The 72,089-nt window shown below is 37.0% G+C and overlaps 1 protein-coding gene and 1 non-coding gene across 2 annotated transcripts; both read left to right on the top strand.

Annotated features, from left to right (window-relative positions):
- The first annotated feature begins 32,689 nt into the window (after positions 1-32,689).
- On the top strand, positions 32,690-32,796 carry LOC128284728 (small nucleolar RNA R71). Its single transcript, XR_008275151.1, has one exon. It is a non-coding gene; the product is annotated as a small nucleolar RNA R71 (small nucleolar RNA).
- A 20,343-nt stretch (positions 32,797-53,139) lies between these two features.
- LOC128283890 (uncharacterized) lies at positions 53,140-54,233 on the top strand. The gene is made up of 2 exons (XM_053021305.1): positions 53,140-53,228; positions 53,315-54,233. The coding sequence occupies exons 1-2, from the start codon at positions 53,140-53,142 to the stop codon at positions 54,231-54,233; spliced, it is 1,008 nt and encodes a 335-aa protein (XP_052877265.1).
- Positions 54,234-72,089: the final 17,856 nt, after the last annotated feature.

Here is a 72,089-nt window from a genome sequence, read left to right as displayed (position 1 = left end):
ATAGTGTGGAGATGATCCTCGACGATTCTCGAGCTCCCGGTAGCTTCAATATCTATAAGACAGTTAAAAACACACAAAGTAAGCTTTCAAAAGCTTAGTAAGCCATATACAAATAAACTTATCATCTTAATCATATGAACATCAACAATTTACGTATATTCCATAGCTAAATACTATTACCAACTACATGGTTCATATGTATGTCACATATTTCCAATTCATTAGCACATTTTGCATATTTTCTCATGCATTTGTCACATATCATCACTTGTTCACTAAGGTATATATACTTACCCTTCAACATCAAATATGATGTACATTTCAAACTTACCTGAATCGGATTCATGTTCACATAACCATTCATTTTCTCGGAATGCCCGTTGAACCGTTCGGAATCATAAGGATACACGAATAACACAAAAAGCTCATACAATGCCAACGTCCCAGATGTGGTCTTACATGTAAACATATATCGATGCCACTGTCCCAGACAGTGTCTTATACGAAAATCAAATACGATGCCAATGTCCCAAACATGGTCTTACACGTAAATCATAAGTCAATGTCAACATCCCAGACGTGATCTTACACGAAAACACTTATCGGATTCTATGTCATGACATATATATCCTAACTATTCCTATGGTTTGTAAAGGGCTTTTCGGACGTCATCACATATCAGAACTTTCTCGGATATCACATATTTTGCTTCTATAACCATTCATCACAATTCAAATATCATATGAGCAATAATAATTCAATTTAACATATTTATTTGTATATCAACTTACCTCTTACGGAAATGAATGGACGGAGCTGACTACTCGACGACTTTCGACTTTCCCCGGTCTAATTCTATTTTCTTTGGTTCTTGATCTTAATCCACAATCACAAGTTTCGAAACCCTAAGAGCTTTTATTCTTTCTTTTTTTCTTCAATTTTTGGCAAAATGAGCATATAATGAACTATTTTCATGTTTTGTTTAATTTAATTAACATTAATACATCATTTACCAATTTACCCTTGCATTATAAACATTTAAAACATTAATATCAAGACCATTAATGTCCATTCATATGTTAAATGGTCAAATAACAACATAAGGACCTCTCAATTATAAAGACATATCAAATAGGCACTTTAACAATTAGAAAGGCCACTTTTACATTTTACGCAATTAGGCCCTTTTTGCAAATTAAGCACACAAATGATCAAATTTTCATACGAAATTTTCACACATGTCAATTCACATATTTTAAGCACAGAAAATAATATTTAAATATTTTTATGACTCGAATTTGTGGTCATGAAACCACTATTCTGACTAGGGTCTAAACCGGACTATTACATCAATATACCCTACATGTTTGGCACGGCCTAGCACACGGGCATGTGTAGCTACTTCGAAGGGCACACGGGCTAGACACACGGGCGTATGATTGGTCGTGTGACCCAAGTCAGTATGTATGCCCTATTTTTACATGGCTAGAGACACGTGCATGTCTGGAGCCGTGTGAGGCACACAGCTTGTTCACACGGGCGTGCGACCCTTGTATGGTTAAAATTTTTCTAAATTTCCAAACCTTTTCATATGTTATCGGTTTAGTCTCGAACCACTCTTAAAACATGTTTAAGGCCTTGTAGGCCCTTATAAGGGACAATGTGATTGTGTTGTATGATTTATGAGGATGAATGTTTTACATTTGATAAATGTATGCTTTATGTTGTGAATTATTCGGTAATACCTTGTAACCCTACTTTGGCGACGGATACGGGTTAAGGGTGTTACATTTTATTGGTATCCGAGCTACGATTTAGTCGATTCTAGGACTAATGTCGCGTATGTGAGTTTAGCTATACATGCCATAAATATAAACTGAGATAGTGTGATGACTCCTAACGTTTTAAACTGTGTTTTGATATAGTAATGGATCCCAATTAAGCTATAGCCGATGAGGTTGAGAGTAATGTGCCTACTCTTGTGCAAAGGACAGCGCCATCTGATCTAGACTCATGACGAGTAGTCAAGAAGGAAAGGCTAAAGAAGTCTTCTTCCAAATGATGAATGAATTGTTCATTCAATAAATTCGTACGAACTCGGCTTCTTAGCAACCTCCACCCCCTCCTAAACCATATTTGATTCCAGTAGCTCCTCAAGGAATCAAGCTTTTCAGATTGAATAAGCCTCCAGTTGACAAGATCTGCAAACACGGGGCTGAAGAGTTCAGAGCTAATGTTGATGATGATCCTACGAGAGTTGAGTTCTGTCTCGAAAATACGATTCGAGTATTCAATGAATTGTCTTATACTCCTAATGAATGTATTAAATGTGTTGTATCTTTGTTGAGAGACACAGCAAATCAGTGGTGGAACAAGTTGATATCTATGGTTCCGAGAGAACGTGTAACACCCCTTACCCGTACTCGACGCTGGAACAGTGTACGAGGCATTATCGGACTTAAACACAAGCAAACATACAATTCCGAGTCATAAATTTGGCATCAAAATTAAAATTTTTCAACAAACAATCATATCATCCCTAAATCGAGTCTAAGAGGCCCAAAACATGCTTTGGAAGCGGTTCAAGACTAAACCGAAAACTTTAGAAAATTTTACGGCACTTAGAGAATTTTTACTAAAATAGGGGTCACACTTCCGTGTGGCTTGGGACATGCCCGTGTAGGTAGGCCATGTTGTCACACATGCCTGTGTCCCTAACCCGTGTCACTCTCTGTTTGTCACCCAAGAACAAATTGAAGTCACACGGCCAAGACACACGCCCGTGTCTCGAGGCCGTGTCCTTCACACGACTGAGACACACGCCCGTGTCTCTGCTTGTTTGCTCAATTCTGAGCATTCTGTTTTGTAACAATTAAGGTGCAGGGGACACACAGCCGGAACATACGCCCATAGGGCTGACCATGTGTCACACACAGCCTAGACACATGCCCGTGTGTCTACCTGTGTGGACAATAATAAGGCTATTTACCAAGCCATTTGCCACCCTTATTCACACATACACTTACCCAAAATCAAAGGCACAAAACAATACATACTTAGGCAACCAAAACATCCACATTCAATGGTTAAAACATATCAACTTTATATCTTTATCTAACATATTCACTACATTTATTAAGCCCTAAATCAAACATACAATTCTCACATTCATTAGGCTTCATTCAATTACTATCTAGTTACCAAATTATACTCAAATTCCTTATCTCATCAATAGGTCACAATTCCAAACATTACACAATCATGTCATAAATCACATTTCCAAATATTTCACAATTAAGAATTCATTTTTCTTAACTTATAATTTGTAACACCCCGTACCCGATACCGTTTCCGGAGTCGAACGCGAGGTGCTAACAGACTTGATTACTTTGTTTTCACAGTCCATTTAAAAAAAAAATTTCCAGACAGGCTGGCTAACTGCGTCACTGTCGCCTTAAAAATCATATCTCGAGTTCCAAAACTCGAAAATTGATTCCGTAAATTTTCCCTGAAATCAGACTCATATATCCATCTGTGGATTTATTTCTAGAATTTTTGGTCGGGCCAATTGGTACAGTTTATTAGTTAAAATCTCCCCTGATTCTGGGTTCGACTACTCTGACCTTCATGTATTACGACTTGGATATCTCCCTGTAAAGAGCTTCAATACTCATGCCGTTTGTTTCTAATGAAACTAGACTCAAAGGGGAATCTATAAATATAAGGCATGACTTCTAATTGTCTCTGGATAATTTATGGTAAATTTTAAAAGTCGAAACAGGGGATCCAGAAACCGTTCTAGACCTGTTTCACAAGAACTTTAATGTCTCTTAATATACTGTTCATATGATCGTTTCGTTACTTTCATATGAAAATAGATTCATCAAGGTTCGATTACATAATTTATTCACTATTTAATTCCATTCCTACAAATTTTAGTGATTTTTCAAATCCACACCACTGCTGCTGTCAGCATCTGTTTTCAAGGTAAACTTTACCTATTTCGTGGTTTCCATGGACCAACTAGAGTTTTGTCATACATAGGTCCACATATGATCATATTTAGCCATTCCAATGGCTGATCATTTGCCCAACACTTCCATTCCAGTCCATAGTCACATCATGAAACCATATATATATACATAAACACAAATGGTCTAATGCCATACTCCACTTCTACGAGCCATTTTCGCATGGCTGTACACACACATCATCAAAAGTACTTGAAAAACAACAAAGGGTAGTCCTATACATGCCATATCCAGAGTTTAACTAAAAGAGAACCAAAAGGGCTTTGATAGTGTGGATGACTTCGACTTCGATGATCCCGAACCCGATAGCTAACGAGCAAAATCTATAAAACAGAGAGCCAAAGCAACGGGGTAAGCATTTTAATGCTTAGTAAGTCTCAAGTAATGAAATCAGCTTTGACTAAAGTATTACATTCACATAGCTAAATGAATCACTTTATTAATACACATTCTCATAATCATACTTACTTCACACTTCATCAACATATACACACACAAGGTATCAACCTATCTAAGAGCCGAAAGTTCGTTAGTCGATTGAACAAATACTATTTAAAACGAATCAACTTTTCCGATGCACATGCAAACATACCTTATCGTTTGGGTTTTTCGAGCGTATTAATTAAAATTATTATAGCACAAATCGCTCACCTTCAAACCCAAGTTTCTTGAGATTTAGCGGATATAACCACACGCCCAATTGCCTTGGTCTTAACCCGGACATAGCAACTTCGCACAAATGCCTTGGTCTTAGCCGGATATAACAACTCGCACAAATGCCTTGGTCTTAGCCGGATATAACAACTTCGCACAAATGCCTTGGTCTTAGCAGGATATAACAACTCACACAAATGCCTTGGTCTTAACCCGGATATAACAACTCGCACAAATGCCTTCGGGGCTTAGCCCGGATATCATTCAAATGCTCATGCACACATATATCAATATTCATGACACATCCATATTTCATTTCCGTTACTAAGGCTCAAACACAAATCATTTATCAAACCTTTCCAATTTGGCTCAATAGCCACACACAAAAGCATGATTTCAATTGGCTTTATAACATAGGCTCTATGCACATTCGGCTATCCGCCATAATATGACAAATCATTTCAATATAAATCAAGTAGGGTCATTACTTGAAGACTTACCTCGGATGTTGTCGAATGATTTCACGGCTATTCGATCACTTTTTCCTTCCCTTATCCAACTTTGGTCCTCTAAGCTCTTGAGCTTAATTCAAACAAATAGAGCTTATTTAATAATTTATCAATTTAACAATCGATTAAATACATTCATATTATACAATTAGCGCGAATAGCTTTATTGACTAGTTATTCAAGCATTATACATGTGCTCTACTCATGCACCACCGAATAATAGGACTAGCTTAATACCTTGCATTTTCAATTCATAGACATCATTTCGTTCCTCACAACACACATTTTGTCCCTAACCATCATAAGAGCCAAGGCATCACTTACAATGCCGAATTCCAATTAAGTCTACCATCATAGCATTATCATATTTATGCACTTGGTAAGTTGCATCTGAACACATTCGGCACTAGGTGTCCAAACCAATGTTCCTCGAACATTAAACTCAATTTATAACCCATTCAAAATTCCTTAGCAACAAGCATTTAACAACAATGTACTTAACCAATTCCTTAAGCACACATTCGGCAACATATATATATATGTCAATGACTAAAACACTTAGGCCGATTCTTTCCATTTTGTATCTATGCACCTATTTGATCATTAGTTTAGTTCAAACACCCTTACACCAAGATTCATCCAATTTAACATGAAACACAAACCTAAATCCTCAATAGCTACCATGGCCGAAAGTTCTAGTCATCCCAAAATTCAAAATTCTTAGCATGGGCTACCTAGAGGATTTGATGACTAGTTTAAATCTCAAACCATTTAACATACTTATCAAAATATATAACATTACCACCATTTTTCTTTAACCTCTACCATGGCTGAATGTTCATATCACCATCCATTTCAAAGATTTCGGCATGGTTAAGTAAGGGACTTAGAATCTAGCTTAAAACCATGCTAAGATTTTAAAAGACTAGCTTGAGTTTCTTACCTTAATGAAGGCCTACCATGGCGGAATGGCTCCTCCTCTTCCTCTCTTAGAATCGGCCAAGAAGAAAACATGAGAAAGACTCCTTTGTTTCTTTTCTCTTTTCCTTATTTTATTTACTTATGTTATAAAATATAAGCTACTAACTAATAATTAATATATATTATGTGCATATAAGCCCATCATGGCCGACCACTACTTATGATATATGGGAAATTTGACATGCAAACCCTCATTTTGCATGCATGATCCACTAGTCATCACACATTTCCCCATCATACTTCCAAAGTTTACTACTAGGTCCTTTCTAGTGAAATTCACATTTATAACTCTAAATCAAAACATCAAAATGTCACACATGAGTTAACACATATTATAGGCATCAAAATAAATTTTAAATTATTTTTATGCCTCGGTTTTGTGGTCCCGAAACCACATTCCGACTAGGGTCATTTTAAGGTGTCACAACTCTCCCCACTTTAGAAATTTTCGTCCCGAAAATCTTACCGTAAATAGGTTTGGGTATCGCTCTTTCATAGAGTTCTCGGGTTCCCAAGTAGCTTCTTCTATCCCGTTTTTGAGCCATAACACTTTCACTAGCGGAACCCTTTTGTTTCGCAACTCTTTCACTTCACGTGCTAGGATACGAATCGGTTCTTCTTCATAACTCATATTGGCTTGAATTTCAACCTCTGATGGACTAATTACGTGCGACGGATCAGATCTATAACGTCAAAGCATCGAAACATGAAAGACGTCGTGAATCTTTTCGAGTTCAGGGGGCAAAATCAAATGATACGCAACTGGACCGACTCGTTCGGATACTTCATATGGCCCGATGAACCTCGGACTCAATTTGCCTTTACAGCCAAATCTGAGTATCTTTTTCCAAGGTGAAATTTTAAGGAACACTTTATCTCCCACCTGATACTCAATCGTTTCAGATCCGCGTACGACTTCTGACGATCGGAGGCTATCTTCAGACTTTCATGGATTACTTTTACTTTCTGTTCAGCATCTTTAATCAAATCCACTCCGAAAATTTTACTTTCACCGAGCTCGGTCCAAAACAATGGTGTACGGCATTTACGCCCATACAAAGCCTCGTAAGGTGCCATCTTAATACTTGATTGAAAACTATTATTGTAGGCGAATTCAATCAAAGGTAAATACCGTTCCCATGAACCACTAAACTCGAGGATGCAACATCTCAACATATCCTCGAGTATCCGAATTATCCGCCGGATTGACCATCGGTTTGGGGATGAAAAGCATCGCTAAAATGCGTTTGGTACCCAAAGCTTCTTGCAATTTCTTCCAAAATCGCGAGGTGAATCTCGGATCTCTATCCGACTTAATAGAAATCGGTACCCGTGTAATCTCACAATCGAGAAACATACAATTCAGCTAGTTTATCCAATGAAAAATCCGTGCGTACGGGGATAAAGTGAGCCGACTTAGTCAGTCTATCGACAACGACCCAAATCGCATCTTTCTTACTTGCCGACATTGGTAACCCAGATACAAAATCCATCGTGACTCGTTCCCATTTCCATTCAGGTATCATGATCGGCTGAAGTAAACCCGTAGGCACTTGATGTTTCGCCTTTACTTGCTGACATATTAAACACTTCGAAACAAAATCGGAAATGTCTCGTTTCATACCATGCCACCAAAACTAACGTCTCAGATCGTTGTACATTTTCGTACTCCCCGAGTGAATTGACATTCGGCTACAATGAGCTTCGTTCAGAATCATCGAAATGAGTTCTGAATTTCTTGGAACACACAACCAATTTCTGTACCTCAAACAATCGTCATCATCAATTTGAAACTCCGATTCCATATTCGGAACACATTCAGCCCGTTTTGCAACCAACTCATCATCGACTTTCTGAGCTTCTCGAATTTGATGAATCAATAATGGTTTGGCCTTTAATTCGGCTACTAACACATTGTCGAGTAGAATAGACAAGTGTACATTCATCGCAAGTAAAGCAAGCAAAGTGATTTCGGCTTAAGGCGTCCGCAACCATATTAGCCTTTCCGGTGATAATCAATGACAAGCTCATAATCTTTTAACAACTCGAGCCAACGTCTTTGTCGCAGATTCAAGTCTCTTTGAGTCATCAAATATTTGAGACTTTTGTGATCCGAAAATACATGGCACTTCTCACCAAATAAGTAATGTCGCCATATTTTCAAGGCGAATACGATGGCGACTAATTCGAGATCATGGGTGGGATAATTTTTCTCATGTGGCTTTAATTGTCTCGACGCATAGGCCACAACTCGACCTTCTTGCATCAATACGCAACCTAACCCAAGTAGGGAGGCGTCACTATAGATGACAAACTCTTTGCCTAATTAAATTTGCACTAAAATTGAGCTTAGTCCATTCGAACTTAACCTCTTTTGAAGTAGCCGTCATGGGTGTGGCTATCACCAAGAAACCTTTACAAACCGTCGGTAGTAACCGCAAGCCCCAAAAAGCTCCGAACCTCGGTAATATTTCTGAGGCTTCCAGTTAAGTATGGCGAATTTTGCTCGGGTCAACTCAAATACCCGATCTGAGATACCACATGACCCAAGAAGCTAACCTCTCTTAACCGAACTCACACTCATCGAACTTAGCATATAAGCGCTTATCCCGTAAAATTTGCAACACTAATCTCGGTGTTCAGCATGTTCGGTCTCATCTCTTGAATAGACCAAGATGTCATCAATGAACACAACTACTGAACCGGTCCAAATATGTCTCAAGATCCGATTCATCAAATCCATAAATACCGCGAGGGCATTAGTGAACCCAAACGGCATCACTAAGAACTCGTAGTGGCCGTATCTCGCTTAAAGCGTTTTGGGTATATCCGAATCTCGAATTCAGAATGGCGATAATAACCCAATCTCAAATCTATCTTTGAAAACACCGAGGCTCCCTTTAGTTGATCAAACAAATCATCAATACTGTGATAACGGATATTTATTCTTTATCGTCACTTTATTCGGTGACGATAGTCAATGCACAACCTCATGGTTCCGTCCTTCTTTTCAAAAACAATCTTGGTGCACCCCAAGGTGAGAAACTTGGTCAAGCGAAACCTCTATCCGTCAATTCTTGCAACTGAGCTTTCAACTCTTTTAACTCAGTTGGTGCCATACGATACGGAGCTATCAAAATCGGCGTAGTCCCACGTACAAGCTCAATACCAAACTCTATCTCCCGAATAGGTGGCAAACCCGATAATTCTTCAGGAAAACATCCGGGTATTCACAAACCACCGGCACCGATTTGGGTTTTATTTCTAACTCCTTATCATCAAGTACATACGCAAGGTATGCTTCGCACCCCTTTCTTACATATTTTTGGGCCAACATTGATGATATTACAGCTAGCAACCCCTTTAAGTCCGTAGACTAGACTCGGATCATCTCGTTATTTGCGCACCTCAAATCAATAGTCTTGCTTTTGCAATTCACAACCGCATCATGCACGGTCAACCAATCCAAACCAAGAATAACATCAAATTCATCGAACGGCAAAAGCATCAAGTCCATGGGAAAAAGGAACCTTGAATTACTAGGGGCATTTCTTACACACTTTGTCGAAAAGCACGTGACGACCCAAGGATTTGACACCGAATTACGAACTCATGAGACTCAATAAGTAAAGTCTTCTTTGGATGCTAAGGTTTCGCATATATAAGAATGAGTAAACCAGGTCAATCAAAGCAATCACATTAGTATCAAAGAGAGTGAAAGTACGGTAATAACATCCGGCGAGGAAGCATCCTCGCGTGCGCAGATAGCATAAGCCCTAGCAGAGCGCGAGCCTCGGATCTGGTCGTAGCATCTCTAGATCCTCTCGATCACCACTAGCATTGCCCGTATTTCTAGATGGTCTACCTCGGCGGTGGTAGCACCGGTTTCCACTTTGATTTACATTCTGCTCAGCAACCTCGGGCAATCTTTAATGAAGTGGTCAAGCGATCCGCACTTGTAACAGAGGCGGTCATGGAATCTACAACTTCGAATGTCATTTGCCACAACATGGCACTCCGTTCTATCTCGATGATCATTTCCAACACTGGCGATCAAGTGACTCGTGTGCTCAGGGGTCGATCGCGATCTCGTCTAGAAAAGCCCGAAGTGTCCCTAGACCGCCCAAGCCATCTCTAAATTTCTTCGATGATCGTGGGAAGGGCTTCCCAAGACCTCTTCTGAAACTCCCTTGCTCCCACCTTAGCTTTTCTTTTCTCCATCTTGAGCTCCTCGGCCTTGCAAGCTCGCTCAACAAGTACTACAAATTCTCGGATTTCCAAGATGCCAACATACGACTTTATATCATCATTTAGTCCATCCTCAAACGTTTACACATTACGGCTTCGAGGAAATGCATTCTCGTGCGTCTGGCTAAGCCTCACAAATTTTCGTTCATAATCGATGTAGACATGGAACCTTGTTTGAGTTCAAGAAATTCCTTCCGTTTTTGGTCAATGAATCTTTGGTGATATACTTCTTTCGAAACTCGGTTTGGAAGAACTCCCAAGTTACTTGCTCTCGGCACTGTAAGTCGAGTACTCCACCAATAGTAGGCGTAATCGTGTAGCAAGGAGATAGTACACTTTAGGCATTCATCGGTGTGCAAGATAGTTCATCGAGTACCGAATAGTGTTGTCCAACCAAAATTCAGCTTGCTCGGCATCATCACTATCCGTAGCCTTAAATTCATAGCCCGTGTTTTGGATTCTATCAACTGGGGCTTATTTGACCTTATTTGGTCGATTCTGGGAGGCATTGTAGGTGCGGGGTTGTGTTTGTTGGGAATGGAGGTTGTGGAACAGCCGTATTAGTTCGAATGTATTGGTTGAACCAATCATTCATCACGCTATAAAAAGCTTGCCTAGCCTCATCATTCGGATTGCTAGAAATAGGTTGAGAGTCCGCCGGCGCTGTCCCTTGTGCGGGAGCAGGCGCCACACTCTCCACATCATCATCTATCGCTCGGTTGGGATCGGGATCCATTACTATAAATAAACACAAACTCAAATGTCAGAAATCACCACACTATCAATTAATCACATAATGGCATGTATAGCTAGACCCAAACGTATTACGGTAGTCCTAGAATCGACTAAACCGTAGCTCTGATACCAATTTAGTTGTAACACCCCGTACCCGATACCGTTGCCGGAGTCGAACGCGAGGTGCTAACAGACTTGATTACTTTGTTTTCACAGTCCATTTAAAAAAAATTTCCAGACAGGCTGGCTAACTGCATCACTGTCGCCTTAAAAATCATATCTCGAGTTCCAAAACTCAAAAACTGATTCCGTAAATTTTCCCTGAAATTAGAGTCACATATCCATCTGTGGATTTATTTCTAGAATTTTTGGTCGGGCCAATTGGTACAGTTTATTAGTTAAAGTCTCCCCTGATTCTGGGTTCGACTACTCTGACCTTCATGTATTACGACTTAGATATCTCCCTGTACAGAGCTTCAATACTCATGCCGTTTATTTCTAATGAAACTAGACTCAAAGGGGAATCTATAAATATAAGGCATGACTTCTAATTGTCTCTGGATAATTTATGGTAAATTTTAAAAGTCGAAACAGGGGATCCAAAAACCGTTCTGGCCCTGTATCACGAGAACTTTAATGTCTCTTAATATACTGTTCATATGATAGTTTCGTTACTTTCATATGAAAATAGATTCATCAGGTTTCGATTACATAATTTATTCAATATTTAATTCCATTCCTACAAATTTTAGTGATTTTTCAAATCCACACCACTGCTGCTGTCAGCATCTCTTTTCAAGGTAAACTTTACCTATTTCGTGGTTTCCATGGACCAACTAGAGTTTTGTCATACATAGGTCCACATATGATCATATTTAGCCATTCCAATGGCTGATCATTTGCCCAACACTTCCATTCCAGTCCATAGTCACATCATGAAACCATATATATATACATAAACACAAATGGTCTAATGCCATACTCCACTTCTACGAGCCATTTTCGCATGGTTGTACACATACATCACAAAAAGTACTTGAAAAACAACAAAGGGTAGTCCTATACATGCCGTATCCAGAGTTCAACTAAAAGAGTACCAAAAGGGCTTTGATAGTGTGGATGACTTGACTTCGATGATCCCGAATCCGATAGCTAACGAGCAAAATCTATAAAGCAGAGAGCCAAAGCAACGGGTAAGCATTTTAATGCTTAGTAAGTCTCAAGTAATGAAATCAGCTTTGACTAAAGTATTAAATTCACATAGCTAAATGAATCACTTTATTAATACACATTCTCATAATCATACTTACTTCACACTTCATCAACATATACACACACAAGGTATCAACCTATCTAAGAGCCGAAAGTTCGTTAGTCGATTGAACGAATACTATTTAAAACGAATCAACTTTTTCGATGCACATGCAAACATACCTTATCGTTTGGGTTTTTCGAGCGTATTAATTAAAATTATTATAGCACAAATCGCTCACCTTCAAACCCAAATTTCTTGATTTAGCCAGATATAACCACCGCCTAATTGCCTTGGTCTTAACCTGACATAGCAACTCGCACAAATGCCTTGGTCTTAGCCCGGATATAACAACTTCGCACAAATGCCTTGGTCTTAGCCGGATATAACAACTTCGCACAAATGCCTTGGTCCGAGCAGGATATAACAACTTGCACAAATGCCTTGGTCTTAACCGGATATCATTCAAATGCTCATGCACACATATATCAATATTCATGACACATCCATATTTCATTTCCGTTACTAAGGCTCAAACACAAATCATTTATCAAACCTTTCCAATTTCGGCTCAATAGCCACACACAAAGAGCATGATTTCAATTGGCTTTATAACATAGGCTCTATGCACATTCGGCTATCCGCCATAATATGACAAATCGTTTCAATATAAATAAAGTAGGGTCATTACTTGAAGACTTACCTCAAATGTTGTCGAATGATTTCGACGGCTATTCGATCACTTTTTCCTTCCCCTTATCCAACTTTGGTCCTCTAAGCTCTTGAGCTTAATTCAAACAAATAGAGCTTATTTAATAATTTATCAATTTAACAATCCGATTAAATACATTCATATTATACAATTAGGCGCGAATAGCTTTATTGACTAGTTATTCAAGCATTATACATGTGCTCTACTCATGCACCACCGAATAATAGGACTAGCTTAATACCTTGCATTTTCAAATTCATAGACATCATTTCGTTCCTCACAACACACATTTTGTCCCTAACCATCATAAGAGCCCAAGGCATCACTTACAATGCCGAATTCCAATTAAGTCTACCATCATAGCATTATCATATTTATGCACTTGGTAAGTTGCGTTTGAACACATTCGGCACTAGGTGTCCAAACCAATATTTCTCGAACATTAAACTCAATTTATAACCCATTCAAAATTCCTTAGCAACAAGCATTTAACAACAATGTACTTAACCAATTCCTTAAGCACACATTCGGCAACATATATATATATATGTCAATGACTAAAACACTTAGGCCGATTCTTTCCATTTTGTATCTATGCACCTATTTGATCATTAGTTTAGTTCAAACACCCTTACACCAAGATTCATCCAATTTAACATGAAACACAAACCTAAATCCTCAATAGCTACTATGGCCGAAAGTTCTAGTCATCCCAAATTCAAAATTCTTAGCATGGGCTACCCATAGGATTTGATGACTAGTTCAAATCTCAAACCATTTAACATACTTATCAAAATATATAACATTACCACCATTTTTCTTTAACCTCTACCATGGCCGAATGTTCATATCACCATCCATTTCAAAGATTTCTGCATGGTTAAGTAAGGGACTTAGAATCTAGCTTAAAACCATGCTAAGATTTTAAAGGACTAGCTTGAGTTTCTTACCTTAATGAAGGCCTACCATGGCGGAATGGCTCCTCCTCTTCCTCTCTTAGAATCGGCCAAGAAGAAAACATGAGAAAGACTCCTTTGTTTCTTTTCTCTTTTCCTTATTTTATTTACTTATGTTATAAAATATAAGCTACTAACTAATAATTAATACATATTATGTGCATATAAGCCCATCATGGCCGGCCACTACTTATGATATATGGGAAATTTGACATGCAAACCCCTCATTTTTGCATGCATGATCCACTAGTCATCACACATTTCCCCATCATACTTCCAAAGTTTACTACTAGGACCTTTCTAGTGAAATTCACATTTATAACTCTAAATCAAAACATCAAAAATGTCACACATGAGTTAACACATATTATAGGCATCAAAATAAATTTTAAATTATTTTTATGCCTCAGTTTTGTGGTCCCGAAACCACAATTCGACTAGGGTCATTTTAAGGCTGTCACATAATTCTTATTAATAATATCTCAAAATAAACCATAAGTAAACCTACATTGATAATTCAACTGAAAGAACATGTAACAGCCCTAAAGTGACCCTAGTCGGAAAGCGGTTTCGGGACCGCTAAACCGAGTCACCAAATTATTTGAATATGATATTTATTGTCTAAAATATGTGATTATGAATGTGTGAAAGTTTTAAGCTTCGATTTAGTAAATTGCATGTGAATTTAGTCAATAGGACTTATGTGTGACACTTTTGAAATGTGATAGGTTAATCTATAAGGATCTATTAGTGCATGTAATTAAAGGGGTGGACTTGCATGTCAATTTCCCCCATTTAATTACTAGTGGCCGGCCATGACAAAGGGTGATGGGCAAAACATGTCATAAACATGTTATGTTAGTGATTTATGTTAGGAAAAATAAAATAAGGAGTATGGGTAATAAAATAATAATGCAAAGGGAGGAGTGATGAAAAAAAAATTGTCTCATCCATGTTCCCCCCCCCCCTTGCCGTGAATTGAAGAAAGAAAACAAAAAAAAAAAGTGTTCATTCTTGAACATCTTTGACCGAATAGAGGAAAGAAAGGAAGGGAAAGAGCTTGGAGAAAATTGGCTATGGTGGTTTGCTAGACTAAGCTCAAGAGCAAAGGGGAACTAAATCCAATAAAGGGAAGGAAAAAATGGTCGAATAGCCATCGAAATCGTTCGACAACATCCGAGGTAAGTTTTCGAGCAATGAGACTTAGTTTATGATTTGATTAAGTCATGATGTATGAGCATAACAAATATACGGTGATATGATGATTCTACTTGAAATATATGTTGAGTTAATTAGTCTATACATAGGACGGGTAGCCGTATGTGCATAGAGATCGTGTCATAAAGCAAACTAAACCATGCTGTTCGTATGTGGCTAGTGAGCCGAAAATGGGATTGCTTAATACGTGACTTGTGTTTGAACTCTAATTATGAAAATGAAATATAGATGTGTCATGATTTATTGATATGTGCATGAATATTTGGATGATAACCGGGCTAAGTCCCGAAGGCATTTGCGCTAGTGACTAGTTTCGGGCTAAGTCCCGAAGGCATTTGTGCGAGTTACTATATCCGGGCTAAGTCCCGAAGGCATTTGTACGAGATACTATATCCAGGCTAAGTCCCGAAGGCATTTGTGCGAGATACTATATCCGGGCTAAGTCCCGAAGGCATTTGTGCGAAGTTACTATATCCGGGCTATGTCTCGAAGGTATTCGAGCGAGTAGCTATATCCGGTTCAATCCGAAGGTACTTGGCTTGGGAATGAGTGACCTTTCGTAATAGTTTCAATTAATTTGCTCGTAAAATCCCAGCAATGAGGTATGTCTCAGATATGCATTGATTTAGTTGATCCTTACAAATAGTATTATTTCATCGATAAATGAGCTACTAGGCCTTTGGCTAAGTTGATCTTTGTGTATGAATATAAGGGTTGGTAATGTGAAGTAAGTATGATATTGAGAATTTGTGCATATGAAATTATCCGTTTAGCCATATGAATGTTACACTTTAGTTGTGTCAAATTTTATGGCTCAAAACTTACTAAGCATTAAATGCTTACTCCGTTTCTTTGAATCTACTTTTATAGATTTTGGTTCGTCACCATCGGACTCGGGATTGTCGAAGTTGAAGTCGCCCACACTATCAAACCCCTTTTGGTACACTTTTGGTTGAACTTTGAAATGGCATGTATAGGACTACCCTTTTGTTGTGGGTCATGTACCCTTCTTGGTTTTGTATAAATTTGGATAGCCATGCGAAAATGGCTTATATATATTTTTGAGCATAATGTTATAATCATTTTGTATGTATATGGTTATTGAGAGGTGTGGATATGCTTGGCAATGATTGGCCATTGGAATGGTTAATCACGATCATACTTTGTGCTATATATGCTAAAGGGTTAGTTGAATCATGGAAACTGTGTAATAGGTAAAGTCTACCCTAAAGGCAGATGCTGACAGCAGCAGTGGTGTGAATTGGAAAAATCACTAAAAACAGTAGGAATGGATTTAAATAGTGAATAAATTATTTAATCGAACCTTGATGAATCTACTTTCATATGGAAGAAACGAAACGGTCATATGAGTCGGATTTTAAGAGATATTTAAGTTTTCGTGGAACAGGGCCAGAGCGATTTCTGGATCCCCTAATTTGACTTTGGAAATTCATTATAAATTAACCAGATATAATTAGAAGTCATTCCATATATGTATAGATTCCTTTTCGAGTCTAGATTCTATAGAAATAAACGGTATCAGTATTGAAGCCCTGTACAGGGAGATATCCAAGTCATAATGCATGAAGGTCAGAATAGTCGAACCCTGTAACAGGGGAGACTTTAACTAATAAACTGTACTAATTGGCTCGACCAAAATTCTAGAAAAAAATTTGTGGATGGATATATGAGTCTAGTTTCAGGGAAAAATTACAAAACTGATTTTTGAGTTTTTGAACTCAAGATATGATTTTTAAGGTGATGACGCAGTTAGTCACCGTCTGGAAATTTTAAAATGGATCGTGAAAATAAGTGAATTTAGTCTGTGAACCCCTCGTGTCCGACTCCTAGAACGGTCTCTGCACGGGTGTTACAATTAAATTGGTATCAGAGCTACGGTTTAGTCGATTCTAGGACTACCGTAATATGTTTGGGTCTAGCTATACATGCCATTATGTGATTATTTGATAGTGGGGTGATTTCTGACATTTGCAAATGTGTTTACTTATAGTAATGGATCCCGATCCCGACCGAGCGGTAGCTGATGATCTTGAGAGTGTAGCGCCTGCTCCCGCACAAGGGACAGCATCGGCGGACTCTCAACCTATTGCTAGCAATCTGAATGATGAGGCTAGGCAAGCTTTTTATAGCGTGATGAATGATTGGTTCAACCAATACATTCGAACTAATACGGCTGTTCCACAACCTCCATTCCCGACAAACACAACCCCCGCACCTACGATACCTCCGGTAGCTGACCAAATAAGGTCAAATAAGCCCCCAGTTGACAGAATCCGAAAGCATGGGGCTACTGAATTTAAAGCTACGGACAGCGATGATGCCAAGCAAGCTGAATTTTGGTTGGACAACACTATTCGGGTACTCGACGAGCTATCTTGCACACCCGATGAGTGCCTAAAGTGTACTATCTCCTTGCTACGTGATTCTGCCTACTATTGGTGGAATACGTTGACTTCACAGCCCAGAGAGCAAGTAACTTGGGAGTTTTTCCAAACCGAGTTTCGAAAAAAGTATATCAGTCAGAGATTTATGGATCAAAAACGGAAGGAATTTCTTGAACTTAAACAAGGTTCCATGTCGGTTACCGACTATGAACGAAAATTTGTGAGGCTTAGCCGATACGCACGAGAATGCATTTCCTCAGAAGCCGTAATGTGTAACACCCCAAACCCGTGACCGTCACCGGATTTGACCACGTGGTGTTACCGGTCTTACTTCCCTTATTACTCTCTTTGCAATATTTGATTGCTGTTCCAGGCAGGCTAGCTAACTGCGTCACTGTCGCCTTAAAAATCATATCTCGATTTTCAAAACTCGGAAACTGATTCCATAAATTTTCCCTGAATTTAGACTCATATATCTATCGATGAATTTATTTCTAGAATTTTTGGTCAGGCCAATTGGTACAGTTTATTAGTTAAAGTCGCCCATGTTACAGGGGTCGACTACACTGACCTTCGCGCATTTCGACCTCGATATCTTCTCGTACAGAGCTTCAATGCTCATGACGTTTGTTTCTAATGAAACTAGACTCAAAGGGGAATCTGAACATATAAGGTACGACTTCCAATTCCTTCTGGATAATTTATGGTAAATTTTCAAAGTCGAGATAGGGGATCCAGAAACCGTTCTGGCCCTGTCTCACGAGAACTTTAATATCTCTCAGTATACTGCTCATATGGTCGTTTCGTTTCATCCATATGAAAATAGATTCATTAAGGTTCAATTTCATAGTTTATTCACTATTTAATTCTACTTATACTATTTTTAGTGATTTTTGAATCTCATATCACTGCTACTGTCCGCAACAGTTACTGCAGTAGACTATGCCAATTTCATGAATCTTTCCTTGACCTTACTAATCATCCATCATACATGACACAAGTTATGGCCACCTTATCAAAATTAAAGTTTCTAAGACTCGTGGCTATAGGTTCTAGCATCCCACTCAACGACCACATAGGCCATTTTTCACATGGCTTAAAGTTTACAACCCACAATTCAACAAAACATAATAGCCTATACATGCCAAATGTTCTCCTAGTTCAACTACGAAGACAATACCAAAAGATTTCCAGCCGGTGTGATGACTTCAACAATGGTTCCAAGCATGCAAACAATACGAGTCCAAGAGACCTAAAATGGGTGACAAGAAAACACCGAGTGAGTTTATAACTTAGTAAGTCATAAGCATTCAACAACCATCCATTAATAAAGTTACCACAACATGAAACAATAAACGAGGCTAGGTACTCATCCATATCAAAACTATACCATAATTCCTCGGACCTTTCGGTTCAATCGCATACCAAGTCATACATCCACATTTCATATTCCACACAACAAGATATTTAAGGCATTTTCACACACTAACTCATTTCCACCACAACCATACAATTTCAATCATCACATAGATTTAAAGCTTACCAAGCTCAACCCCGAGCATGAACATATTGCCTATTCGTCATGAGCTCAAGGTACTTACCCGATCCGTTGCCCATACTCAACTCAATGGAGACACACCCTCCATATAATTGTCCGATCGGATATATATATATATATAGAGTACGCACACACAGTGCTTAATAGTCGATTTCGCACACTTAGTGCCATGCGATTTAAGCCCGCACACATAGTGCCATACCCTTCGAGCTCGCACACTTAGTGCCATATATTTCCAGCATGCACACTTAGTGCCATATATTTCCAGCATGCACACTTAGTGCTAATCTCGTCACCGTATCCATTTATACCCGCACACTTAGTGCCGAGACCAATACTTTAAGCATTTTACTACCTTTATACATTCAACAATGGCATCATTCCATACACATACATTTCCATTTACACATCAACTCATTAAACACAATTGCATATATATTATGATCATTTAAATCAATACCAAATATATGCTTAATGACTTACCTTATATTGGATGAAACGATTTCCGATCGGCTACTCGATTATCTTTGCTTTGCCTTTGTTTGATTTTCCCCTTTGATGTCTTGATCTAGAATAAATACATTTAGTAGTAAATTTTTTATTCTAATGTACAACATCATGAATCAACTCAACCGAATTATCTCTATCACCCGAACTAAAATTCGCACCTTAACTTCATCTCATTACCCTTAAAGTCCGAATGCACACATACACAATTTATATACAAATTTCATCCTCACAATGTATATAATTCATTCGCCATTCACCACTCACCTAACAAAACTTCATATCAAATTTCCATGACCGATCACACCTATACTTACATTCCATATAGCCGAACATTACTTGTATATGTACCCATAAATTAAATGTGAGAATTTAGCAAAGTTACCTTTGAAAGACTCACCCGAACAACATGGAAATGTCCACTTTGGACAGCATTGAATTTTCAAATGAGACATGCATTAAACTTAATCGAATTTGTCATAAAATTTACAATATTGGACAGCATGTAAAAGCAAATTAAGGCAGCATAATAAGATAGTCACAATTGCACACGTCAACACATATTTGAGCAGCCATACCACACCATTTACTTCACCATTTAGCCACGGTTTCAGGAGCAAATTAATCCACACTCACCAAACAAAACTATCAAAATCTTACATGCATGTCGCATGCAACAACAATCTCAAGCATCGCAACACTTAAAACCGAACAACTTAGGAAGAAATATAAAATATTTGCAAAGAATCGATGAAAATTCCTCCAAGATGGAAATCACCTATTTGATTTGCTCCATTGTATTTCTCTATTATTGCTTCCTCTTCTTCTTCTAGTTATAACAATTGCAAAAGAAAGAAAACATGAACACTCCTTCTTCTTCTCAAGTCATGGTAATTGTAACAAAAATGAGAATGGATGAACAACAAGGATTTTTCTTTTTCTTCCTCAACTCACGGCAATGGGGGACATTCACCATTCTCTTATTTTTTTTTATTTCTTTACTACTAGCTTTCTATTTTATTGTTTCCTACATACATCACTAGCCTAACATGTTGGAAACATGTTTCCCTTGCCCATCACTCTTGTCATGGCGGCCATTAGCTAATATCAAAGGGAATTTGACATGCAAGTCCACCCTTTGATTACATGCACTAATAGGCCACTTACATTTGCCTAGCACATTTCTAAGTTTTCTCACATAAGTCCTAATCACAAAAATTCATCTACAATTAAGCAAAATCCAAACATGAAATTTTCACACATTCATATTCACATATTCTAGACAATAAATATTACGTTCCAACATTTCAGTGACTCGGTTTAGCGGTCCCGAAACTACTTCCCGACTAGGGTCAATTTTGGGCTGTCACAGTAATGTGTAAACATTTCGAGGATGGACTGAATGATGATATAAAGCTGTATGTTGGCATCTTGGAAATCTGAGAATTTGTGGTACTTGTTGAGCGAGCTTGCAAAGCCGAGGAGCTCAGTATGGAGAAAAGAAAAGCTGATATAGGAGCAAAGGTGTTTCGTAAGAGGTCTTCGGGGAGGCGCTTTCAACAATCATCGAAAAATTTTAGAGATGATTCGGGCCGATCTAGAGACACTTCGGGTTTTTCTAGACGAGACCGTGATCGACCCCCTGTGAGTGCACGAGTCACTTCGGTCGCTAGTGTTGGAAATGACCGTCGAGACAGAACGGAGTGTCAGTATTGTGGTAAATGGCACTCGGGGAGTTGTAGATTCCATGACCGCTCCTGTTACAAGTGTGGATCAGTTGACCACTTCAATAAAGATTGCTCGAGGTTGTCTGAACAGAATGTAAATCAGAGTGGGAAACCGGGTGCTACCACTGCTCGAGGTAGACCATCTAGAAATACGGGCAATGCTAGTGGTGGTCAGAGAGGATCTAGAGATGCTACGACCAGATTTGAGGCTCGTGCTCTGCTAGGGCTTATGCTATCTGGCGACGCGAGGATGCTTCCTCGCCGGATGTTATTACCAGTACTTTTACTCTCTTTGATACTAATGTGATTGCTTTGATTGACCACGGTTCTACTCATTCTTATATATGTGAAACCTTAGCATCCAAGAAGACTTTACCTATTGAGTCTCTTGAGTTCGTAATTCGGTGTCAAATCCCTTGGGTCATTACGTGCTTGTCGACAAAGTGTGTAAGAAATGTCCCTAGTAATTCGAGGTTCTGTTTTCCGCGGACTTGATGCTTTTGCCGTTCGATGAATTTGATGTTATTCTTGGTTTGGATTGGTTGACCGTGCATGATGCGGTTGTGAATTGCAAAAGCAAGACTATTTATTTGAGGTGCGCAAATAACGAGATAATCCGAGTTGAGTCTACGGACTTAAAGGGGTTGCCAGCTGTAAAATCATCAATGTTGGCCCAGAAATATGTAAGAAAGGGTGCGAAGCATACCTTGCGTATGTACTTGATGACAAAGAGTTAGAAAAGAAACCCGAATCGTGCTTGGGTGGTTCGTGAATACCGGATGTTTTTCCCAGGAATTACCGGCTTTACCACCTGTTCGGGAGGTAGAGTTTGGTATTCAGCTTGTACCTGGGACTACGCCGATTTCGATAGCTCCGTATCGTATGGCACCAACCGAGTTAAAAGAGTTGAAAGCTCAGTTGCAAGAATTGACGGATAGAGGTTTCGCTCGACCAAGTTTCTCACCTTGGGGTGCACCAGTATTGTTTGTGAAAAAGAAGGACGGAACCATGAGGTTGTGCATCGATTATCGTCAGCTGAATAAGGTGACAATAAAGAATAAATATCCGATGCCACGTATTGACGATTTGTTTGATCAACTAAAGGAGCCTCGGTGTTTTCAAAGATAGATTTGAGATCGGGTTATTACGGTTCTAATTCGAGATTCGGATATACCCAAAGCGCTTTCGAGCGAGATACGGTCACTATGAGTTCTTAGTGATGCCGTTTGGGCTCACTAATGCCCTGCGGTATTTATGGATTTGATGAATCGGATCTTCAAACCGTATTTGGATCGGTTTATAGTCGTGTTTATCGATGATATTTTGGTTTATTCGAAATGAAACCGATCATGTTGAACACACAGGATTAGTGTTGCAAATTTTACGGGATAAGCGGTTATATGCTAAGTTCAAGAAGTGTGAGTTACGGTTAGAGAGGTTAGCTTCTTGGGTCATGTGGTATCCGCATCGAATATTCGAGTTGACCGAGCAAAATTTCAGCCATACTTAGCTGGAAGCCTCAGAAATATTCTCGAGGTTCGGAGCTTTTTGGGACTTAGGTTACTACCGACGGTTTGTGAAAGGTTTCTCGATGATAGCCACACCAATGACGAAACTACTTGGAAGGATGTTAAGTTTGAATGGACGGAAAAGTGTCGAGAAAAGTTTGAACAATTGAAAACTCACTTGACTAAGCTCGATTACTAGTGCGGCCGAATCGGGCAAGGAGTTCGTCATTTATAGTGATGCATCCCTACTTGGGTTGGGTTGCGTATTGATGCAAGAAGGTCGAGTTGTGGCCTATGCGTCGAGACATTAAAGCCACATGAGAAAAATTATCCAACCCATGATCTCGAACTAGCTGCCATCGTATTCGCTTTGAAAATATGGCGACACTACTTATTTGGTGAGAAGTGCCATGTATATTTGGATCAAAAAAGTCTCAAATATTTGATGACTCAAAGAGACTTGAATCTGCGACAAAGACGTTGGCTCGAGTTGTTAAAAGATTATGAGCTTGTCATTGACTATCACCCGAGAAAGGCTAATGTGGTTGCGGACGCCTTAAGTCGTAAATCACCGTTTGCTTTCTGACGATGAATGTACACTTGTGCATTCTATCCGACAATGTGTTAGTGGCAGAATTAAAGGCCAAACCATTATTGATTCATCAAATTCGTGAAGCCCAGAAAGTTGATGATGAATTAGCTGCAAAACGGGCTGAATGTGTTTCAAATATGGAATCAGAGTTTCAAATTGATGATGACGATTGTTTGAGGTTCAGAAGTCGGTTGTGTGTTCCAAGAAATTCAAGACTCATTTTGATGATTCTGAACGAAGCTCATTGTAGCCGAATGTCAATTCACCCGGGGAGTACGAAAATGTACAACGATCTGAGACGTCAGTTTTGGTGGCATGGTATGAAACGAGACATTTCTGATTTTGTTTCGAAAGTGTTTAATATGTCAGCAAGTGAAGGCGGAACATCAAGTGCCTACGGGTTTACTTCAGCCGATCATGATACCTGAATAGAAATGGGATCGAGTCACGATGGATTTTGTATCTGGGTTGCCATTGTCAGCAAGTAAGAAAGATGCGATTTGGGTTGTTGTTGATAGACTGACTAAGTCGGCTCACTTTATCAACGTACGCACGGATTTTTCAATGGATAAACTAGCTGAATTGTATGTTTCTCATATTGTGAGATTACATGGGGTACCTACTTCTATTGTGTCGGATAGAGATCCGAGATTCACCTCACGATTTTGGAAGAAATTGCAAGAAGCTTTGGGTACCAAGTTGCATTTTAGCACCGCTTTTCACCCCTAAATCGATGGTCAATCCGAGCGGATAATTCAGATACTTGAGGATATGTTGAGATGTTGCATCCTCGAGTTTAGTGGTTCATGGGAGCGGTATTTACCTTTGATTGAATTAAACACAACAATAGTTTTCAATCAAGTATTAAGATGGCACCTTACGAGGCTTTGTACGATCGTAAATGCCGTACACTATTGTCTTGGACCGAGCTCGGTGAAAGTAAAATTTTGAATTGATTTGATTAAAGATCTTGAAGCAGAAAGTAAAAGTAATCCGTGAAAGTCGAAGGCGACCATAGGTCGTCAGAAATCGTATGCGGATTTGAAACGAAAAGACATTGAATATCAGGTGGGAGATAAAGTGTTTCTTAAAGTTTTGCCTTGGAAAAAGATACTCAGATTTGGCTGTAAGGGCAAGTTGAGTCCGAGATTCATTGGGCCGTACGAAATCTCCGAACGAGTTGGTCCAGTTGCGTATAGATTGATTTTGCCCCCTGAACTTGAAAAGATTCACGACGTCTTTCATGTTTCGATGCTTCAACGTTATAGATCTAATCCGTCGCACGTAATTAATCCATCAGAGGTTGAAATTCAATTCGACATGAGTTATGAAGAAGAGCCGATTCGTATCCTAGCTCGTGAAGTGAAAGAGTTACGAAACAAAAAGGTTCCTTTAGTAAAAGTGTTATGGCTCAAACACGGGATAGAAGAAGCTACTTGGGAACCCGAGAACTCTATGAAAGAGCGATACCCAAACCTATTTACCGGTAAGATTTTCGGGGACAAAAATTTCTTAAGTGGGGGAGAGTTGTGACAGCCCTAAAGTGACCCTAGTCGGAAAGCGGTTTCGGGACCACTAAACCGAGTCACCAAATTATTTGAATATGATATTTATTGTCTAAAATATGTGATTATGAATGTGTGAAAGTTTTAAGCTTCGATTTAGTAAATTGCATGTGAATTTAGTCAATAGGACTTATGTGTGACACTTTTGAAATGTGATAGGTTAATCTATAAGGATCTATTAGTGCATGTAATCAAAAGGGTGGACTTGCATGTCAATTTCCCCCATTTAATTACTAGTGGCCAGCCATGACAAAGGGTGATGGGCAAAACATGTCATAAACATGTTATGTTAGTGATTTATGTTAGGAAAAATAAAATAAGGAGTATGGGTAATAAAATAATAATGCAAAGGGAGGAGTGATGAAAAAAAATTTGTCTCATCCATGTCCCCCCCCCATTGCCGTGAATTGAAGAAAGAAAACAAAAAAAAAAGTGTTCATTCTTGAACATCTTTAACCGAATAGAGGAAAGAAAGGAAGGGAGAAAATCGGCTATGGTGGTTTGCTAGACTAAGCTCAAGAGCAAAGGGGAACTAAATCCGATAAAGGGAAGGAAAAAGTGGTCGAATAGCCATCGAAATCGTTCGACAACATCCGAGGTAAGTTTTCGAGCAATGAGACTTAGTTTATGATTTGATTAAGTCATGATGTATGAGCATAACAAATATACGGTGATATGATGATTCTACTTGAAATATATGTTGAGTTAATTAGTCTATACGTATGACGGGTAGCCGTATGTGCATAGAGATCGTGTCATAAAGCAAACTAAACCATCTTTGTTTGTATGTGGCTAGTGAGCGAAAATGGATTGATTATGTCGTGACTTGTGTTTGAACTCTAATTATGAAAATGAAATATAGATGTGTCATGATTTATTGATATGTGCATGAATATTTGGATGATAATCGGGCTAAGTCCCGAAGGCATTTGCGCTAGTGACTAGTTAGGGCTAAGTCCGAAGGCATTTGTGCGAGTTACTATATCCGGCTAAGTCCGAAGGCATTTGTACGAGATACTATATCCGGGCTAAGTCCGAAGGCATTTGTGCGAGATACTATATCCGGGCTAAGTCCCGAAGGCATTTGTGCGAGTTACTATATCCGGGCTATGTCCCGAAGGTATTCGAGCGAGTAGCTATATCCGGTTCAATCCCGAAGGTACTTGGCTTGGGAATGAGCGACCTTGCTGTAATAGTTTCAATTAATATGCTCGTAAAATCCCAGCAATGAGGTATGTCTCGTATATGCATTGATTTAGTTGATCCCTTACAAATAGTATTCGCTCAGTCGATAAATGAGCTACCGGCCTTTGGCTAAGTTGATCTTTTGTGTATGAATATAAGGGTTGGTAATGTGAAGTAAGTATGATATTGAGAATTTGTGCATATGAAATTATCCATTTAGCCATATGAATGTTACACTTTAGTTGTGTCAAATTTTATGGCTCAAAACTTACTAAGCATTAAATGCTTACTTTCTTTGAATCTTTGTTTTATAGATTTTGGTTCGTCAGCTATCGGACTCGGGATTGTCGAAGTCAAAGTCGTCCACACTATCAAACCCCCTTTTGGTACACTTTTGGTTGAACTTTGAAATGGCATGTATAGGACTACCCTTTTTGTTGTGGGTCATGTACCCTTCGGTTTTGTATAAATTTGGATAGCCATGCGAAAATGGCTTATATATATTTTTGAGCATAATGTTATAATCATTTTGTATGTATATGGTTATTGAGAGGTGTGGATATGCTTGGCAATGATTGGCCATTGGAATGGTTAATCACAATCATACTTTGTGCTATATATGCTAAAGGGTTAGTTGAATCATGGAAGCTGTAATAGGTAAAGTCTACCCGAAGGCGATCTTGACAAAGAAGATGGTGTGAATTTGAAAAATCACTAAAAATAGTATGAATGGATTTAAATAGTGAATAAATTATGTAATCGAACCTTGATGAATCTAGTTTCATATGGAAGAAACAAAATGGTCATATGAGTCGGATTTTAAGAGATATTTAAGTTTTCGTGGAACAGGGCCAAAGCGATTTCTGGATCCCCTGATCTGACCTTGGAAATTCATTATAAATTAACCAGAGATAATTAGAAGTCATGCCATATATTTATAGATTTATTTTCAAGTCTAGTTTCTATAGAAACAAACGGAATCAGTATTGAATCCCTGTACAGGGAGATATCCAAGTCTTAATGCATGAAGGTCGAATAGTCGAACCACGTAATGGGGAGACTTTAACTAATAAAGCTGTACTAATTGGCTCGACCAAAAATTCTAGAAAAAATTTGTGGATGGATATATGAGTCTAGTTTTAGGAAAATTACAAAACTGATTTTCTAGTTTTGGAACTCAAGATATGATTTTTAAGGTGACAAGGACGCAGCTTAGTCACCGTCTGGAAATTTTAAAATGGATTGTGAAAATAAGTGAATTTAGTCATGAACCCCTCGTGTCCGACTCAGAAGCGGTCTCAGTGCACGGGTGTTACAGAACATCAAAGTTTCAAACATTCCAAATTGAGCATTTTATCACTAAAACATAGGTGTCTCCCCTCATCTAAGTGATTTTCTGATAATGAAATAAATAACCCCTCACACTGAAGATGTACATTGCCCTCAATGTACAAAGATATATAATAGTGATATAAAGATAATATCAGAAGAGAGAGAGAGAGAAGTGAAACTTCCTGAATGTTGAATTGAATCCATGAATTGGAGGTATGGAGAATAATCGACCAAGACAATGATCAGATTGGAGGAGGATACTCTGATGGTGGTAGAGGTTGGGTTCCACAACCACAGTGTCCAGTGAAGAGGTTATCGCAGTGGTCGGGTAGGACATAGCAGTCGTGGAGAACCTTTTCCAGTGGAGTTTCAAGTGTCTAAGTGATGGTGAGCTTTGGAGCTCTTTATAACTGTGATAAAATCAAGAAGTCTTTAGGAAATATAAAGAAGCATAATTACTCGTAATGAAATAGCCGAAACTATAAATTGTTCAATAAAAATTATAAAACCTAAAAATGAAATAGTATTAAAGGAAAATAAAATAAAAGTATTTTAAGAAGATAAATAAAGATAAAAGTGAAAATAAAAATAATAAATAAAAAGTCTTTAAACATCGTCATCGTTGGATGGTTCGCGAGGTGGTGGTGGCGATGAGATGTGAAGGTGCTAAAAAATCTGATGTAGAGTAGCATCAATGTGATCAAAGCGCTGAAAACAATGCTACTCAAATTGAGTAAGGTACTCAGAGATGTCAGAGTATGAAGTAGCCGCATGAATTGGATAATGGATGGGTGGTGGCTGTGACGGTGGGTCCTCATGACGTGGAGGGACATCATCAGTAATGTCCTCTGGGTCCTCCTCCTCGGCGGATTGGACCAGCCGGTGCTGGGGAGGGTCAAATCCACGTTGTCGCTCGATCATCCTCATTTGTAACATACTCGAAATGCCCTGTGGGGACATCTGACCAATGAAGGTGAGGGAATATGCTTGCGCTGCCATGTTGAGAAGGCCAAAATACTGCGCCAGGCGAGTCATATAAGGGCCGATGGATATGACTCCCTTCCTATACCGCTCACTTTGACAGCGAATGGTGAGGGCAATAAAATAGGCAAGGTCAAAGACGTGCCTGTTCGCCATGCTCCATAAAAAGTAGGTGTCATGAGTGTTGACGACGCCGGTGCTCTCTGGTCGCCCTGTCAGAGTGTGGGCCAAGATGGCGTGTAAGTACCTCAGGGATGGGGCGAGGGTCGATGCCTTAGAGCGGTTGGGGTCATAATTGGCCGAGTCAGGGATAAAGCACTCCAACACTTTGAAGGAGAATAGTGGATATGGCGATGGAGGGTGTCGAGTTTGTTGTCGTCCATGAACTCCTCCGTATATAGCCCTAGTACAATTCTGAACTCAGGCACGCTCAACTGGCGCACTAAATCACCGAGACGGAACTGGACCGTTCCAAGATCATTGAACTGTGTCATGATGACTTAAAGGTGGAAGGTCGAGCAGGGTTCGAGTGTGAGCTCGAAGGATGTCGGCTCGATGATCTCGAAAAAGAGGCCCTATGGGTCAGTCGTCAAAATGGCTCGGATCATGTCAGCCAGTTGGATTTGTTTAAGTGCTGCCCAATCAATGCAATGGCCCATACTTAGGGGTCAGGCCCATAGTATCTAAAAAAGTTCCTCTTGTAGTCCCAAGGGAAACTAGAGGAATGGATACCTGATTTCCGCAGTAGGACCCAATAATGATACTGATCTTTTCCTCTTGTACGAGGCGGGGACGGCGGTTTTCTTGCCACGTGGATTTGACATGGTATCTACAATGGCAAGATGAAGTTATAGAAATACCCCCCAAGAACAGCATGGAAAGGTATGTAAGCATGTTAAAATTAAAGAAGAATACTTCATGGGTATCATAGGCAAAAGGGAAGATGTACCGAAAAGTAACTTAATCCTAATGGAAAGATATATCAAGTTATTAGTAACAATAAGAACATGAGAATGGTGCTAAATAGAATACCTAGTGAATGAATGCATGTGTGATTGATAATATGTAATATGGTGTGGGTAAGCATGAAATCCATGGAAACAAGAGAAAAATGGATGAATGTAGCATAATGTATCGACTAAAATGGAAAATTTCTAATAAAGAGTATAAGCATTACTATCATTAGAACCATGAATATTAAGTAAAATAGTTAAATAACACAATAAAAAATCATAAAATTAGTAAAAGAATTTAGGAGAATAGAGAGAAAAGAGTGAACAAACGCAATAGCTTGGTAGAGGGAGGAGTTTGGGTCGTCGATGGTGGTGCTGTGGTCAGCGCACGAGCGTGGAAAGGAGGGTGTGTGAAAGGATTCCGGTGACTAGGGTTTGATATTTCGGGAAGGGGATGATGAATAGGGGGTTTATATAGATTTTGGGGCACATGGTTGTGGGACACTCCCGTGTGTCCTAATTTTAGCCCGTGTGTATCGTGATTTTCAAATTTGGGCTCGTCTGAAATTCGGCCCACACCCGTGTTCTTTGGGCGTGTCGATGCACACGACCGTGTCATATGGCCATGTTCTAATTCATTCGCTTCTCCCATGCCCGTGTACGTATGTCCACGCCTGTGTTGTTTTGTCAGTCTTGACCACAGGTAGTGAGCACGAGCATGTCACACGGCCATGTTGTTTTCTCAGTTTCAACCATGGCCTTTAGACACGGGCGTGTCGCACACCGTGTTGTTTTGACAGATTCACCCACGGCCATGTCACACGGTCGTGGCAACTTATTGACTCCCATGTTGGGGGGAAATTTTGACCTATTTTCACACGGCCGTATCGCACGGTCGTGTTGCCTTCCGTGGTATGGGCACGGCCTAAGGTACGCCGTGTGCCTGGCCGTGTGGTTCTGGAAAACCTGTGTTCAGTGACTCAGTTAGTGAATTAAATGTTCAAAACTAAAATTTAAAGAAGTTAACACTGTTAGTGCTCGGGTTGCCTCCTGAGAAGCACTTATTTATAGTCTAAGTTTGACTTACCTCTCTGTTGCATGGTCATGGTGGTGCGAGAAGTTTACACTCCTCATCCCTGCTATCAATTTTATCAAAATAAGGTTTTAGATGAGTACTATTTACCATGAACGTACCGAATTTGGGATGAATTACCTCGATTGTGCCATATGGGAAAATGCTAAGTATCGTAAGAGGGATTTCTCCATTAGGTTCAGAGGTGGCAATCCGAGGGTCTGCTGCATGTAATAGTACTTTTTCTCCGACCTTAAGTTGATTTGGTGAAATATTGAGCTCGTCATGGCATGGTTTTGGTTTATCGTGTGATCTCGATTTCTGTATCCACCATTCATCTAGTTCCTCGACCTGTAGCCTTCCTTCTTCATAGATAGGTTCTTTGTCATTACTCGAACATGGCTCAGGTGTGTTCTTTGAAAGTGTTTCCTGCAAAGAAGGTTTCACCACATGATCAGTATTAGTAGTATGATTTATACAATCACCCTTGATATTTGATGTGTTACTTGAATTATGAGCTTGAAGAGTGATTGTTTCCTCACCCACACGAAGTGTGAGTTCACCTGTACCAACATCAATTATAGTTCTAGCAGTTGCTATAAAGGGCATTCCTAAAATTAAAGGCACGTCACTATCCTTTTCTATGTCTAGAACAACAAAATCAACTGGGAATATGAATTTGTCAATTTTAACGAGTACATCTTCAATAATACCCCTAGGAAATCTAATTGTTTTGTATGCTAACTGAATGCTCATCCTAGTTTGTTTGGGTTTCCCAAGACCAAGTTGTTTAAACATTTTATAAGGCATGACATTGATAATAGCCCCTAAATCAGCCAAAGCATTATTAACATCTAAGCTACCAATTAAATAAGGAATCGTAAAACTCCCTGGATCTTTTAATTTGTTGGCCAGCTTATTTTGTAATATGGCTGAGCAAACTGCATTTAACTTCACATGCGACGCCTCATCCAACTTCCGCTTATTTTTTAAAAGCTCCTTCAAGAATTTGACTGCGTTTGACATTTGTGAAAGAGCTTCAATAAATGGTAAGTTAATATGTAATTTTTTAATAATTTAAAGAATTTACCGAATTTTTCGTCTATGCTGTCTTTCCTTGTCGCATTGGGGTATGGCACACGAGGTTTGTACTATTTACTTACCGGTGTTTGTTCACTGTGGTCTACCTCACCTTTCCTTTTACTTACCATAATTCCTTGCCTCGGTTCTGGTTCAGGTTAGACTAACCCTTTCTCATCTTGAATGGTAATTACATTGAGCTATTCCCTTAGGTTAGATTCAGTGCTACCCGGTAGGCTACCTTGTGGTCATTCAGAAATCAATTTGGCGAGTTGGCCTATCTAAGTTTCGAGCCCTTGGATTGACGCTTGTTGATTCTTAAGTGTTGTTTCGGTATTCTGAAAGCGAGTTTCTGACACCGAGATAAACTTTGTTAGCATCTCCTTAAGGTTTGGCTTTTTTTTTTTGTTGGTAAGGTGGTTGTTGAGAACCCGGAGGGTATTGTGGCCTTTGATTTCCTTGACAGCCCCATGAGAAATTGGGATGGTTCCTCCAACCTGCATTATAAGTATTACTATATGAGTTATTTTGAGGTCTAGAGTTATTGTTACCCATATATTGGACTTGTTCCTCCTCGATGCTAGGGTTGAAGGGTTGATATTCTGTGTATGCTCCTCCTCCATTTGAATTGCACCTCATCACTGGATGTACCTGAGTAGAACCACACAAACCGTCAATCTTTTTATTTAAGAGTTCTACCTGGTTAGATAGCATAGTAACTGCATCAAGGTTGAAAACACTGACTTCTTTCGTCGGCTTTGTCCTTATAACTTGCCACTGATAGTTATTCAGTGACATCTTCTCAATAAATTCGTAAGCCGCTTCAGATGTTTTGTTATTCAAAGTTCTACCGGCGGCTGCGTTAATGAGTTGCCTCATTAAGGGGTTCACACCATTGTAAAAAGTCTGAACCTGTAGCCAAAGTGGTAACCCATGGTGAGGGCACCTTCTCAAAAGATCCTTGTATCTCTCCCATGCATTATAGAGTGTTTCTATATCCATCTGCACAAAAGAAGAGATGTCATTCATCAACTTAGCTGTTTTAGCCGGCGAAAAATATTTAAGTAAAAACTTTTTGGTCATTTGTTCCCAAGTAGTGATCAACCCTCGTGTTAACGAGTTCAACCACTATTTAGATTTGTTCCTCAATGAAAAGGGAAACAACCGAAGGTGAATGGAATCATCAGAAACGCCATTGATTTTAAAAGTGTCGCAAAACTTCAAAAAATTCGCCAGTGATTGTTTGGATCCTCATCTTGCAAACCATCAAACTGAACAAAATGTTGTATCATTTGAATTGTGTTAGGTTTCAATTTAAAATTATTTACAGCAATAGTAGGTCTAACTATACTTGACTCAGTTCCTGTTAAATTAGCTTTAGCATAATCATACTGCAACACCCCTTACCCGTATTCGTCGCCAAAATAGAGTAGGAGGCATTACAGGAGTTTACCGAATTTTTCCATTAATACGAGTTAAATACTATTCATTTACTAAAACATGTCATGGCGTCCGTTAGATGGGCCTCCAAAGTTCAAAACATACTTCGAGACCAAACCAGAATTAAATCGAAACCATAGGGAATTTTTCACAAAATCGTAAAGTTTTTTTTTTGCTCAATATAACCCCTTTATAAATATCTAACCTTCCCTGCAAATTTTAAAACCGAGACCAATCCAACCAACCAATTCATTTCAATCAATTTGATACCAAATTATACTACTATTATACATACATAGTGCGTGGAGCAGGATTCTGATTTACTGGATCAATAGCAATCGCAGGAGGTAGTGGATTTTCCTGATTTTCAGCCATCTCCTCGGTTGTGGTGTGAATGTCGTCCTCTTGCTCTTCCTCTGTGTATCTTAGGCTTTGCCTTATTCCTCTACGGTTTTTGTGAGTTGTGCGATCAATCTCACTATCAAAAAGTAATGGTCCCAACGGGTTTCTTCTAGTCATACACAATAAAAACCTGCCAGAAATGAATAAATGATAAATTAGAAAAGAAAAGAAAATTTTAAATTGCAATAAACGTAAAATGGTTAAAGTAATAAAAATCAAGTGTTCTTAATATCTTAATTCGCCCAAAACGGCGCCAAAAACTTGATCGTGTGATGTGATTCATGATAAGTTTTATAATTTATGAATGTCCGTTCTTGAAAACTAACTTTTATCACGACAAAGGCAAGCGCACCTTATCGAACAGTAGTATAGCTTATGGCAAGACCGGGATGTCGAACCCAAAAGAACTAAAAGTAGCAGTATTAACTTTCTTTTTATTATCTAGCCTAAAAATAAAGGGGTTTGTTTTATCTAAACTAATTACTAAACTATGAATGCACAGAAAGTAAATTGGGGAAATAACTTTTGGGAAAACTGAATGATTTCGACAATACCTAAGGGAAAATCCACCTAGACTTCACTTGTTATTGACTCTGAATCAGACGATTTATTCACTTGACTTGATCCGTAGAAATCCCAAAGTTATATTATTATCTCTCTCTAGACTAACAACATCTAACCCTAGGTTGATTAATTGAAATCTCTTTTTGATTAGAACCCCTAGTGTTGCATTAACTCGATCTATGGATTCCCTTATTAGGTTTCACCCTAATTCGAAAAAATTATGTCACCCTATCTCTAGGCGTGCAATCAACTCCACTTAATTATGTTAGATGTACCTTATCTCTAGGCGTGCAATCAACTCTGCTTAATTCTGTTAGATCTACTCTTAGACAGGGACTTTTACTCCTCTGAATAAGCACATCAATACTTGAATCAATATCCTGGAATATTAAAGCAAGAATTAAGAACTCATAATTAAGAAAAAGTGAAATATTTATCATATAATTCAGATAATAATAACAAGATCCGTCTTAGGTTTCATTCCCCTTAGGTATTTAAGGGGTTTAGTTCATATTTATGAAAGAAAACATCTCAAAAGAATAATGATAACAAAACATAAAGAAAACCCAAGAACTCTTGAAGGGAATTAAAGGGAGATCTTCAGTCTTGAAGGTGAATCCGGCTTCTGAGATGGATCAATCGGCTTTCTTCGAGTAATTCCTTGCCCCTTACTCCGTGTTTCCCCTCTAATCCTCCTCTAGTGTGTTTAAATAGGCTATAGAATGCCTAAAAGCCCTCAAGAGTGGCCTTTTTCAAATAAGACTAAACTTGGGCTCGATAGGGACACACTCATGTGACACACCCGTGTTTGATTTCATCAATCCGTGTTCAAGGGAAGTCCAGGCCGTGTTGATTTCACATGTTGGTCCATTTTCTCCATCTTCAGCTCGTTTTTCATTCTTTTTACTCTCCTATGCTCACCTAACTATAAAACATGAAAATAAAGGATTAGGAGCATCGAATTCACCAAATCTAAGGACAAATCATCCATAAATGTGTTAGGCATGGGATAAAAATCTGTATAAATTACGATTTATCATACACGCCCGTGTGTTTACTACTCGTACACATGCTACGTTGTCCGAGAACTGACTAAAATCTAGCTCTGATACCACTAAATGTAACACTCCTTACCCATACCCAAAGTCGGGATAGGATACAGGGAGTTATCAGACACATACATAGTCATTCATGCAAAACCGAGCTATAAAATTTCATTCATAACAACAACGTCCATAACTATTCACAATGTCCCTATTATGGGCCTACGAGGTCCAAAATATGCATTAGAAATAGTTCTAGAAAAAACCGAGAACTTTGGAAATATTTAGAAAAATTTCATGCATTAAGCCTCACACGCCCATGTGAAGGCAGGGCACACGCCCGTGTCCTCAAGCCGTAACTCTCTGACTATGATGTTCCACTCCCGTGTGTCCAAACCGTGTAGTACATTAAAAATAAATGAATTTTTCATAAGATGGTGCAGACTTCACACAGCCAGAGTACACACCCGTGTGTTTACTACTGGGCATACTGACTTGCAAAACTAAGGTACAGGGGACACACGGCTGAGCAACACGCCCATGGGGCAGACCGTGCGTCACACACGTCCTAGACACATGCCCGTGTGTCTACCGTTGTGGACAATTTAGAGGCTATTTTCCAAGCCAAATGCCACCTTCAAGCACTCATTTATTCAAACATGTTTCATAGCATGCAACATAACCTATTTAAACACACAATTATTCAATGTCATGGCACTATCATGTCTTCTTAGTGTCATCTTATTGCACATTCATTTTGTCATACCTTTTAAAAAATGATATTCCACACCAATTTCATACATAAACAAGATTTGTCAATTTTAATTCCAAGTTACAAACTCTTTACTATGATCATCTCAAGTCATTAAGTCATCCCTCAATTTCAAGCTTCTAATTCAAATCTCACCATATACCCATTAATCAATCACATAACACATTGTCAATGCATTAGCGCATGCATGCATGAACAATTAGATCTCACAACCCAACAATCAAATATAAGCCATATCACATGGCTATTACAAAATGAATCATCAACATTATAGACCTTTACAATTTGGCCAAAATAGGATGACACATATCACAAAATAACCAAGTCCCCTATATATGCCATATTCATAATATCAAATTCACTATACCAAAATGTTCTTTTCATAGTATGATTGAATACTTCGACAGCTTCCAATCCCCGAGCTAGCTTGGTGAAACTACAAAGGATGGAAAGGAAAAGGGGTAAGCATTAAAGCTTAGTAAGTCCATATGCAAATAATATGTGATGAGAACAAACGATGTTATAAAACATTATAATAACATGAACATAAAGATTGTTCATCATTCAAACCTTTTTGGACTTATTCATATTATATATATATTTCCTTATCACGAATCATCATTTACCAAGGTATTACTCATGTGCGTAGCATACATACCTGTACCAATTCGTAGTATAGCATACAACCATACATTCTTTAATATGCCCTCCTTGAGACTTTCATTACATCATCCATTGCATTACCTATTGAACAGTCAGAATAATATTGGATACGCAAAAAACCTTGCACCTAAATGCCACATACGTATACGTAGCCACATCATCCAACGCTCGTAATAGGGCTACTTACGGGACTGCTCGCACAAGCTATCAGTCAGGGCGTAACTACAGGGGTTGTTCACACAAGCTGGTAGGTATCTGACACACTTAGGACTACCTAGCCACAGGTAGGACACCCAAGACCAGCGCCCGGAACTTACATGTGTCACAAACATCATAAACTTAGACCAACTCAATGAGCTCAGATGTCACATATATGATGAACTTAGACCAACTCAATGAGTTCAGATCATATAATTTTCTAGTGACATGTCACTTGTATCCTAAACTATTCCTAAGGCTCAAACGAGATTCTTCCTCACATGCACATAATGTTTCTATCGCATTTGCTCGTGATGTCGTGGATAACGAACATAATATCATCATACATTCATAACCACCATTAGGCATAACATCCATAATGAAAATAAAATATTTATCACATAATGTCAATACATCAAAATATGCTATATTGTCACATTATTTACACATGTACTTACCTCGGTACAAAAACGATGAGAAATGAGCCTATTTGTCGTAAACTTTATTCTTTCCTTGATCAAGACCCGAATCATGTTTTTCTTGATCTATAATGCTAAATTTAACTTGTTTAATAATCACATTGTTGAAATAAATCCATAATTCATACTTTAGTAAAATTACCTTTTTATCCCCAACTTTTCACTTAATTACAATTTAGTCACTAGGCTCGTAAAATGAAATGTCTGCATTTTCTTTATTACCCAAGCCTAGCCCAACTTTTCTTCTACTCATAACAGCCCATACTTTTCATCAAAATCAAATTTTTATCACTTAGTTTACACCTTTTACAAAATGGTCCTTTTTGGTGATTTTCATGAAAAATCACTTTGTGAAAGATGTTTATCATACACCAAACTTTCATATTCCTCCATTAAACATCAAAATACATACATGTCATACATGGGTAAATTTTTTAACATAAACCCTACTTCAAAATATGGGTAGAAATAGGTAAATCGAGCTACGAGGACTTCAAAAATGTAAAGAACACTAAAAATAGGCTAGGGAACACATACTATTGACCTTGAAAATGTCAAACCGTAGTTATGGAGAGCTTAGAAATTTTGGAAACCACATGAAGGAGATGAGCACATTTTTACTTTGATTTTCCCTTTTTATTCTTTTATTTACCAAATGACTAAAATGCCCTTAAGGCCTTTCTTTCAAATTTTTCCTATGCATGTCCATTTTCGCCCAAAATTTTAGAAATTGGCCAAATTGCTAATTAAGACCTTCTAATTTATAATCTAAAGCAATTTCATGTTTAAAAGCTTTTAGAACACAGGTTTTGCATCTTATTCAATTTGGTTGCTAAAGTTCAATTGGACACTTTATGCATAGAATTTCTTCATGAAATTTCACACAAACATGTATACATCTCATGGACCTCATAATAATGATAAAATAATTATTTCTATCTTGGATTTGTGGTCTTCAAACCACTATTCTAACTAGCCCCTAATTCGGGATGTTACAACTCTCCCCCTTTTAGGGATTTTCGTCCCCAAAAATCTTACTGGGGAAAAGGTTTGGGTATTGTTTCCTCACAGCCTCCTCCGTCTCCCATGTAGCTTTTTCAACCCCATTTCATTTCCGTAAGACCTTCACAAGGGTGATACTTTTGTTTCTTTTGCTTGACTTCTCGAGCCAAGTTCTTAACCAGTTTCTCACCATAAGTCATATCCGGTCGAATCTCAACTTCTGTCGGTGTAATCACATGCGAAGGATCCGATCTATATTGGTGCAACAAAGACACATCAAACACATCATGAATCTTTTCCAAGTCATACGGTAAGGCTAACCGATAAGCAACTAGCCCTATTCTCTCGGTGATCTCATTCGGCCCTATAAAACAAGGACTCAACTTGCCTTTCTTGCTGAATCTCAAAACCTTTTTTTATGGTGACACTTTAAAAAATACCTTATCACTGACTTGATACTCAATTTCTTTTCGTTTCAAGTCCGCATAGGATTTTTGTCTATCCGAAGCAGCTTTCAAATAATCACGAATCACCTTCACTTTCACTTTGGTTTCTTTGACTAGATCAACTCCGTGAATTTTACTTTCTTTCAGCTCGGTCCAATACAGTGGTGTTCGGCAGTTACGTCCGTACAGTGCCTTATAAGGCACCATTTTCAAACTCGACTGATAACTGTTGTTCTAGGAAAACCCCACCAACGGTAAATACGTTTCCCAATACACAGCATCGAAGCATGTCTTCCAAGACCTGAATTACTCGCTCAGACTGACCATCAGTCTGTGGATGAAAGGTAGTGCTAAAATTTAGCTTTTAATCCAAAGCTTCTTGTAACTTTTTTCCAAAATTGTGAAGTGAACCTCGGCAATTACACTCGCCTTTCCCAGATGGTAATCAATCACAAGCTCATAATCTTTTAACAGTTCCAACCATCTTTGTTGCTGTAAGTTTAAATCCTTTTGAGTCATCAAGTACTTAGGACTTTTGTGATCGGTATAAACATGGCATTTCTCACCAAATAAATAATGTCGTCAAAACTTCAAAGCAAACACTATGGTGGCCAACTCTAAGTCGGGTGTCGGATAGTTCTTCTCGTGAGGCTTCAACTGTCTCGAAGAGTAAGCTACTGCTTTACCTTCTTGCGTAAGTACACACCCCAAACCATTCATGGAAGCATGACTATAAATCACAAATTCCTTACCTAACTCGGGTGTACCAAAACCAGAGGCTCAGTTAATAATGCTTTTAATTTCTCAAAACTCTATTGGCACCTTTCTGTCCATTCGAACTTGACATCTTTCTGTAACAACCTCGTCATCAGAGTAGCAATCATGGAGAATCCTTTAACAAATCGTCTGTAATAACCAGCCAAGCGTAGAAAGCTTCTAACCTCAGTTTCGTTCTTCGATGGCTGCCATTCAACAATAGTTGAGATCATACTCAGGTTTACTCTAATACCATCACCCGAAGCAATGTGGGCCAAGAATCCAACTTCTCGAAGCCAAAACTCACTTTTACTAAACTTAGCATACAACTGGTTGTCTCTTAAAGTTTGCAAAATAGTTCTTAAGTGATCAGCATGCTCAGATTCATCACAAGAATATATTAGTATGTCATCAATATAAACGACCACAAATTTATCCAAATACGGTAGGAAAATACGATTCATCAAGTCCATAAATGCGGTAGGAGCATTTGTTAAACCAAAAGGAATGACAAGAAATTAATAATGACCATACCTCGTCTGAAAAGTAGTTTTCGGTACATCCGAGTATTTCACCCTCGGCTGGTAGTAACCGGATCTCAAGTCTATTTTAGAGAATCATGTCACTCCTTTTAATTGGTCAAACAAGACGCCAATCCTTGGTAAGGGATACTTATTCTTAGTTGTTACCTTATTGAGTTGTCGGTAATCTATACATAACCTCATGGATCCGTCCTTTTTCTTCACGAATAACACCGGAGCACTCTACGGTGAAACGCTCGGTCTCACAAAACCCTTGTCGATCAATTCTTGCAATTGTAACTTCAATTCTTTCAATTCAGTCGGGGTCATTATATATGGAGTAGTCGAGATATGTGCTGTACAAGGGACTAACTCAATGCCAAACTCAACTTCTCTAACAGGAGGTAATCCAGGTAGCTCCTCCAGAAACACATTCAGATACTCACATACCATAAGCACTGATTCAATCTTTGATTCAGACTCTTTCGTATTCAACAAATAAGCCAAATAAGCTTCACATCCCTTTCTCATACATTTTCGAGTAGACATAGAAGAAATCACAATTGGTAACTTATCTGACTCATTTGATTCGACCCGGAGAATTTCACTATTTTCACATTTCAATTCAATAATTTTTTGTCTACAATTCACTACAGCATCATGAAATGTTAACCAATCCATGCCCAATATAACATCAAATTCATCGAACGACACTAACATCAAGTCAGCCAGAAAACAATGATCTTTAATCATCAAAGGACATTTCTTACATACCTTATCAACTAAAACATGCTTGCCTAACGTGTTTGACACTTTAATGAAAAATCCTGTGGACTCATAGGCATATTCATGCTAGATACCAATTTCATGCACACATATGACTGAGTAAAACCAAGGTCAATCAAGGTAATAACAAATATTTCATAGAGAGAAAAAATACTCGTAATCACGTCGGGAGAAGATGCGTCCTCGCGCACACATATAGCATAGGCCTTAGCCAGAGCTCTAGCCTCGGATCTCAAAGCTGTATCTCTTATTACATTCTTACTACTAGCCCTATTATCGGGGTTTCTTGAAGGTCTTCCTTTAGTAGCCGTATTATCCAGCCTTGTACTCTGAAATTTTTCTTTCTCTGGCATCTCAGGATAGTTCTTGATATAGTGGTCTTGAGAACCACATCGGAAACAAGCTCCATCGCTCACCCTATGCTTACCAAAATGACCTCTACCACAGTGTTGACACTCGGGCTTGGGAGCTTTATCATTACCCACATTAGCTACAGAGGTAGCCTGAGATCTAAAACCCAAATTTTGCTTCTTCCGGTTTCTATACGAATGCCCAGACGACACATGAGAACGAGAATACATATCTTTGGATTTCTTAGACTACAATGGGAGTGACTTGCTCATTAGCCTCTTTCATATATCTCAAGCCTCAGCTTCATCTCTCCTCCTTTCCTTAGTTAGCTCCTTAGCTTTGCAGGCCCGATCAACGAGCACAACAAATTCCTTCAGTTCAAGTATACCCACTAACACTCTTAAGTCTTCATTAAGTCCTCATTAAGTCCGTCTTCAAACCTTCTACACATTTTAGCCTCGAAAGATACACATTCAGCAACTAACATGCAACCTTGTTTCAAATTGAGAAACGCCTTACGCTTTTGATCGATGAATCGCTCACTGATGTATTTCTTTCAGAACTCTTCCTGAAAGAATTCCCATGTGACCGTTTCTCTCGAAACCACTGAAATTAGCATTTTCCACCAATGATACGCTGCATCCCTCAATAATGAAATAGCACACTTCAGGCATTCATCAGGTGTGCAGGACAGTTCATCGAATACCCAGATAGAATTCTCTAGCCAAAATTCTGCTCTTTTGGGATCATCATCTGCACTGGCCCTAAATTCCTCTGCTCCTTGCTTTCGAATTCTATCCACTGGGTTCTATGAAATCTCATAAAATCTATACCTTGAGGCACTTGAGGCAAGAGTTGGGGATTTAGAGGGGGTGGAGGAGGTTGAGCGCTCGAGTTCGTTTGAACAAACTCCGTATACCAGGCATTCATCATGTGGAGAACGTCTTCTCTGTGTCCTTCTCCTCTACTAACGGTTTCGGGTCTACTATTGGATGGCACTGCTTCTTTAGTAGGAGCAGGCACGTTACTTTCTACATCATCCACCACCACTCTGTCGGGATCCATTTGCTAGAAAAAACACATTTTTAAATCATCAGGAGTCATCATACTATCATAATATATGTATGGAATGTATAGCCAGACTCGTACAAATGCTACGTTAGTCCGAGAACTGACTAAAATGTAGCTCTGAGACCACTAAATGTAACACCCCTTACCTGTACCCGAAGCCGGGATAGGATACAAGGAGTCATCAGACACATACATAGTCATTCATGTAGAACTGAGTTATAAAATTTCATTCATAATAACAACATCCATAACTATTCAAAATGTCCCTATTATGGGCATACGAGGTCCAAAACATGCATTGGAAATAGTTCTGGAAAAAAAACTGAGAACTTTGGAAAGACCTAGAAAAATTTCATGCATTAAGCCTCACACGCCCATGAGAAGCCAGGGCACACGCCCGTGTCCTCAGGCCGTGTAACTCTCTGACTATGATGTCATCACCAAAATAAGGTCACACGATCGCATCCCACACTCGTGTGTCCAAACCGTGTAGTACATTAAAAATAAATTAATTTTTCATAAGATGGTGCAGACTTCACATAGCAAGAGTACACGCCCGTGTGTTTACTACTGGGCATACTGACTTGCAAAACTAAGGTACAGGGGACACACGGCTGAGCAACACGCCCATGGGGCAGATCGTGCGTCACACACATCCTAGACACATGCCCGTGTGTCTACCCTTGTGGACAATTTAGAGGCTATTTTCCAAGCCAAATGCCACCTTCAAGCACTCATTTATTCAAACATGTTTCATAGCATGCAACATAACCTATTTAAACACTCAATTATTCAATGTCATGGCACTATCATGTCTTCTTAGTGTCATCTTATTGCACATTCATTTTGTCATACCTTTTAAAAAATGATATTCCACACCAATTTCATACATAAACAAGATTTGTCAATTTTAATTCCAAGTTACAAACTCTTTACTATGATCATCTCAAGTCATTAAGTCATCCCTCAATTTCAAGCTTCTAATTCAAATCTCACCATATACCCATTAATCAATCACATAACACATTGTCAATGCATTAGCGCATGCATGCATGAACAATTAGATCTCATAACCCAATAATCAAATTCACTATAGCCAAATGTTCTTTTCACATGGCTATTACAAAATGAATCATCAATATGGCTATTACAAAATGAATCATCAATATAGACCTTTACAATTTGGCCAAAATAGGATGACACATATCACAAAATAACCAAGTCCCCTATATATGACATATTCAAAATATCAAATTCACTATAGCCAAATGTTCTTTTCATAGTATGATTGAATACTTCGACAGCTTCCAATCCCCGAGCTAGTTTGGCGAAACTACAGAGGATGGAAAGGAAAAGGGGTAAGCATTAAAGCTTAGTAAGTCCATCTGCAAATAATATGCGATGAGAACAAACAGATGTCATAAAACATCATAATAACATGAACATAAAGATTGTTCATCATTCAAACCTTTTTGGACTTATTCATATTATATATATATTTCCTTATCACGAATCATCATCTACCAAGGTATTACTCATGTGCGTAGCATACATACTTGTACCAATTCGTAGTATAGCATACAACCATACATCCTTTAATATGCCCTCCTTGAGACTTTCATTACATCATCCATTGCATTACCTGTTGAACAGTCGGAATAATATTGGATACACGGAAAACCTTGTACCTAAATGCCACATACGCATACGTAGCCAAAGCTACCTCAAAACATGTAACACTCGTAATAGAGCTACTTGCGGGCCTGCTCGCACGAGCTGTCAGTCAAGGCATAAATACGCGGGCTGCTCACACAAGCAGTCAGGTATCCGACACACTTAGGACTACCTAGCCACAGGTAGGACACCCAAGACCAGTGCCCGGAACCAAATTACATGTATCACAAACATCATGAACTCAGACCAACTCAATGAGCTCAGATGTCACATATATGATGAACTTAAACCAACTCAATGATTTTAGATCATATAATTTTCTAGTGACATGTCGCTTGCATTCTAAACTATTCCTAAGGTTCAAACGAGATTCTTCCTCATATGCACATAATGTTTCTATCGCACTTGCTCGTGATGTCGTGGATAACGAACATAATATCATCATATATTCATAACCACCATTAGGCATAACATCCATAATGAAAATAAAATATTTATCACATAATGTCAATACATCAAAATATGCTATATTGTCACATTATTTACACATGTACTTACCTCGGTACAAAACGATGAGAAATAAGCTTATTTGTCGTAAACTTTATTCTTTCCTTGATCAAGACTCGAATCATGTTTTTCTTGATCTATAATGCCAAATTTAACTTGTTTAATAATCACATTGTTCAAATAAATCCATAATTCATACTTAGTAAAATTACCTTTTTATCCCTAACTTTTCACTTAATTACAATTTAGTCCCTAGGCTCGTAAAGTGAAATGCATGTATTTTCTTTATTACCCAAGCCTAGCCAAACTTTTCTTCTACTCATAACAGCCCATACTTTTCATCAAAATCAGATTTTTATTGCTTATTTTACACCTTTTACAAAATGGTCCTTTTTGGTGATTTTTATGAAAAATCACTTTGTGAAAGATGTTTATCATACACCAAACTTTCATATTCCTCCATTAAACATCAAAATACATACATTTCATACATGGGCACATTTTTTAACATAAACCCTACTTCAAAATATGGGTAAAAATAGGTAAATCAGGCTACGAGGACTTCAAAAATGTAAAGAACATTAAAACGAGCTAGGGAACACTTACTATTGAGCTTGAAAATGTCAAAAACCCTAGCTATGGAGAGTTAAAAAATATCGGCAGCCAGATAAAGGAGATGATCTCATTTTTTCTTTGATTTTCCCTTTTTATTCTTTTATTTACCAAATCACTAAAATGCCCTGGAGGCCTTTCTTTCAAATTTTTCCTATGCATGTCCATTTTCGTCCAAAATTTTAAAAATTGGTCAAATTGCTAATTAGGACCCTCTAATTTAAAATTGAAAGCAATTTCAAGCTTAAAGCTTCTAGAACACAAGTTTTGAATCTTATTAAATTGGTCCTTAAAGTTCAATTGGACAATTTATGCATAGAATTTCTTCATGAAATTTTCACCCAAGCATGCATACATATCATGGACCTCATAATAATCATAAAATAATTATTTCTATCTCAAATTTGTGGTCTTAGAACCACTGTTCAAACTAGCCCCTGTTTTGGGATGGTACACTACCATTAGCTAAGTTCACATATAATAACATTTTCCAGTCTAATATTAAAATGACATCTTACGAGGCTCTGTATGGTTGTAAGTGTCGTACTCTGTTGTGTTGGACTAAGTTGGGTAAGCGACGAGTTTTGGGTCCTGAGTTGGTCTCTAAGACCGAAGATAAGGTTAGATTTATTCAGGATCTTCGTAAGTTGGCTTTTGATAGATAGTAGTCATATTCAGATCTGAAGAGAAGAGATATCGAGTATTCTATAGGTGATTATATCTTTTTGAAGGTATCTTCATGGAAGAATGTAACACCTCTTACCCGTACTCAAGGCTGGAATAGGGTACGAGGCATTATCGGACTTACCACATAAACAATCACAAAATTCTGAGCCATAAATTCATGTCCAAATTAAAACCATTCACATTCAATCATAATGTCCCTAGCATGAGCCTAAGAGGCCCAAAACATGCATTGGAAGTGGTCTGGAACTAAACCGAGAACTTTAAAAATTTTTACAAAACTCAAATTTTTTTCCCTAAACAGGGATCATACGCCAGTGTAGTTTGGGACACACCCGTGTGGGTAGGTCGTGTGGATACACACGCCCGTGCCCCTACCCTGTCTAACTCTTTGACTTGTAACCCATGAACAAATTAAGGTCACACAGCCAAGTCACACACTCGTGTGCTAGGCCGTGTGGAAAATTCATTTTCATAAAATAGGTGCAGATTTCACATGGTCAGAGCACACACCCGTGTACGAGGCCGTGCTGTCCATACGGCTGAGACACATGCCCGTTTCTCTGCCCGTGTGCTCAATTCTGAGCATTCTGTTTCCCAAAATTAACCGAAGCTCAGTCACATTTTGAGGTTGTTTCCAATCCAGAATAGCCTCTACCTTCTTAGGATCCACTCAAACACCTTCGGCAGAAACCATATGTCCCAAGAACATAACCCCATCCAGCCAGAATTCACACTTACTCAACTTAGCATAGAGTTCTTTTTCCCAAAGAATATGAAAAACTATATGAAGATGCTTGCCATGCTCATTCTCAGACTTAGAGACCAAAAATGTCATCAATAAACAAAATGACGAATTAGTCCAAGTAAGGCTGAAAAACTCAATTCATGAGATCCATGAACACGGCTAGAGCATTAGTCAATCCGAAGGGCATAATAAGGAACTCGTAATGTCCATAATAAGTCCTGAAGGCAGTCTTATGCACATCAGCTTTTTTAACGTTCAACTGATGATACCCAGATCGAAGGTCAATTTTTGAAAACATAGAAGCCCCACAGAATTGATCAAATAAATCATCAATTCTAAAAAGTGGATACTTATTCTTTATTGTCAATTTGTTTAACTGACGATAATCCACGCACATCCTCATTGACCCATCTTTTTTCTTTACAAAAAGTATTAGTGCGCCCGACGGAGACACACCAGGTCGAATAAATCCTCTATCCAAAAGTTTTTAAAGCTATAACTTAAGTTCCTTTAACTCCTTCGGTGTCATGCGGTATGGAGCAATGGACACAAGAGCTCTTCTTGGTAGTAGCTTAATCCCAAACTCAGCCTCTCTATCTAGAGGAAAATATGGCAACTCCTTAGGAAAAATGTCTGAAAAATCCTTAACAGTACAAATCTCTGCCACAGTTGAACCCACGCTACTCGTGTCATACACATAAGCCAAGCATGCATCACAACTCTTATGAATTAACTTTTCAGCTACTAGAACAGAGATTATGTTAGATAAATAATCTCATCGCTAACCTACCATTACAACCTCCAAATCATCACCAACCCTAAAGTTTACTCTTTTAGACTTACAATCCAATCCAACCCGATGCTTCACCAACCAATCCATTCCACATATCAAATTGAATTCCCCAAAAGAAAATTCCATCAAGTCAGCAAGGAATACATATCCCCAAACTTCAAGTAGACATCTCCTATACACCTTACAAACTCATACAGATTGACCCAAAGAACTAATTACAGAAAGTTCATTACTAGTATCCTCAACCACAATTCCCAAATTACCCACAAGGTTACTAGATACATAAGAATGCATAGAACCATAATTAATTAAAGCAAAATAAGGTAATGAATGAATAATAAATGTACCGATAATCACATCCGTCGCATCTCTGTACTCGCGACACATTGCCGCATAAACCAAAGTTGGTTGTCTAGGCTCAACCTAACCAACACCTCTACCCGATGCTCTCTGACCAGGACCACCACCATTACCCCCTTGCATTGACCACAGCCTTTAATAGGTTGCTGACCAACTTGCTGAGGCAAAATCTAAACCTAAACTGAAACCCGCCTAGGTTAAACCATAAGAGGATACTCACTAGTCTTGTGTCCCACGACATTATATCTAAAACAAGCACCAATCCTCCTCCAACACTCGCCTGGATGGCATCTATTACAAAATCCACATAATGATACTTGCTCAGCTTTGACAACTGGCCCAGCACTAGTAACTGACTCAACTTGCGAAGGTCTATCGTTCCTAGCCTATTTTACGGGCTCCTGCGAAGGACCAGAAGGACTAAAATCCCTCTTATTCTTATTTTGACTTTTCTCTTGGTCCCTCCTCTCACATTCAGTGCGCTTATCCTTTTCAGCCACCTTTGTCTTATCCACTAAAACAGCAAAAACTTGCTCCCTCTAAGAGCTATCAGAACCTTGAGATAATATTTCAAACCCTCTTCAAACTGTACACTCTTCTCACAGTTGTTAGAAACAAGTCCACGAGCATACCGACTCAAACGCAAAAATTTAGCCTCATACTTGGCCACAGATCTGCCTCCCTACGTCAAACTCATAAACTCCCACTTACGGGCCTCTACATAACTTGCACCCACATATTTTCCCTGAAAGACGTTACGAAAGTAATCCCACGTTAACTGCTCAGGTTGAGTGTCCTCCTCAACAGTCAACCACCACTGGTATGCCTTATCGCGAAGTATTGATATTGCACCCTTCATTTTTTTTCTCATTGGTGCAATCCAAGTCATTCATTATTCTCTTGATGGCCTCTAACTAGTACTAAGCCATAGTTAGGGTAACTCCAATGACACCCCTAAATAATTCAGCTTCATTGGACCGAAGTCATTCAGTAATCGACCCTTGGCCCCTAGATCCAAATCCAGTGTGGGTCTAAGCGACCCTCTCTAACACTCTCAACATTGCCTGGGACAGTGCATCATCCCCAACAGTCTGAGTTGCAGACTCAGTCTCAACAGTCGGAGTCCCTACAGTCTCACTCCTATCTAATTAAGGCATACTACCAATCGAAGAAGATTCAACTCAGGCACCCTGGTGACGACCACCGCGCCCACAGGTACCATGCGTACGAGATGCATAAGAACTTATTATCTTATCTACAATTTTCAGGTATTTTATGTCATCAGTTTAAATGTTACTAATCTTAAAGTTTTATCGAAAGTCTTATCAGAACATAAAGAGTATTTTTTTCTTATACTACAGTATCAAAAGTCATGTCATATTCTAAAGTATCACATATAGAATGTCTTTTAAGCATAACTAAAGTTTTAAGTACTTACTTGAATCGGCACGGGAGTCTCGATTTCTCTTATAAAAAAATTTTCAAAACAAATTTCAACAAAAAATACTTATGCAAATCGATAATATATATTTATTTTTTCAAAATTTATTTTGGATCCAAAAACACACAACCGAGTTTAACAACCTGACTCTGATACCACCGAGTTTTGCAACCTGACTCTAATACCACTACGTGTAACGCCCCAAACCCGGCCTAGAGATATGGTTGGATTAGGTAGGTTACAACGCTTAAAAAAACAAAGTAACAAAATTTTAATTTGAGAAAACCAGTTAACGACGTTGAAATGAGTAGTAACGTTATAACACTTTAAAAACTCAACACTTAGTTGTGTTCCAATAATTATCGCCAAATTCACTTATCAAATCATTGTACCGAAACTCATAAACATGAAAACCATTTACTTGTTTTGCAGTGCAAAAACCTTAACTCTTATTGATTTGAATGAAAATTTAAGTTTCATCTTATCTACTTTAACTTCAGTGTCTTTTAGCGGTTAAAACTTAGGCGTTTTAACTAGCTTAATTCTAGCATTTTAGCCAAAACGTCAAATGTCCAAAAATAAAAGAAACCAAAACAAAGTCCAAAATGTCCAAATTTAACAATTAAAAAATTCGTAAAAAAATTTTTGAAATAAATAGTGAAACCCGAGCTCCCGTGTCACCGTCCAATGCTAAATCGGAGGGTTACCTGAAATGGAACATACAAAATGTGAGCCTAAAGACAAATGTGTGATTCAGCCCATGACCAAAAGAAATCACATATATATTTTTTTAAATGCATAACTCATATATCAAATTTTGTACATTTCATGTCTTATCAAATTGTAGCATAACATGCTAAGTCATATTGAACATAACACATCGAATTATAACATACATATATCATATCCTACTCCTATTCACTACACACCATCTCCGTCCCACCAATCACACCACATTGGACTATAATAGTCCATCCATCCAATTACACCACATGTGGCAGTATGTGGAACGATGAAGCTGTGCAAGTGTACACAATTGCAACAAGTAGTAAAGTGACAAGTAAATGTCGAGTTATCGTACCTGCAGGGACTGTGTAAGAAATTTATTTATGAAATACAATTAAAAACACTTTGGTGATAAAAAAAATAATTTGATTTTAAGGAAGTGGTTAAAAACTAAAATTGAACTAAATAAAATAAAATAAGATAATAATAAAAGTCTAAATGCACTACTTCAAAAGATGACATAATTGTGTTAAATTAATTACATTTCTTAACTTAGAATTACAAAACTCATGTTCATGTTGTTACGAATAAATTCACGACAACTTGATAATTTGCAAACTACTGCTCACACATACTTATTAAATTAACTAATCTCTTGAACATTTTTCAATGCCAATTCAAACAATTAATCAATCTTCATAAGAACATAAAAGATTTAAGTGAGGTAGCAATATATTCCTACATTGAAATAATTTAATCACAATAATCTTACAAGTTATGCAAGGCTAATGTATCATTTAATACCGTTGTTAATTTAACCCTCACTACATTAGAAGATTAAACATGCACTAATTAAATATTGTATCAATTAATTACAATTTCAACACAATTTAATAATTAATTCATTAGTTGCCTTACAATTATAATACAAGAATAACTTAATCATGATTTTACTAAATCAAACAATTTACCAAGACTTATAACAACACAAACATAATTTTAATAACCTAAGAGGACGAAATGCAATCAACCTAGCATAAACTAAATTTAAGCCATATTAATTTAATTAAACATATCAACATAACAAGTATTCATAGACATGTTCATAACAACAACAATAAAAATTAAAGGATAAAGAACTAAAATCAAATCCGGTGTTTCTTCGAAGCTTGACTAGTCTGCTTTACTCCTCCTTCTCCGCTTGTTCTTATTGAACCGGGGCTTCTACAAACAATTGAATGTTGCTACCAATGGTGGCTGAAGGGCTCTTTTCCAAGAGGGGAAATTGGCAAGGGAATGGAAGAGGAAAATGAAGAACACAGGAAAAGTTTTGAAGAGAGAAAATCAGAGAGAAGTGAAGAACGAAAGGATGAGAGGTGTGTCTAAAATGAGCAACCAAGGAGGGTATTTATAGGTTGAGTAGGCTGCCAAAAATAGAAAAAATCAACAGCCATTGACTGCCCTCATGGCTGGCCACACATGTGGCAAGTTTGAAGCTTTTAAACTTGCTAAATTTAACTAGGGGCAGATCTACAAAAGCTTGATAAGTGAAGGGGTTTGAATGCAATTTCAAGGAAGCTTCAATGGATGTTTTGCAATCATCAGCTAAATAAGCTGATTGGGTCAACATGTGAAACGGTTTTGGGTTGGATCAATTTTCACAATTTAACACAACTGGGCCTGCTTTCACAATTTAATTAATAATAATTATTTAACCCAAAATAAATTGAATTAAAATTAAAATTAATTATATTATAAATTAATATTCATAAATTGGACCTTGAAAAATTAATTTTCCTTGATACTTCAAAAATCGCTTCTCAATTTTGCGTTTCTAGAAGTGTCTACCAAACCATTTTTCACCATTGATGCAAATCTGTCAAAAATTAATCGAAATCAATCAAAATTTATTATAAAATTAATTAAAATTAAACATGTTAAAAATTTAGGTACAATTTATTTATTTATAATTATTATATATTTTTCGACAAGAATTACACTGGAACTGCATGAATTTGGGTTAAAAAAGGGCATTAAAAACAGTCCATATATTTTCGTGTTTCCAATACTTCACTCTAATAACCATAGCTAAGCTGCCATACATATACTTTAGCGGACTTGCTGCCATACTCGGAGTTAATACTTCCATAAACACTTCCTCCGTCATCACATTTCCCACCTCAAACATATACATATCATAATCATACATAGATGACATAAATACATATGGCTTATATTACATAACATGCTTATATGCATAATTTGTATTACACTTAAAAATTTAGGTACAATTTATTTATTTTATAATTATTATATATTTTTCGACAAGAATTACACTGGAACTGCATGAATTTGGGTTAAAAAAGGGCATTAAAAACAGTCCATATATTTTCGTGTTTCCAATACTTCACTCAAATAACCATAGCTAAGCTGCCATACATATACTTTAGCGGACTTGCTGCCATACTCGGAGTTAATACTTCCATAAACACTTCCTCCGTCATCACATTTCCCACCTCAAACATATACATATCATAATCATACATAGATGACATAAATACATATGGCTCATATTACATAACATGCTTATATGCATAATTTGTATTACACTTAATTGGGAGTTACAACTAATTATCATGCTTTTATAACTACTCATACGTACTTAGATACTAAATTTATAGTTTTCCGGCCCTTACCATGCGCTTGGAACCTAATATCAAATTCCCTAATGGACACTTAATTGGGCCCCAAAATTAGCCCAAAAGGCCCACACGTCCCTATTACATACGTTAGGCTAAGCCGTAGGTGAGGCTATGCCGTAGGGGAGATTTGACACAGGAAAAAAATATAATCTTCAGGACCGAGAGCGTTATCTTGGTTTGCCTAATATGGTAGGAAGAAAGAAGGCGTCGTTCCAGAATCTAAAAAATCGAATAAAGAAAAGAATCGATAATTGGAGTACGAGACACCTATCTCAAGGGGGTAAGTAAGTATTTATAAAGGCTGTTCTCCAAGCCATCCCTACTTATTCAATGGCTTATTTTTTATTGCCGAAATCGTTATGTTCAGAATTAGAAAGCATTATAGCGAGAATTTGGTGGCAAAAAAGTCCTAGCAGAAGAGGAATTCATTGGATTGCGTGGAGAAATCTTTGCCATTTAAAAGAAAGAGGAGGTCTCGGATTTCGTAATCTTTGCCAGTTTAATATTGCGCTATTAGCAAAGCAAGGTTGGAGAATTCTTTTTTCGTTATTAGCAAGGGTTCTCAAAGCTAAATACTTCCCGCATTTAGATTTTCTTAATGCTCGTTTGGGTAACCTACCTTCACTTACCTGAAAGAATGTCTGGGCTGCTAAGCGATTGCTGCAAGACGGGTTGTGCTGGAGAGTCGGACGAGGAACCAGAATATCCGTATGGGATGATTGTTGGGTTCCGGGATTAGATCCAGGGAGATGGGGTACCAGAAATGATAATGATGTCAAGTTAGTTGTAGATTTAATTGATGATACAAACAGGACATGGAAAACTGACTTAATTAATCATACCTTTCCAGTTGATGTTGCTCAGAAAATTCTACGAATCCCGCTGGCAGAAACACCTCACGAGGATTTTAAAGTATGGATGGGAGAGCAATCTGGTGATTTTTCAGTGAGGAGTGCCTACAAACTATTACAAGATGTTCGATTGGATCCTAATTTTTATTTAATACAGACCGATCTAAAGGATTTCTACGGCAAGCTATGGAATTTACAACTACCTGCCAAGATAGCAATTACAATATGGAGAATATATTGGAACTATATCCCTACTCTAGCTAATTTAAAACATAAACGGGTGAGTAATGACGCGACCTGTCCTCGATGTGGAAGAGGGGAAGAAGACATCACCCACATCTTTAGGTATTGTCCTGCAACAGGTGAAATATGGCCATTATTAGATCTGTCATGGATTAGTGAAAGTACGATTCAAGGATTTTGGGAATGGATTACCTGGGTTTTCAGAACGAGTACCTCTGAGCAGTGTAAGATTTACTGTTGTGGCATGTGGTTTCTTTGGAACTCAAGGAATAAATTCATACATGAGCAGAAAATAGAAACAGGGAGAGAGTTATCTCTTATAGTTAGAAACTACATAGCTGAACTCGAAGGGTTGAGGACGAAAGCAAGCACCTTAAAACCGAGCAGCAGTCACAGGTACCAAGAGGGAGGAACCAGCGTGACAATTCAGTTCGACACAGCATTTGATTGTAGAAATTTTAAGTCTACATCTGGCCTGGTGGTCTGGGGCAGGGGCGGACGACTCATGGCAACGAAGACGGTTTTACACCGGAATGTTCAGTCTCCATTTCCTGCTGAAGCCCTTGCTGGTTTACAGGCGGTTAAACTAGGGAGTGAAATGGAGTTCCCCTCTATGACAGTTATGGGGGATTCCTAACAATCATTAAGAAGTGCAAAGTCATGAAGAGAGATCAATCAGCCATAGGACCGATTATTCACGACATTCACAATAGGAGTAATCGATTTGAAGACCTCAGATTTCAATTTCTAAATAGAACAGAAAATGATTTCGCCCATAAGATTGCAGTAGAAGCCCTAAAGAAGGAGGAAGAAACATACCTGGTACGAGGGAGAGATGATTTTCCAGAAGGACGATGGAGCAGAGATCCGGATTGAAGAATACAAAGTGAAGAAGGAAATGTAGAGGGTAGCAGGTAATGGGGATATGAAACGGCTACCAAGGGAACAGATGGGACAGATGATGGGAAAAGACCATGGAAATTGGAGTCCAACTGTTACTGAGTCGGCTAGCATTAATTATTTAGATTTCCTTTTTGCATAATATCTGGTTTTGACTTTTCAAAGATGTTTTTGAATTTACTTTTGCTTTAGTAGTAAACTGATCCTAATAGGTAGGCCTAAGCCCAGGGTGTGATCCAATGTGGTTCTTTCAAAGTCTTTAGAATTTTTGTGTTTCTTGAATTAAAAGTAAGATGAATTCTTGACAATCAAAATTCAGGAGATTTACATCAATTAGGAGTTTGTTTTCCTTCATTTAGTTTGACTATTCAAACAAAGGCTGACCAACCACGTCTATGTAACTTTTATTTTGGTTCTTTCTGATAAAACACTCAAAAGAATTTTCTCCATTTGCAAGATTTGTTTCTTGCTAATTTCCACAAGTCGTTTCAACTCAATTTAGTTTAATATTGTTGGTAAGAGTTCTTCAAACTTCAATTTATCAAGAATCTATCTTAAATGATTGATTAAAACCTTTAGTTGAATTTGTTAGGGGTGTCTACTTCAAAGGATTTAATTGGACCGCATCTCCCTTCTTTTCAGTTTCCTTGTTATTATTCTCTTTAATTTGTTTTCTTAATCCTGTAATTTATTTGTTATCAATCCAATCATCTTTATTAAATTTCAAAACTCAAGTAATCTTTAAGAACAAGGTTCGGCAAGATCAACTTGGAGTCCAAGTTTCCATAAATCCTATCTCGAATCCAGCTCCTCCTTTTGGCCTAATTGCTTCTAATAATCTTCTTTCTCCTTCTTTTCAATTCAATTTTGTTTTTGTGGTCATACTTATTGACTTTTATTTATCGTTTCACTTCTTTCCAGATTTCGTAGTTACCCTACCATAAGTTCAAGGTGTCGGGTAAGGTAGTTAGTACTGTACTATACCAACATGTTCTGGTGTATTGTTTTGGATTTATCAATATTTTAAATATTTTTAGATCTATACATGAAATTCTCATTTTTAACTTTTTGAGAAATTATATATATTTTTAAATATTTTTCATATATATTTATAGCGTGTGTTTTTCTTAATAAATTATATATTATTTTTGAAAAAATTAATCATATATTATATATAGATGCAAATATATCTCAATTACAAAATGCAAATATAAAAAATATTTAAGGGTAAACTATACCATTATTCACTTAACTAAAAAAGTTACAATTTAGTCATTGAATTATTTAAAAGATTTTATTTAAGTAACTAAGTTGTTAAAATCGATACTATACAACTTTTTTTGTTTACATTGTCAGCACCAATCAAAAGCTCTTTTTCTATTTCTCTTGTACAATTTAATATTTTTTCATGAAACTTGTTTTGGATGTCATGAATTTGAGAATCAAATTTTGAACAACTTTTTTCGCTGATCTCCAACACTAACCTTCAGATTGACTTTGACCTATGGTATGTTCTTCTTCTATTCGTCAATGGGAAATGATCCATCATACCGATCATCGAATTGTCACTTGGAGCTCGTTGGCGAAACCCTTTTTTTAAAAAAATTAATAACTCAGTGACTTAAATAAAAACTTTTAAATAGTTTAATGACTTGAATGAAAACTTTTAAATAGTTCAAAATTATAAATTTTTTAGTTATATGATCCAAATGAAAACTTATTAATGGTATAATTTACTCAAAAATTAAAGTGCTTAAGATAAAAAATTAAAAATTTAAATTATTAAAATTTTGCACCAACTGGTATAAGCTAATACCACTAGTATAAATTGTTATTGACCGAAATGAACTGGATCACATTGAAATGGCTGAACAGAACGAAATTTTGACCAAAATAAATCATAAACTACTTGGTAAGAACGAAACATTACGTACCAGTCAGTATGATCGGTACCAATACTCTACCGACTGCCATGATTTTGGGGCTTCCTCTAATCAATAATTCAAATGTAAATGCAATAAAATAATAAACAATAACTTGGATTTTAGTAATTTAAAAGTTATATATAAACTATGCTCGAAATAATTTAAATTTAAAGGCAGTTTTATTCAAAGCTGCTCTACCCTGGCTTAAACATGTAACCTAAAATCGTTTAATGATAGCCGATAACCTACTTTAATATATAATAAAAAACCCAAAATTTAACTAATATAAAATATACCTTAACATTGATCTTCTATTTTTTTTTTCCAAAAATAGGAAAAAGAAAATTCCTGATCACTAAATATCACTATGCATTGCAATTCCTCCGATTATGGTTTATACGAAATGGTCCACTAAACATGAAGTAAGGCCGGCCTTTTTGAAACTCGAATGTTATTCAATCTCTCTCGATATAGATATATACCCTCCAATCTAGTTCAAAAACCATATACTTAGGATGGAAATTAAAAAATTTTAGGGTCGAAATTAAATTATAATTTTATAATAAAAAAATGTAATTTTATTATTTTAATAGATTATAATTTTATAATTTTTAAAAGATTAAATTAAATATTTATATTTTTAAGTGGTCAAAGTATAATTTTATATTTACTAATCTAAAATTTTAAAAATCTTGAAGGGCCATTTGAAAAAAATTCCATTTTGGGGGCGGGGCACCTACCTCGCCCACTGCTATACTGGAAGCCAAAGTTTCAAAATGAAGCAGTATGCTGCAGTACTGCTTTTCATACTAGCTTTCTTGCTAGAATAAATAATCGCTCAAGATGTTACCCAAGTAATTAGTCGAGATCCTCTCGAAATCATGTTAAAACATAGTAATTTGTTTTATAATTATGATGCTTTCATTGTGGCTGCTCGTTCTTTTAATACTTTCAGAACAACCAGTGGTCTTATTATGTTAAAGAGGTAACTCGCCGCTTTCATTGACCAAACGTCTCATGAAACAACTGTTTGGGTAGTAACTTTAATTGATAGTTAGAATTAATTTGTGTATGCATGTAACACCCAAAAAATAGTACTTAAGAGTTTTGGAGGTATTCCATTAGCATGACATTTAGAAATGTTTTTATTTATGGTATTTAAAAAATTAAATTAATTTTTGAAAATGACTTTTAACGACCTTTAACTTTTAGTTACGGGCCGGTTTGTAAAAGGGGAAAAATTTTGTGTGTTTATGAAATAATTTCACGAAATTTTAAAATCAACCTGATATCTTCTCCACCTATAGCACATTCACGTAAACATTTCTTCATTCCCTTGTGTTGTCGTCCATGCTCCCCTAAAACCCCAATCTCCCAATTTTGATTCCTAAACTCTCTTTCTTTGATTTCTATCATCTTTCTAGTCATAAACCTTCATAGAAGTTAAGAAAAACACCTAAAAACAATAGTTTTCTCCATTGTCAAACTTTTGAGTTTTCGGGTTTTCGATTAAATACTCGATTTTTCGTCAACTAAGGTCACAATTCAATTCCTAATTAGTTTTAAATGTTATTTGGTCTTTTAAACTAAATTTTTAGCCATTAAATAAAAGCAAAAAATTAGGCCGTTAAAGGTGAATTTTGGGATTTTGAATAAAAACGTGGTTTCAAAGTATTTTTTTAATTAGTTTTAATATGATTAGAAGGTTTATAAACTTACTTTAAAGTTTAGTTCAAGATTTCTAAGGTTTTAATGAATTTTCATTAAAATTGCTAAAAACATGTAAAAGATTTCAATACCATGAATTGAGTAGTTTTGTGTAATTTAAAGGTTCAGAATCTATCATAGGTGATAAATTAGATGAGTGGAATTCATTTTAGGCAAAAAGAATGAGTATAGACCCAGATGTTTAAAAATCAAGTTAGTTATGTCGAAGGTTTCGATTACTTGAGAACATAACTTAGGCTTATATCTTGATTGCTTGAGTTGAGTCCTTAGCTAATTATTGAATGTGTTGTGTGATTTATTGTGCTAAAGCTTCAGAAGACCATCTACGAGTTAAGGGATGGCTAGTTTGAGCTTTCGGCATTTCTGCGAAAACGTAATTGGCGAGTGTTTGGAATAAATGCTTGTGGACATGATTTAATGCATTAATTGGGAATTTAGAAGTAGCCTAAACCCCTACTCTAAATTTTGAGTGTAAGTTTTCTCATACTCATAAATTTATATGTGAAAATGTGTTGTGAATTTGTGTATTATAATGGGACATTTTGATATGTGTGATATGTGTAATAAGCTTATGATGGCTATTGTGAAAGAGTAAATTGTGGGCATGATATACGTGTCATATGATAGTGAATATGTTGTGCTTATAATGTGATTATGCAAAGATAAAGTTTAATGAACGGTACGTAAACGTGTGTGTTAATAACAAATATTTTGGCCTTGTGAACCTTGAGACCATTGGATATAGTTGGCATGCCATAGGATTATGAGTACTCACATATATGTGTTATGTGATTTGGGCTTTGAGGCCCTGAGACATGTTGGAGAGATAAGGGAATGTGAGCTAAGCTCCATTCAAAAGGACATGTTTGGTGTGATGGACAGCGTTAGCTATATATTTCACTTTTTTGGATATGTTCAACTCAACGAGTCATTTGGTGTGTTGGATATTTGTGTATCCGATGAGTGGTGATGGAGCCCACTTTTGCGTTTCATAGCTGAAGTGCCAAATTATAAATTAATATGTTTATGAGTAATATGGTGTATGCTTAAATGATATGTGATTACTATGTAAATGAATTAATGAATAATGCATGAATAAGTATAATAAGATATTAATGTCGGGATGTTGTAATTATGCTAAATGGATGTTCCGTTAATGCTTGATGAACTGTTTGTGTGGTAGTTGTTCTAGACATTCATTGAGCTTGTTAAGCTCACCCACTCCTTTTAAACCTTTGCAAATTAGTAAGGTTTTGGTGTGAGTTGTGTGGTTCCAAGGGCTTGAACCAAGCGACACTCTAGTAATTCTTCATAGGTGATTTATTATTTGTTTATGTTTTGGGAATAAAGGCAATTTTGGTAGATTTGTTACTGGTATTTGTCATGATATTTTGGATGTTTTCATAGCTTATTTGTTCTTAGGATTTTAAGATTTGGAGTGTGATATGTTGATTATTGCTCAGACTTATTCTCGATGTTTAATACTACTATTATAGTCGTTTTGACGTTTATTTGATATGGTAAACGATGCATGTTGAATAGACTTGTGTTATTGGCTTGTATGCTTAATTATGTTGTATTTTTGTGGTATGGAGTAGAGGCATCGATAGTCAGGTTTCAAAAATGATACCTTTTTGATATTTCGTTGTGCAGGAAGTAAGTTTTATAATTTCGTATCAATACCTTATTGCAAGTATCAATACTGAAGGTAAAATAAACGATACTTTTTGAAATGTACCGATATTTTCTTGTGTTTTACTTTTAGGCGAGAAACAGAATACTGATTTGGTACTGATTTTACAAGTAGTATCGAAACCATGTAAGAAAATTATTGATACCTCAGTTTCAGTATTGATACATACGTGACTTGATTTGGAATTTTGCTAAATGGTCCCTATGCATGTTTAATTATTGTTATAAGGTTATTTGTTGTATGTCTATCATGTATTAATGATTATTTTGAGCAAGTTAGACGTAAAACTTGTTTGAATGGTAGAATAAAAGATGTTTCTTTAATAATGAGCTCATTTGTACTGTGTGTGGTGTGAGACGGTGTTGTGGCATCATGATATTAGGGCTCAGCAATCGAGCCAATTATAGGGTGTTATTTTTTATGGTATCTGTAACACCCCTAACCCGTATCCGTCACTAGAACAGGGTTACAGAGCATTACCAGAACATTTAGAAACATTTACAGATAAATCATGCAAGGTACTATTCAAATTCTGAAATCATTCGTAGTGTCTCTTAAATGGACCCTCAAGGCCCAATAGAGCATTAAAATCGAGTCGAGACTTAATCGAAAAATTTAAGCATTTTTCACGACATTTCAAAAAATTTCTAAGTTACAAGGCTCACACTCCCGTGTGGTCCAAGGGACACCTTGTGCTGCAAGCTGTGTTCGACCTCATGTAATTCTCTGACTTGTGCACACGGCCATGCCACACACCCGTGTGCTAGGCCGTGTGGTTAACTAATTCTTTTCGAAATTGTGTGTAGGTTTCACACGGCCATGACACACGCCCGTGTTCTAGGCCGTGTAGCACACACAGCTAAGACACAGACACGTGTCTTTGCCCGTATACTCAATTTTAAGCATTCTGATTCTCAAAATTAAGGTGCTGAGAACACACGGCCTAACTACACGCCCATGTACTCGGTTGTGTATCACACACAGTCTAGACACACGCTCGTGTTTTTGCCTGTGTAGACAAAATAAAGCCATTTCCTAGCCTCATTTGTCACCCAAATTTACCATTTTCGTAACAACCCGTTTTTAGTCAAATTAGAGCAGCGGTTTTGGGACCACAAATCCAAAGTTAAAATATTTATTTTATTATTTTATTAAGGTTTACAACATGATAGAATTACTGTGTGAAAGTTTCTTAAAGAAATTTTATCGTTTAAATGTTTAATTCGGTAAAAAGAACTAAATCGCATAAAGTGCAAAAGTATTGTTCTATTAGCTAAAGGTATTAAATAGCTATAGAACCTTAAAGTTAAGGTCCTTAAGTGGTAAATAGACCATTAGTATGATAGTGGATGATTGTGGCATGGCATTTGGTGTAATTATTAAATGTTTTAAAGGTTAAATAGTAAATTGATTATTAATGGTTAATTAAATTAAAACAAAGCCAATTTCTATCATCTTTTAGCATCTTCAACAGAATCTTCTTGAGAAAATAGGGTTAGATATTCTGCAACTACAATATTAGCATTTAGGTATGTATTTTATCCGATTTTAAATGATTTTTACATTTTCGAGATCGTTGCTACGTATTCTAGCTAGCCCGTACCTTAAATTTTAAAATTGTTAAAGAATTATCATGTTTCCATTATTGAATGCTTGAGTAATTTGATGATTAATGATAGATTATGAAGGTTTATTGATAGATTTACTAGTTTTGTAAAGTGATTTTTGACAAAAATGTCAAAAAGGGATTAGATTGAGAAAATGTAAAATTATGTGGGTAAAAGTGTGAATAAATAAAAGATATGGGCTGTTAGGGATTCCATTAAAATTCGGCTAGCATGAAATTGTACTAAATTGCATGAATTTGCAATTTTATGTGATAAGGACTAAATTGTAAAAATGTGAAAGTTTAGGGGAAAATATGTAAAATAGCCCTAATGTGTGTTTTAGACTAAATTGAATAAATAATTGATTAAATAAGCTAATTTTGATAATATATAGATCAAGATAAGTTGAGACTGGGATTAGATCGGGGAAATGAAAAAGTGGACGAATAGTCTATAATTTGCATCCAAGCAACTCGAGGTAAGTTCGCATAATTAGAATCGAACTTTTAAATACTTGCAATTATTTGAAATGAATGTATATAATTGAATAATTGGTCTACTTGAAATACGAATGCCTTATTTATATAGTCTGATGGTTACCGAGCCTTGTTTGAACAGTAGGAATTCGTAGGATACGAGTGATATGTCACTATGTTTACTGTTTAGGTCGAGATCCTGCATGTGTTGCAGACTCACCTTAGCTCGTATGAGCTTACTGATATATCAGCTTGTAAGAGCTTACTATTCTCAGCTCATTAGAGCTTACTGTTCCAGCTCAATGAGCTTGCTATTCATCAACTCAGAAGGAGCTTACTGATCATAGCTCGAAAGAGAAAATACGATGATGAAATGACTGATTATCAATTAATACACTTAGTGTGTAACACCCGAGTATCCATCGATATTCTAATAGGTTCAAAGGGTATAATTCTGTTAACGATTATATGGATGAATTCCTGGTTATATAAATGAGTTGTCGATTATATGAATGAGAATGAATTGTTATATATGTTATACAAGTTACATGAAATTGGTATGATATAATACATTGATGTATGAAATTGAGATAAAGGTTGATTATATCTACTTATGAGACAAACATTTTGATGAATGCTTGTGTATAGGCATTTGGCAAGTGAAATTGATATACTTTGTTTAATTATTTGATTATGTTTAAATGGTAAGTTAAATTTTGAATTATACGGGCTTACTAAGCTATAAAGCTTACTCTGTTTCTTTTCCGTGTTTTCTAGAGGTTCGATAGCTCACTCGATTCGGATAAAGTCAGAGTTATGCATCACATTATCCAGTCGCCGATTGATACATTTGAACTTATGTATATATGTAAATATGGCATGTATAGGCTGGTTATAAAGATGATAGTTATAGTTACTTAAGGTGGTGATTTTGGTACATGTCATGGTATATGTTAAAGCCACGTGATTTGGCTTAACTTGGTATAATGTTTTGATTGTGTATAAGTATTCAAATATGGTATGTTTTGGGAAGTAGTAGATGAAATAGAATATGCAATGTTGTCTTGATATGTGATAGGCATATGAATAGAAAATGCATGATTTTAATTAGGTATTTGAATACTATGTTGAATTGGTATAAAATATGTAACAGCCCGATTTTGGGCCTAGTCGAAACAGTGGTTTCGGGACCACTATTCCGAGGCCGAGAAAATTATTTTAGTATTATTTTATGTGTTATAATATAATTTTATAAGTGCATGTAAATTTTGGTAAGTTAATTTTAGCGATTTCTAGTCCAATTTGAAAAAGACTAAATCGCGTAAAAGGTAAAAGTTGTATTTTAGTGCCTAAAGGTGTTAATAGACTAGAGAACTAAAATTGGAGGCCTTTAAAGGGCAATTGGACCATTTTTAAGTGTGTGGCGGCCAAGGGAGACAAAAATTTTAAAAAAGCCAAAATTTATGGGATATTAGGTGACTTTTGACCAAATAGGTAATAAAATAAAAATAGGATGATATCTTCCCTTTTTCATCTTCTCTCCACCGATTTTTCCAGCCAAGAAATGGGTTTTGAAAGCTTCATATTTTCAGCAACTTTGAGGCTTAGCAAGTAAGTGATTTTAATGTCTTTCTTGAAGATTTTTACATTTTTGTAACCCCTAAAGCATGAGCTTTCATAAGAGGGGACTATTGTGCAAAATGATGAAGAGTCTAGGGTTTTGGCATGAGAGTAAATATGTTGTTTGTTGTGTTTTTATGGAAGATTATGAGTTCTAGTTGTCTAATAAACAACTTTTGTGAAAGAAATTGCATGAAAACACCTTAAAAAGGGCTAGATTGCTAAGTTGTAAAATGAGTTGTAAATGTGTGAAATAGTTAAAATTATGAGTTGCTATAGTTATGAAAATGGTTCATCTAGACTCAAGGAGTAAAGAAATGTGATAAAAATTATTTTATGAGCCTAGGGGTAATTTGGTAATTTTGGTAAAATATAGGGGCAAAATTATAAAAATAACCCAAGTGTGTCAATGGACTAATTTGATCAGTACATTGTTTTAATAAGTTGAATGTGATGTTTTAGATGATGAAAATCGGGATTTGGACCTAGAACGGAAAGAAATCGATTAAGGGATAATTACGTGCATTTTTTTACCTTTGTGGTATTGAGGTAAGTTCAGTATGTAAACAATACCATGTTATACATGTATTTAAATGTTATCATTACATGAATTGTACAAATATTAATGTGTATGTGATTAATAGAAATATGATAAGACAAAGCCTTAATAGACGAGGAAAAATCCCGTTTGAACATTTGGAATAGAATAGGATACGAATGACATGTCACTAGGGATTATGAGTCTAGATGACTAGCTCGAGAGTGAGCATTGAAATGTCATGAGATATGAGGTAGCTTTATCTACAATTGAGGCACTTATGTGCAAAGGCTTTTCCGAGTATCCAATTAGTATTCCAAGTGTTCAACGGGTAATCCAAGGAAAGAGTTGATGATGGTCCCAATGAGGTAAGTCATTGGTGAGTATGCACTTGAGTTATGTTACGAGTTGTGCAAGTATGTATACTAAGCCTATGAGAATGCCTTGATATGTGATGATCTATGATGCATAATATGTGTTCTTACCATGATGGATGAAATGATGTTGTATTAATTTTGTGAACAATGATCATGAATGAGTAACTTAGCCTTGACAGATTTGAGTTACTACAGTAGTGTAACTTTGAAAATACACTAAAAATAGTGGAAAATGAGTTAGAGACAGAACAAAATATGGGATTAAATCTTAATGAGTCTATTTTCACATGAAAGAAACAGAGGAAGAAAAAGAATTCTATATTGTGTGATATTTGAATTCTTGTAAAACAGGGTCTGAATGAATTCGAGATCTCCTGTTCTGATTTTATAAATTCACCATAAATTGTAAAAAAATTATTAAGAGTCATAACTTACATGCATGGATTTCTTATTGAGTCTATTTTTACGGGAAACAAACGGCATGGTCATTGGAATTCTGTACAGGGAGAAATTCAGTTCGTAGTGTACAGGGGTCAGAGTAGTCATACCCTAAAACATGGAATACTTTAACTAATAAACTGTACTAAATGGCTCGACAAAAAATTTTGAAAATTTTATGGAAGAAAGATAAATGAGTCTAATTTCAGGGAAAATTTATGGAACTTAATTCGGAGTTTCGTAGCTCTAGATATAAATAATTTAGTGACCATTGTGCAGGAAGACAGCTTGTCGTAAACTTGAGAATATGTTGTAAACATTGATAAAACTGTTTGAGTTGCTTATAAGATATTGATTAGAACCATATGTGAATTTTGAATTGTGATGTTAGGAAATGATATATAAGTGGTTTTGATATGATGAAATTGATGTACAAGATATGTATATGTGGTGAGGCCGAAATGGCTAATATTAAATGTGTGCAAGTTATCTGAAGGGCCTTTATGAAAATGTGTGCTATCTTATTTGTATAGTGAGGCCGAATGGTTACTTAGAAATGTAATATGGCTGAGTGGTTATTTAAATGAAAGCAAAGTATATGATGTATTAGCAAGTAATGATAAAAGCATTATCTTATATATGTGCTTGTTTATGTGGTGTGACCGAATGGGCAAGTGTGAAATGTACATATGTTTATGTGTATATAATGTGGCCGAATGACCAATTATCAAATGTGGGTATTATTAGATATTTGATGAGGCCTAAGTTAGTAAAAAAGTATATAAAATAAATTGTGCTGAGATTGTATCCGGGTTTAAAGTCCCGTAGGCTTTGTCTTTGGTGTTATGTTCGGTTTTATACCTTGCGGCCAAATGCTCGTGAATTCGATAAAGCATATGCCTACGAGATCCTATGCTAAGATGATAAATTGAACTCGTATTACACATTAAGTGATTCAGGTATGTGATATATATATTATTTATGTGAGATTGATCTGACGAGAATAAAGAATGTGTAATGAGAAGCATATGAAAAGATGTGGTAAATTCATATGTATATTTGTATATGTGTGCATTCAGTTATTATGCAAAGTTACAAGATAGTTTTCGATATGCCATTTAACTATGAATGTTGAAAGTAAGTGTAGGTAAGAAATGATACACTAGTGAAATTTGAAAGAATTAAAGTTAATCCTAAGCTTGTAAATACTATGTTTATATGAGTTGGAGTATAAACGGAGTAAAATGATATGTGTTTGTGCATAATCGGCCAAATAGTATTGTACTCGTAAAGTGTTATGTGATTTGAACATTTGGTTTGTTTTAAGTTCAACTGTTTAAATTGCTTAAGACTTACTAAGCTTATGAAAGCTTACTTTGAATGTTATGTTTCTCTGTTTATTTTGTAGATCGTTGACTCTTACTATTAGCACGGGATCGTCAAGACTTCGTCACACTATCTACTATTGTGGTTATCATGTGTTTTGGACTTAGCTTATGGCATGTATAGGTTAGACTATAAGTAGAATGATATTTTGACTATTGTATATAAGCCATGCGAATATGGCATCTTATAGAAGTTTACTTTTATAAGTTTTAAATTCGATCTTTATTTGTATCTATTAGTTATATATATAAATAATCTTTTATTTAAGAAAAAGGCTCAAAATTTTACTGTTCTAATCCAATTCCTAATTCCTGGTAACGCCTCGTCCTATTCCGGCGACGGTTACGGGATAGGGGTGTTACAAAATATGTATGAAATGTTGTGGATTGTATGCTTATTGAGTTATAAATGTTGCAATTTATGCTTGTGCAGGTATGTAATATTAGGGTGGCAAAATGGCTTTGTAAATAGCCTTTTTTTGTCTACAAGGGCAGAGACACGGGCGTGTGTCTCAACCGTGTGTGACACACGGTCATGTTACACGGTCGTGTGTCCCCTGGTGCTGAAATTAAAATGAAGTCAGTATGCTCCACACGGTCTCACACACGAGCGTGTGACTGGCCATGTGGTACAAGTCAATATAGCCCCTAATTGGCATACGACCTAGCACATGGGCATGTGACTTGGCCGTGTTGCATAAGTCAGTATACCCTGCAAGTTTGACATGGCTTAGCACACGGTCTAGTATACGGGAGTGTGTGGCCACTTTGAAGGGCATACGGGCTAAACACATGGGCATGTGGTTGGCTGTGTAACCCAAGTCAGTTTGTACACTTTGTTTTCACACTGCTTGTGACACGAGCATGTCTAGTGGTCATGTGAGACACACGGCCAGCCCACAAGGGCGTGTGTCCTCTGTTTGAAGCAAAATTTTCTAAGTTTCCCAAATTGTTCTGAATTATCGGTTTAGTCCCGAACCATTTTTAAAGCATTTTTAATGTAACATCTCGAATTAGGGTTTAGTCAAAATAATGGTTTCGAGACCATAAATTTGAGGTTGAAATAATTATTTTATGATTATTATAAGGTTTATGATATGATTTCTTACTTATGTGAAAATTTCATGAAGAGATTTTATGGGTAAAGTGTCCAATTTGACTTTAAGGACTGAATTGAATAAGTTGCAAAATAAGTGCTTCTAGAAAATTTTAGTATTAAATAACTTTAGATTATTAATTAGAGGTCCTTAAACAACAATTTTCCCAATTTTTATTTTTATGGACAAAAATGGGCATGCATGGATAAAATTTGAAAGTTTAATGAAAAGGACATTTTGGTCATTTGGCTAATAAAATATTAAAAAGGGAAAAATCAAGCAAAAATTTTGCTTATTTTTCTCATGCCATATCGAAACTTGGAGGAGCACCATAGCTAGGGTTTTTGAACTTTTCAAGCTTAATAATAAGTCAATCCTAGCCCCATTTTTAATGTTCTTTGCATTTTTAAGATCCTAAAAGCATGATTTAGCTATTTCTACCCTTTATTTGAACTAGGATTTATGTTAAAAAATTTACCCATGTGTGTCATGCATGTATTTTGATGATTAATAGAGGAATATAAAAGTTTGGTGTTAAATGAACATCTTTTTCTAAGTGATTTTTCATGAAAACACCTAAAAGGACTTGTTTGTAAAACATGTAAAAATAGGTGTTAAAAATGTGATTTGATGAAAAATGTGGGCTGTTATAAGAAGAAATATGAATTGGTTAGGCTTGGGTAACAAAGAAATTGGACACAATTCATCTTATGAGCTTAGGGACCAAAGTGTAAATATGTGAAAGTTTAGGGGTAAAATTATAATTTTCTCTAAAGTACGATTTATGGACTGATTTGAATAATGTGATAATTAAATAAGTTAAATTTGTTATTATAGATCAAGAAAAATGAAGTCCGGACCTAAACTGTGGGAAGAATAAGGTTGTGGACTAAATCGAATAGTTAGCTACATTTTTGTACCGAGGTAAGTTTGTGTGTAATTGATACAATATTTTATTATACATTTAACACTTAATGTTGCATGAATAGTATATTTACCTTTGTGAGTATTATTGATGTTGTCCGAAAAATAATTGAGTGTAACGCCCCAAAAATCATTAAGATTTATTTATTTATGTTGTGACACAAATGTGTATTTACTTTAGTGGTTAGGTGTTCTGGGAAGTGTCTGAGAAGTCTTGGGTTCAAGCCTTGGCTTGTGCAAATTTTTTGTTTTAAATGAGTTAACCCCTGTCTCTAGTCAGTAGGTTTTTAAATAAATATGGGTATAACATATCAGAATTGCCCTGCTAGTCTAGGGGCTAAGTAGAGTGGCAAAGTGATGATGGACTTGAGTTTGAGTCCTAGTATGTGCAATGGGGTGTTTTATTTTGCTACTAGTTCCATATGGGTGTTTTAGTCTAACCGAACTACTGAAGAGTTGTAGTGGAATTAGAATTAGGTGGTTGAGGGAGGGGTGGACGGTTTTGAGGGGTTTGGGGAGAAAAATATGGGAATTTGAGGATAGTGGGAGAGTTGGTGCCGAACTTGAATTCTTGTCTCTTAAGATTTCAGCTTTGGATGGTACTTTCTCTCCATTTCAGTTTCTGATGACTTTTTTTTTTCACTTTTTGGAGGTCGAATACTGCTAAGGGTTCATACGAATATCTTTCTTTTTCTTCTATTTTGACTTTGTTCTTCTCTACGATAATTGTTCCTCCCCCTTGCTTATCGATTTTCTCTTCTTCTTCTACTCCTCTAGCAAACGTCCTCTTTTTGTTTTCTTTGGTTGAACACTCTTCCTCTCACTCTCACAACTCTTTCGGTTTTGGAAATTTTCTCTCTTTTCATCTTGTTTGCTTTCCTACCATTTTGCACCCTCTATTTTTCTGGCTATCGACTTCCTTTCTTGTAGCCGAAACCTGCCCCTTTCTTGCTGTTCTCTTTTTATTCTTCGACCAATCGATTTTTGGTGTGCAACAGTAGTTTCCTTTCTCTCTCTGCCATAGTGGTTGCTTCACCAAACACCTCCCTTTTGCTACCAATTTTTCTACCTACAATCTCTACTTTCAGTTTCTTTCTTTTTATTTATTATTGTGATTAAATTACCGATTTGCTAGGGGTGCAGATTTCTTTCCCCTACACTTGGGTTGCATTTTCGGTAAGTTGATTTTTGTTTTGCTTCAAGCTAGACATGTGAATACTTACTAATAGGGGTTTAATTAGAATGCAGGAACTAAACATGGAGATAGTGACCACTCTTTATCAATGGTTTGAGTGTGCAAGGCCTCAGTTGTTCAAATAAGGCAAGTGACAATTGATCTTTTGGACAAGTGTTTTCATGAGGGGTAGTTTTAGTCCAGTTGTTATGTGATTCATTGCGTGTTATGGTTGAATATAGGTTTGGAGTGTTCAAGAACGGTGTGCGCATTTTTCGTAACCAGGTGTGTAAACACAACCTCGCAAAATGAGATCAGAAAAAAGCCAGAATTGTGAATCGTCAATGCCACACGGGCAGGCATGTGGCTGCCCGTGTGGTAGGCCGTGTGATCGAACACGGGTGTGTGGTCGACTAGGCTGGTCATTTGCGGTACACGGGCCGGACTGATTTGGATCATGTGGGCCCACACGAGCAAACAACATGGGCTTGTGGGCTCATTTTTACTGTTAAACTGCTAAGGCACGGGCCGCCCGAGACGACTGTGAACCTACTATAGGGTCGGTAAGTGTACTTAGATCCCTGATTGACTGAAATGACTGCTATACCCTTATGTGATATAAACATCTAAATGACTGTATATGAGGCTTGTTACTAAAACTGTACTGAATGCATGTATAATATTATGATTTGGCATGGTATGTTGTATATTGCATTGCATTGGGTTAGGGGTTATTTTATTCAGAGGAAGTGCACTGAAAGGCCTCAAGCCTGATTTATTGGTAGCTCAGTTGCATATTACTGTATAGTGCCTCATTCGATACTACTCGGAGTGTAAGGTTGGGTGGTTGATTATATCCCCACACGGAGTGTAGGGTTGGATGGAGATGGTGTGTAGAGGCAGGTTGGGTAGGATTCTTGTGACTACATAAATGTGACTGTTACTGTACTAAGATGGGCTAAGGCCCAAACTGGACTATCACTGTTTTTGAAAAAGGGCTTATGCCCAGACTGTGATTATCTGTATACTATCTATTTGCGCATGGGGATTACACACTGAGTTTTCATAAACTCACTCCTTTTGTTTTACTATGCAAGTAATCCCCAGACACAGGTGGATCGGTGCAGCGAGGGACTCAAAGGTGGCCACACGACCGCATATATTTTCATATTTGATTATGATTATAAGTATTATTATGTGGGGTATTTTTACTGTAATAAGGAATTTATGGATTTTTACTTTAATTTGGGATTTGTTTATCGTTGCTTATGATTCGTAATCACTAGTGATAGGGAAACATGGGTTTTCAAAAGTTACAAATGTTTTCTTTCAAAACACTGACCACTACGTAAATCGTTTTAAAAGCTTCCACAAATTATAACAATGTGTAATGTTATGGAAACAAACAACTTGATTTAGAGATTATATAAGATAACAAAAATGATTTATCAACGATTTAGTTTTCGAAAGCACTATCATGTGACATCGCCCGATTCGGCCATACGTCTATACCGGGTTTGAGGTGTTACATTTAGTGGTATTAGAGCCAAGTTGTAAAACTCGGCTGTGGATTTGGGTTCTAAAACTTGAATTTTTTCTTCCAAATGATTTGAAATGTTTTGAAATGTTTTACTGAATATGTGGTACATTGAGTCTTCAGCGTCGATCTTGTAAGTTTTCTGTAACTATTATGCATTTTTTATTAAAATGCTATAGATAGTAAATACTGAGGCTATTATAGATAGCATATTGTACTGAAAATACTTTAGTAGTATACATTGAGAAGAAATTAAAACTGTAGTGAGACTGCGAAGATGAAATTTGAATTATTAACACTGTTTCCCACAAAATATTTGTTAATAAACTCTGGAACTATAACATTGATGCATAAAATTGTTAATACAGATAAAATGTAATTCAATAATGAGCACTAGAGGTACATACCTAATGTAAAAACTAAAGAGATGCCGGCTTCACCTGTGACTGAGACTGGGTCTCATGATCATACGGCTGGGGACGACGCGCTGTCCCAAGCTATGTTACGAATTCTGAAGAGGGTCGTTGGGCCCAATACTGGTGTTGTAGGCCGAGGGTCCGTTATAAAACGATTCCGGTCTAATGGAGCTGAGATTTTCCAGGATATTGTTCGAGTTGCCCCTAATGTGGCTGAGTATTGGATTGAGGCCACAGAGAGGATCATGGACGATCTAGACTGCACCTTCGAGTAGAAATTTAAGGGTGCAGTGTCATTGTTGAGAGATGAGGCTTACCAGTGATGGCTTATGATTAAAGAGGGCACTCAACCCGATCGACTGTCTTGGGAGTTCTTCAAGACAAATTTCTAGGGGAAGTATGTGGGTGCCAGTTATGTCAATGCCCGTATAAGAGAGTTTCTCAATCTAATTTAGGGGGGTAGATCAGTGGCCGAATATGAGGCTGAATTTTTGCGACTAAGCCACTATGCGCGAGGGATGGTGGCGACTGAGTATGAGCGATGTGTATGCTTTAAGGATGTCCTCAGGGATAGTTTACGACTTTTGATAGCTCCACAGAGGGAGCGAGATTTTGTTGCATTGGTTGATAAGGTGAAAATCGCCGAGGAAGAGAAGCG

The sequence above is a fragment of the Gossypium arboreum genome, chromosome 11 (assembly GCF_025698485.1).
Source record: "Gossypium arboreum isolate Shixiya-1 chromosome 11, ASM2569848v2, whole genome shotgun sequence".
Classification (NCBI taxonomy): Eukaryota; Viridiplantae; Streptophyta; class Magnoliopsida; order Malvales; family Malvaceae; genus Gossypium; species Gossypium arboreum.
The sequence above is the reverse complement of the archived record's forward strand: the minus strand, read 5'-3'. Positions and strand labels throughout refer to the sequence as shown.

Bases quoted from the DNA above. Each gene is read 5' to 3' on its own strand.
- LOC128283890 (XM_053021305.1), top strand. From the start codon at position 53,140: ATGTCTGGGCTGCTAAGCGATTGCTGCAAGACGGGTTGTGCTGGAGAG. The intron at 53,229-53,314 runs GTTCCGGGATTA...TGATACAAACAG, and splicing joins CCGTATGGGATGATTGTTGG to GACATGGAAAACTGACTTAA.